Source organism: Arachis stenosperma, chromosome 10, assembly GCF_014773155.1.
Source record: "Arachis stenosperma cultivar V10309 chromosome 10, arast.V10309.gnm1.PFL2, whole genome shotgun sequence".
NCBI classification, from domain to species: Eukaryota; Viridiplantae; Streptophyta; class Magnoliopsida; order Fabales; family Fabaceae; genus Arachis; species Arachis stenosperma.
In genome coordinates, this window is record NC_080386.1 from 92,120,073 (window position 1) to 92,192,161 (window position 72,089).

At 39.8% G+C, this 72,089-nt stretch overlaps 1 protein-coding gene across 1 annotated transcript; it reads left to right on the forward strand.

Moving 5' to 3' along the window:
• The first annotated feature begins 34,295 nt into the window (after positions 1–34,295).
• LOC130956367 (2-hydroxyisoflavanone dehydratase-like) lies at positions 34,296–35,468 on the forward strand. Its single transcript, XM_057883403.1, has one exon. It carries the CDS (start codon positions 34,404–34,406, stop codon positions 35,319–35,321), a length of 918 nt encoding a protein of 305 aa, XP_057739386.1. The 5' UTR covers positions 34,296–34,403; the 3' UTR covers positions 35,322–35,468.
• The last annotated feature ends 36,621 nt before the right edge of the window (positions 35,469–72,089 follow it).

A 72,089-nucleotide genomic window follows, 5' to 3' on the forward strand; every position in this document is an offset into this window, starting at 1 on the left:
GGAGTGAAGATGGGTTTATATAGGGGTGGAGAGAGGGATATGGTTCGGTTATGGGAGGGTGGGTTTGGGAGGGAAAGTGGTTTAAATTTGAATGGTGAGGTAGGTGAGGTTTTATGAAGGATAGATGTGAGTGGTGAAGAAAAAGATGGGATTTGATAGGTGAAGGGTTTTTTGGGGAAGAGGTGTTGAGGTGATTGGTGAATGGGTGAAGAAGAGAGAGAGTGGTGGGGTAGGTGGGGATCCTGTGGGGTCCACAGATCCTGAGGTGTCAAGGAAAATTCATCCCTGCACCAAATGGCGAGCAAAATTGCTCTCTGTGCCAATTCTAGCGTTAAACGCCGGGCTGGTGCCTATTTCTGGCGTTTAACGCCAGCTTCTTGCCCTTTTCTGGCGTTTAACGCCAGTCTGGTGCCCCTTTCTGGCGTTAAACGCCCAGAATGGTGCCAGACTGGGCGTTAAACGCCCATTTGCTGCCCTTACTGGCGTTTAAACGCCAGCAAGGTCTTCCTCCAGGGTGTGCTGCTTTTCTTTCTGTTTTTCATTATGTTTTTGCTTTTTCAACTGATTTTGTGACTTCTCATGATCATCAACCTACAGAAAACATAAAATAACAAAGGAAAATAGATAAAATATAACATTTGGTTGCCTCCCAACAAGCGCTTCTTTAATGTCAGTAGCTTGACAGAGGGCTCTCATGGAGCCTCACAGATACTCAGAGCAATGTTGGAACCTCTCAACACCAAACTTAGAGTTTGAATGTGGGGGTTCAACACCAAACTTAGAATTTGGTTGTGGCCTCCCAACACCAAACTTAGAGTTTGAATGTGGGGGCTCTGTTTGACTCTGTTTTGAAAGAAGCTCTTCATGCTTCCTCTCCATGGTGATAGAGGGATATCCTTGAGCTTTAAACACAAAGGATTCTTCATTCACTTGAATGATCAATTCTCCTCTGTCCACATCAATCACAGCCTTTGCTGTGGCTAGGAAGGGTCTGCCAAGGATGATGGATTCATCCATGCACTTCCCAGTCTCTAGGACTATGAAATCAGCAGGGATGTAATGGTCTTCAATTTTTACCAGAACATCCTCTACAAGTCCATAAGCTTGTTTTCTTGAATTGTCTGCCATCTCTAGTGAGATTCTTGCAGCTTGTACCTCAAAGATCCCTAGCTTCTCCATTACAGAGAGAGGCATGAGGTTTATGCTTGACCCTAGGTCACACAGAGCCTTCTTGAAGGTCATGGTGCCTATGGTACAAGGTATTGAAAACTTCCCAGGATCTTGTCTCTTTTGAGGTAATCTCTGCCTAGACAAGTCATCCAGTTCTTTGGTGAGTAAAGGGGGTTCATCCTCCCAAGTCTCATTACCAAATAACTTGTCATTTAGCTTCATGATTGCTCCAAGGTACTTGGCAACTTGCTCTTCAGTGACATACTCATCCTCTTCAGAGGAAGAATACTCATCAAAGCTCATGAATGGCAGAAGTAAATCCAATGGAATCTCTATGGTCTCAGTGTGAGCCTCAGATTCTCATGGTTCCTCATTAGGGAACTCATTGGAGGCCAGTGGACGTCCATTGAGGTCTTCCTCAGTGGCGCTCACTGCCTCTTCATCCTCTCCAAGTTCGGCCATGTTGATGGCCTTACATTCTCTTTTTGGATTCTCTTCTGTATTGCATGGAAGAGTACTAAGAGGGAGTTCAGTAATTTTCTTGCTCAGCTGTCCCACTTGTGCCTCCAAATTCCTAATGGAGGACCTTGTTTCAGTCATGAAACTTTGAGTGGTTTTGATTAGATCAGAGACCATGGTTGCTAAGTCAGAGTTGTTCTGCTTAGAATTCTCTGTCTGTTGCTGAGAAGATGATGGAAAAAGTTTGCCATTGCTAAACCTGTTTCTTCCACCATTATTGTTGTTGAAACCTTATTGAGGTCTCTGTTGATCCTTCCATGAGAAATTTGGATGATTTCTCCATGAAGAATTATAGGTGTTTCCATAGGGTTCTCCCATGTAATTCACCTCTTCCATTGAAGGGTTCTCAGGATCATAAGCTTCTTCTTCAGATGAAGCATCCTTAGTACTGCCTGGTGCATTTTGCATTCCAGACAGACTTTGAGAAATCAAATTGACTTGCTGAGTCAATATTTTGTTCTGAGCCAGTATGGCATTCAGAGTATCAATCTCAAGAACTCCTTTCTTCTGATTTGTCCCATTGTTCACAGGATTCCTTTCAGAAGTGTACATGAATTGGTTATTTGCAACCATTTCAATTAGTTATTGAGCTTCTGTAGGCGTCTTCTTCAGATGAAGAGATCCTCCAGCAGAGCTATCCAATGACATCTTGGATAGTTCAGAGAGACCATCATAGAAAATACCTATGATGCTCCATTCAGAAAGCATGTCAGAGGGACACTTTCTGATTAATTGTTTGTATCTTTCCCAAGCTTCATAGAGGATTCTCCTTCCTTTTGTCTGAAGGTTTGGACTTCCACTCTAAGCTTACTCAATTTTTGAGGTGGAAAGAACTTTGCCAAGAAGGCATTGACTAGCTTTTCCCAAGAGTTCAGGCTTTCTTTAGGTTGTGAGTCCAACCATATCCTAGCTCTGTCTCTTACAGCAAAAGGGAATAGCATAAGTCTGTAGACCTTAGGGTCAACCCCATTAGTCTTGACAGTGTCACAGATTTGCAAGAACTCAGCTAAAAACTGATGAGGATCTTCCAATGGAAGTCCATGGAACTTGCAATTCTGTTGCATTAGAGAAACTAATTGAGGCTTAAGCTCAAAGTTGTTTGCTCCAATGACAGGGATAGAGATGCTTCTCCCATAGAAGTCGGGAGTAGGTGCAGTAAAGTCACCCAGCACCTTCCTTGCATTGTTGGCATTGTTGTTATTTTTGGCTGCCATGGGTTCTTCTTCTTTGAAGATTTCTGTTAGGTCCTCTACAGAGAGTTGTGCCTTAGCTTCTCTTAGCTTTCGCTTCAAGGTCCTTTCAAGTTCAGGGTCAACCTCAACAAGAATGCTTTTGTCTTTGCTCCTGCTCATATGAAAGAGAAGAGAACAAGAAAATATGAAATCCTCTATGTCACAGTATAGAGATTCCTTGAGGCGTTAGAGGAAAAGAAAAATAGAAGGAGAGGTAGAAGAATTCGAACTTATCAAAAGAGATGGAGTTCGAATTGTTCATTGAGGAATAGTGTTAGTCCATAAATAGAAGGATGTGAGAAGAGGGGAAGAAATTTTTGAAAATTAAGTAAAAGATTTTAAAAACATTTTGAAAAATAGTAATTGATTTTCGAAAACTAGGATTGGGTAAAAAAAATCAAGTGATTTTTGAAAAAGATTTTGAAATTAGAAATTAAAAAGATATGATTGAAAACTATTTTGAAAAAATGTGATTAAAAAGATATGATTGAAAAGTTATGGTTTTAAAAAGATATGATTGAAAAGATATGATTTGAAAAACAATTTAAAAAGATTTGATTTTAAAAATTAATGACTTGGCTAACAAGAAAAGATATGATTCAAACATTAAACCTTTCTCAACAGAAAAGGCAACATACTTGAAATGTTGAATAAATCATTAATTGATAGCAAGTATTTTTGAAAATAGAAAGAAATTGATTTTGAAAACATATGATTGAAAAGATATGATTTAAAAAAGATTTGATTTTGAAAAAAATTTGAAAACTTGAAAAAATTTGAGTTAAAAACAGAATCTTCCCTCTTGTGCCATCTTGGCGTTAAACGCCCAGAATGGTGCACATTCTGGCATTTAACGCCCAAAGCACTACCCTTTTGGGCGTTAAACGCCCAACCAAGCACCCTGGCTGGCGTTTAAACGCCAGTTGCCTTCTTCACTGGGCGTTTTGAACGCCCAGCTTTTTCTGTGTAATTCCTCTGCTGAATGTTCTGAATCTTCAATTCCCTGTATTATTGACTTGAAAAGACACAAATTAAATTTTTTTTTTGGATTTTTGATGATGAGGAATAATCAAAATACAACTAAGATTAAATAACAATGCATGCAAGACACCAAACTTAGCAGTTTGTATACTACTGACACTAACAAAATAAGAATACATATAACAAAACACTCAAGTCAAGAGAATTCAAAGATCAAAGCAAGGAAATCATCAAGAACATCTTAAAGATCTCTTAAGACACATGAATGAATGCAAGAAGAACAGAAACATGCAATTGACACCAAACTTAAAATGAGACACTAGACTCAACAAGAAACATAAAATATTTTTGGTTTTTATGATTTTGTAATTTTTTTGGATTTTTTCGAAAATTAAGTGGAAGAAGAAAATAAAGATATCAAAATTCTTAATGAGAATTCCAAGAATCATGCAATGTTAGTCTAAAGCTTTAGTCTAAAGGAATTAGACATGGCTAGCCAAGCTTCAGCAGAACATTGCATTCAAGAGCTAAATTGATGAGAATCAATCAGCTTTGGTGATGATAAGAGCATCACCTTGAAACACTAGAATTCATTCTTAAGAATTCTGAAGAAAAAATACCTAATCTAAGCAACAAGATGAACCGTCAGTTGTCCATACTCGAAACAATCCCCAGCAACGGCGCCAAAAACTTAGTGCACGAAATTGTGATCATCAATGGCGCCATCAACATGGTACGCTCAATTGCAATCTCAACTCTTTATCACAACTTCGCACAACTAACCAGCAAGTGCACTGGGTCGTCCAAGTAATAAACCTTACGCGAGTAAGGGTCGATCCCACGGAGATTGTTGGTATGAAGCAAGCTATGGTCACCTTGTAAATCTCAGTCAGGCAAATTCAAATGGTTATGGATGATATATAAATAAAACATAAAGATAAAGATAGGGATACTTTTGTAATTCATTGGTGGGAATTTCAGATAAGCGTATGGAGATGCTTTGTCCCTTCCGTCTCTCTGCTTTCCTACTGTCTTCATCCAATCCTTTTTACTCCTTTCCATGGCAAGCTGTATGTTGGGCATCACCGTTGTCAGTGGCTACAATCCCGTTCTCTCAGTGAAAATGTTCAACGCACCCTATCACGGCACGGCTAATCATCTGTCGGTTCTCAATCAGGTTGGAATAGAATCCAGTGATTCTTTTGCGTCAGTCACTAACGCCCAGCCTTCAGGAGTTTGAAGCTTGTCACAGTCATTCAATCATTGAATCCTACTCAGAATACCACAGACAAGGTTTAGACCTTCCGGATTCTCTTGAATGCCGCCATCAATTCTAGCTTATACCACGAAGATTCCGATTAAGGGATCCAAGAGATAAACATTCAAGCCTTGTTTGCTTGTAGAACGGGAGTGGTTGTTAGGCACGCGTTCATAAGTGAGAATGATAATGAGCGTCACATAATCATCACATTCATCAAGTTCTTGAGTGCGAATGAATATCTTGGAATAAGAACAAGCTGAATTGAATAGAAGAACAATAGTAATTGCATTAATACTCGAGGTACCGCAGAGCTCCACACCTTAATCTATGGTGTGTAGAAAATCCACCATTGAAAATACATAAGAACAAGGTCTAGGCATGGCCGAATGGCCAGCCTCCCAATGATCTAAGAACTAGGCGTCCAAAGATGAAAATACAATAGCAAAAGGTCCTGTTTGTAGAGAACTAGTAGCCTAGGGTTTACAAAAATGAGTAAATGACATAAAAATCCACTTCCGGGCCCACTTGGTATGTGCTTGGGCTGAGCATTGAAGCTTTCATGTGTAGAGACTTTTCTTGGAGTTAAACGCCAGCTTTTGTGCCAGTTTGGGCGTTTAACTCCCATTCTTGTGCCAGTTTCGGCGTTTAACGCAGGGCAATTTTGAGCTGATTTAGAACGCCGGTTTGGGCCATCAAATCTTGGATAAAGTATGGACTATTATACATTTCTGGAAAGCCCAGGATGTCTACTTTCCAACGCTGTTGAGAACGCGCCAATTGGGCTTCTGTAGCTCCAGAAAATCCACTTCGAGTGCAGGGAGGTCAGAATCCAACAGCATCTGCAGTCCTTTTCAGTTTTTGAATCAGATTTTTGCTCAAGTCCCTCAATTTCAGCCAGAAAATACCTAAAATCACAGAAAAACACACAAACTCATAGTAAAGTCCAGAAAAGTGAATTTTAACTAAAAACTAATAAAAATATAATAAAAACTAACTAAAACATACTAAAAACATACTAAAAACAATGCCAAAAAGCGTATAAATTATCCGCTCATCAGAGTGCTTGGCTCTTATTCTGCCCTTATTGCAGATCTTTATGGGAAAAGTATTGTGGTGCCTCTTATAAATGCAAACAACTTTGAGTTGAAGCCACAGTTGGTCACCTTGGTACAACAAAATTGCCAGTATCACGGACTTCCTCATGAAGATCCAAATCAGTTCATATCTGATTTTCTGCAGATATGTGATACTATGAAGACAAATGGAGTGAATCCAGAGGTGTACAGACTCATGCTTTTTCCATTTGCTCTGAGGGATAAAGCAAAGCTATGGCTAGATTCCCAACCAAAGGAGAGTTTGGATACTTGGGACAAGGTTGTTACTGAGTTTCTCACAAAATTTTTCCCACCTAAGAAGCTGACTAAGCTTAGGTTGGAGGTTCAGACATTCAGACAGAAGGATGGTGAAACTCTGTATGAAGCTTGGGAGAGATACAAGCTACTGACTAGGCAATGTCCTCCAGACATGTTCTCCAAATGGACCCAACTGGATATCTTTTATGAAGGTTCGGTGAGATGTCCAAGATGAGCCTAGACACTTCTGCAGGCGGTTCATTGCACAAGAAGAAGACACCAGAGGAGACTATTGAGCTGATTGAATTGGTTGCAAGCAACCAATATTTATACTCATCTAACAGGAATCTTGTGAACTCTGAGACCCCTCAGAAGAGAGGCGTGTTGGAAGTAGAAGCTGTTAATGCTCTTCTTGCTCAAAACAAGCTGATGTCTCAGCAAATAAATCTACTTACTCAACAGATGGGTGGCATGCAAGTCTCAGCTATCAACACCCAAAATCCAACACAGGAAGTCTCTTATGACATGGCAGGTAATTTTATGCAAAATGATAATTATGATTATGCTCAACCTTCTTCTGAACAGGTGAATTACATGGGGAGTGGTCCTAAAAATCCCAACAATGATCCATATTCTAAGGTTAGGCAAGGTTAAGGGTGCGCCCGCGTGGTTTGCCCTATTTCGCCCACCTTCTCTTCTTCCCCTCTTTCCATTTATTTCCTCCTTCTCTTCTCTTCCTCCTTTCTCTCGCCCATCAGCCAACACTACCAAACATCATCCATGACCATTTTCTTTAGTTACTTAGTTACTTGTTTAATTAGTTTAATTTTTCCTTTAATTTTCTAATTTTCATTATAAGTGTTGGATTACTGATTTGTTGCTAATTCTTACTGCCTATTATTAACTGAATGCTACCTTAGCATAATTATTGTTAATTCTTATTGTTGGATTCAATTGTTGAGGTTATATTTTGTCACTTGCTTTTGGATTCTTAATGCTTAATATTTTTGAACACTAAGTACATGTTACATTGCCTTTATGCTTCTTAACTCTCTTGAATTGCATGTTTTAGCCACCATGCATTCATCATCCATTGTTAGGCAATTGTATATTATCATTGCATTTTTTTAGGTGATGCTTGTTTGTGATTTACCCTTATTGACATCACCTATTTCATGCATTGAGATTTTGAAATTGCGAAATTGGATCGAAAGCTTACCTAGTGACATATTTTTGAGCTTTGTAAAGCTTTGTGGACCATGCTTGCTATGCGATTGATTTCCACTTCCATATTCCTTTTTCCTAAGTTCCATAGCATCCATGTGTTTCACCTCTATGTCACTAAGGTGTTGTAACAACTTCAATATGTGTCATTGGTTGTTATGTAAGTTTCATATATACCATTTTGTTCACTAAGTTCACTTACACATCAATCAATGTCCATGCACTATCCAATTTCATTGCTTGATTAATTGCTTGAATGCTTTCATGCCTCTTCACTACTTGTTTGGTTGACTTAACCTACAAGTCTTGTAAGGTATCTCAAGCACACTAGAATGAGTGAATTGTATGCTTTCTTTTGTGTAATTGTGACATAGCTTTTTAGACTAGCGTGTGTGTGTGTGTGTTTTAACCCGCGCGCAATTTTAGAACCTGTTCCGAGGGTTACCTGAAACGTGTAGCTCGGTCGTCTGGCAAGACCCGAGGTAGGGGTTCCGTGACCCGAGCTTGGTGTGCTGAGCGGCGGGGGGTTGTACCTGCAATGACACTCCGATGCTTAAGTTAGCATGGGTCCAAGCAGATATTGAGTAGAATTAGAGTATGAGTTATACCTGGGTGCTCCAGTGTATTTATAATGGTGAGATGTGGCCTCCTGTGGATAGGATAAGTTAGTTATCTTATCTTATCTTTAAGTGAGGTCATCTTATCTTCAAGGGAACCGCCTTTATCTTTCTGGGCTTTTAGCCGCCTTTAGATTGGGCTATGTTCCTTCGTTTTGGGCCTTTCTTCTTTATTTGTCCGAGGTCCGACCTCAGGCGTGGGCCTTTGGGACGAGGTCGGACCTTCTGCGAACTTCCCGAGTTTGGAGAGCTCGGTCAGGGTATGAACAGTGCCCCTGTCCGAGTTCGTCCTTTTGAGAGGTCGAGCTCGGGCATAGTCGTTCTTTTCAAAATTTGAAAATGGCCGTTTCAGCATTTATTGCTTTTTACCGTTTCTCCTCGATTTCCGTTCGGGCTCTGTGAAGGCATTATTTATTTGCCCCTTTCCTCATTTTCTTTGTTTATTCTGTTCCCTTTCCCTTTTTCTGGGTTTTTCGCCGCCTCTCTTTCGAGCATCTTCCTTCTTTCTCTCTGTTCTTCTTCTCCGATTCTTTCTGTGCGTTGTTTTTCGGGGTTTCCTCTGCGCCGCTGTTTTCGTTCTTCTTGCATCGGAGCTCGTTGTCTTCTTCCTTTCTTCCAGGTTTGTTTCTTGTCTTTACTTTTGCTGTGCACATATGCTGGGGTTGCCCCGGAAAGAGGCGCCGCCATTGCTTTGGTTGTTTGTATGTGGGGGGGGGGGGCTCTTTTCTCTTGGTACTTTGTTTTCGGGTTACTGCATTTTCTTCTAAAAGAACTTTTGTTTTCTTGCTTCTGCTGAATGGGTTTTTGCTGTCTGCCTATTATGTGATTTTTGGCTTGCTGTTGTATTCTTCTTTGTAGGCAAGATTTTTTATGTCTCGAAAGGTGTTTCAAGCAATGTCGACCAAGATTCCGAGTGGTCTTGGTTGGGTAGATCCTGTTCCTCTAAGGGTCCCTTCTGTTGTAGATTCTGAGTATCTAGTTAGGTTCCGTAGGGAGTGTAGTATTTGTGAGAACAGGGAGTCTGAGCGGGATTATGAGCTAGTAGCCCCGGAGTCCGAGGAGAGAGTGTGCTTCCCGCCTTTAGAAAGTTCTGAGAAGCTATTCTTTTATGCTTACGATTGTTTTTTCTCTAAGCTGGGTGTACGACTTCCTTTTACCGACTTGGAGTCCGAGGTCCTTTGGTCTTGTAACCTTGCTCCTACGCAACTCCATCCAAATTCTTGGGCGTTTTTAAAGCTGTTTCAACTTTTGTGTCAGTTTTTGGGTGTCTCCCCTTCTGTTTCTCTTTTTTCCTATCTGTTCGCGTTGACGAAGCCGGGGTCGGGTGCTGGGAAGGTGTCTTGGGTCTCTTTTAGGGCTAACCAGGGGAAGAAGTTTTGTACCTTGTATGATGAGTCGTTTCATGATTTCAAGAACTACTATTTCAAGGTCTGGGCTGCTGGAGATGTCCGACCTTTCTTTCTAGATGAGAGTGGGGAGCCTTCTTTTCCTCTTTGTTGGCAGGAGAATGTTGTGTCGGTTAAGTATACTTTTGAGAGTCTAGATGAGGTAGAGCAGGCTTTTGCGGGTGTGTTGAGCAGTTTATGGGGTCGGGCACCTCACTTGGACACGAAGAAAATGTTGGGAGATCCAAGCCTTCTCCGTTCCGAGTTAGGTAGTTCCCGACCTCTCCGAGCTTCATCCTTTTAGTATTTTGCCTGTTTTGGTGGAATTCCTGTTTGTGATAATCCCTTTCTTTTTGTTTCTGCAGAGATGTCTTCTCAGGCGGATTCCATGAAGTTTCTTCGTCGGTCGAAGAAGTCTGCGGCTGCTCGGAATATCGAGGCTGAGGTTTCTGCCCGATCTTCTCCGCAGAAGACTACCGTGGGTGTTCAGACTCGGTCGAAGACCATTCCGACTCCTCAGTTCCGAGCTATAACTCAAGATCCTCCGACCTCCGGACCCGGTCACCTTTCCCCGTCTTCGACCTCGGGTCCTCCCCCAAGAAACAGAAGACCTCTCAAGAGCTTGCTGGTTTCAATGATAAGGATTTTGACGCTCTTGGTTGGATTGAGCAGCACATTCTCCCCCAGACCTTTATTTCTACTAATGATGCGTCTATGGAGCATCACTTTCAGTATATGGCGCGGAGCTGTGTTCGGATGGCTAGTCTTCATGCCGCTATTGCTCGGGAGTTCAAGAAAGCTCCCCTTGGGGTGACCAGCTCCCGACTTGAGAAGGCACGGTCTGAGCTTGATAAGATTAGTCAACTGAAGGCTGCCAGGATTACTGAGCTGGAGGCCTCTTTGGAGGAAGAGAAAACTAGGGCTACCGCGGCTGTGGCGGCGGCGAAGACATCTGAGGAGATGGCGAGGGTGGCGACGGAGAACTATACTAAGCTGTATGCCGAGCTTGTGGAGACGAAGGAGAAGTTGCAGTATGCTCGGGATGATTTTTACGAGCTGGAAGATAATGTGGCCAAGGGTATGGATGCTATGTTTGTGAATTTGAGGGATCAGGTCCGGGTTCTTGCTCCCGACCTGGATCTGAGCTTATTCAGTACGGAAAACATTGTTGTGGAGGGAAAGATTGTTCCTGCTCCTGCCGAGGATGAGGTTCCGGTGTCCGACCACAAGGCTCCGGTGTCCGACCCCGAGGTTCCGGTTGTGAACCCGACTTCACCTTTGGCTGAGGATAGATCTGGTGTGGAGGTTTCAAACCGGGATGACGTTGCCGTCGATGCAGTCCCGATATCTATGTTTCAGCCTGCTGTCGATGTGGAGTCCGGAAAGGGCCTCGATCCTCTGTAGTCTTGTACTTCTTGGTGTTTTGCCCGATCTGTGGGCTCTTTTGTTTTTGGATGGTTTCTGTTGAACACTTTGGACACCTTTTGTTGTAGTAACTTTATTATGCGGTGTTTTTTGTTCGCGCTTGACTTTTTGTTTCCGCTTTTGTGCTTTTTAGTCGTTTTCGGATAACAACTTTTCAGCTAGCGTTTTGACTTCTTACTTTCGCTTTTGTGCTTTTTAGTTGTTTTCGATTAACAACTTTTTAGCTAGCGTTTTGACTTTTTACTTTCGCTTTTGTGCTTTTTAGTTGTTTTCGATTAACAACTTTTTAGCTTGCGTTTTGACTTTTTACTTTCGCTTTTTTGCTTTTTAGTTGTTTTTGATTAACAACTTTTTAGCTAGCGTTTTGACTTCTTACTTTCGCTTTTGTGCTTTTTAGTTGTTTTCGATTAACAACTTTTTAGCTAGCGTTTTGAAACTTCTTTCGATTTCATTTTTCGCTTGTACTTTTTAGTTGCTTTTTGTAAAGCAACTTTTTAGTAAGCGTTTTTCGAAATCTTGGTTCTTGCCATTTTAAGGCTTCTTTCTTGGGCCGAGCTTTTTCTCGGACATCGGGTGCTCGAGTACCTCCTTTTTGTTAGGTCCGACTTTGTCGTTGGTCGGTTCTTCTGAGTTATTTCTGTAATCTCTTTTTATTTGGCTTTTTGAGCCATTTTAGAGTTACTTTATAACTTTTTCCCTTTGTTGGGTCCGACTTCGTCGTTTGGTCGGCCTTTTTAAGTTATTTTTGTAACCTCTTTTTTATTTGGCTTTTCGAGCCATTTTCAGGGTTACTTTATAACTTCTCACATTAATTTGAACCTCGTCGCTTTATCTTTGCCGACCTTGTATGGTCTTTTGGCAAATGATTTTTTGCGTTTTGCCGAGCATAAATTAATGCGCCTTGGTGGGGTACTTTCTAGGATTTGCTTCATCATGAGAAAGAGAAAATAGAGAAATTTGATTAGTATTAAAAAAGAAAGAATATTTACAAAGTGTTTACCCTTTAAGTCGGGTATCCTGCTTAACCGGGTGTCTCATTAAAAAACCCTTGTAGGGAAAAAGAGTACACCTCGGGTTAAGTTTTTCTAGCTGTAGTACCGTCTTAGATTTCAGGCGTGCCAGGTCCTGGGCAGCTCATTGCCTTCTAGGTCGGATATTTTGTAGTAGCCTGTCCTTAAGACTTCTGTTACCTTGTAGGGCCCTTTCCAATTTGCGGCTAGCTTTCCTTCTCCCGACTTTTGTGTTCCGATGTCATTTCGGATTAGAATCAGGTCGTGAATGGAGAAGCTTCGCTTTATTACCTTTCGATTGTATCTGAGGGCCGTTCGCCGTTTTAAGGCTTCTTCTCGAATCCGAGCTCTTTCTCGGACCTCGGGGAGGAGGTCGAGTTCTTCCCTTTGTGCCTGTGGGTTATCTTTTTCGTTGTAGAAGATGGTTCTAGGTGACCCTTCCTCTATTTCAATAGGAATCATTGCTTCCATTCCATAAGCTAGTCGGAATGGCGATTCTCCCGTTGTAGAGTGTGGGGTTGTCCGATATGCCCATAGCACCTGGGGGAGCTCTTCGGCCCATGCCCCTTTGGCCTCTTGGAGTCTTCGTTTTAACCCGGCCAAGATGATTTTATTTGCAGCTTCTGCTTGCCCATTGGCTTGTGGGTGCTCGACTGATGTGAATTGCTGTTTGATTTTTAGTTCGGCCACCAATTTCTGAAAACTTGTGTCCGTGAATTGTGTTCCATTGTCTGTTGTGATGGAGTAGGGGACTCCGAACCTTGTGACAATGTTTTTGTATAGGAATTTGCGGCTTTTCTGAGCCGTAATGGCGGCTAAGGGTTCAGCTTCGATCCACTTCGTGAAGTAGTCGACCCCTACTATGAGGTATTTGACTTGCCCCGGTCCTTGTGGGAACGGGCCGAGTAGGTCGAGTCCCCATTTTGCGAAGGACCATGGTGCAGTGATGCTGATAAGGTCTTCGGGTGGTGCTTTGTGAAAATTGGCGTGTTTTTGGCAGGGGGGCATATTTTCACAAACTCTGTTGCGTCTCTTTGCAAGGTCGGCCAGTAGAACCCGGCTCTGACTACTTTTTTGGATAGTGCCCGAGCTCCGAGATGGTTCCCGCACATGCCTTCGTGGACTTCTTCGAGGACGCTCTTCGTTTCTGAGGTCGGGACGCACCTAAGGAGGGGGTTTGCGAATCCTCTTCTGTATAATACGTCGTGAATTAGTGTATAATTCTGGGCGTCTTTCGTGAGTCTTTTAGCTTCCTTTCTTTCGGCGGGGAGAGTTCCTGACTTCAGGTAGCTGAGTATGGGGGTCATCCATCCTTGCTGTTGGTCGGATATATTTAGCGTTTCTTCCCCTCTTAGCACGGAGGGAGATCGTAAGGTTTCCTGGAGGAGACTTCTGTTGTTGCCTCCGGGCTTGGTGCTGGCAAGCTTTGAGAGGGCGTCTGCCCGGGCATTTTGTTCCCGAGGTATGTGCTGGATCTGTATTTCTGAAAAGTGGCGTAATTGTGCCTGTGTTTGGTCCAGGTATTTCTTCATAGTCGGGTCTTTGGCCTGGTAGCTTCCATTGACTTGTGATGTGACGACCTGGGAGTCGCTGAAGATTGTGATTTTCTGGGCTCCGACCTCTTCGGCTAGTTTTAGGCCTACTAGTAGGGCCTCGTATTCGGCTTGGTTGTTCGAAGCCTGGAACTCGAATTTTAGGGATAGTTCTATCCGCGTTCCTTGGTCGCTTTCGAGTATAACCCCTGCCCCACTTCCTGTTTTGTTTGAGGACCCGTCAACGTACAGGTTCCATGAGAGTGGGGTTCCAGGGGTCTCAGTGTATTCCGCGACGAAGTCGGCTAGATACTGAGATTTTATCGCAGTCCGGGCTTCATAGTGGAGGTCGAACTCGGACAGTTCCACCGCCCATTGTAGGATTCGTCCTGCCAGGTCTGTTTTTTGTAGGATGTGTCTCATGGGTTGGTTTGTCCGGACTTTGATGGTGTGGGCTTGAAAGTAGGGGCGGAGCCTCCGAGCTGTGAATACTAGGGCGTAGGCGAATTTTTCTATATTCTGATAGTTTAATTCGGCCCCTTGTAGTACTTTGCTTACAAAGTATATGGGGTGTTGTCCTTGGTCATTTTCTCGTATTAATGCTGAAGCGATTGCTCGATGTCCGACCGAGAGGTATAGTACGAGCTCTTCTCCTTTTAGAGGTCGGGTTAGGATTGGTGGCTGCCCGAGGAATCCCTTGAATTCTTGAAAGGCTTTTTCGCACTCCGGGGTCCATGAGAAGGGTTTCCCTTTCTTTAGGAGTGAGTAGAGAGGTAGTGATTTTATTGCTGATCCTGCCAAGAATCTTGATAGGGCGGCCAGCCTTCCATTCGGTTGTTGTACTTCTTTGACACACGTCGGACTCTTCATATTGAGTATTGCTTGGCATTTGTCCGGGTTTGCTTCGATGCCCCTTTGAGTCAGCATGAAGCCTAAGAACTTTCCGGCTTCTGCGGCGAAGGTGCACTTTGTCGGGTTAAGTCTCATGTTGTGTTTTCTGAGGGTGCCGAAGACACTGGTGAGGTCGGTCAGCAAGTTTCTGTCTTCTTGTGTCTTTACCAGCATATCGTCGACGTACACTTCTAGCTGTAGCCCGATGTGCTCTGAGAATACTTTGTTCATTAGCCTCTGGTAGGTTGCCCCGGCGTTCTTCAGCCCGAAGGGCATTACTACGTAGCAGTAGTTTGCCCTTGGGGTTATGAACGAGGTCTTTTCTTGGTCAGGTCCATACATCGGGATTTGGTTGTATCCCGAGTATGCGTCCATGAAGGAGAGATATCTATAGCCGGAGGCTGCGTCTACTAAGGCGTCGATGTTTGGTAGCGGATATGGATCTTTGGGGCAGGCTTTGTTGAGATCCGTGTAGTCGACGCACATCCTCCATTTTCCATTTGGCTTTTTTACTAGGACCACGTTTGCGAGCCATAGGGGGTATTTTACTTCCCTAATGAACCCTGCATCTAGTAGTGCTTGTACTTGTTCTTATATTGCTTGCATGCGTTCGGGCCCGAGCTTCCTGCGTCTTTGTTGGACAGGTCGGGATCCCGGGTACACTGATAGCTTGTGGCATATCAGATCGGGGTTTATGCCTGGCATGTCGGAGGCTTTCCAGGCGAAGAGGTCGGAATTCTCCCTTAAGAGGTTTAGGAGTTCCTCTTTTAGGCCTGCCTCGAGATTTGCCCCTATGTTTGTTATTTTTTCAGGTGTGCTCCCAATCTGGACTTTTTCGGTTTCTCCCTCTGGTTGTGGCCGAAGATCTTCTCGGGCTTGAACTCGTCCGAGTTCTATCGTGTTGATCTCTTTCCCTTTTAGGCTTAGGCTTTCGTTGTAGCATCGCCGTGCTAGCTTTTGGTCGCCCTTTAGGGTAGCGATTCCTTTTGTGGTAGGGAACTTCATACAGAGGTGTGGGGTCGAGACTATAGCTGCCAGTCTGTTTAAGGTTGGTCGCCCAATGAGGGCATTGTATGCTGAAGTGACGTCGACTACAATGTAGTCGATGCTTAATGTTTTAGATTGCTCGCCTCTTCCAAAGGTAGTGTGTAGCGAGATGTATCCTAAGGGATGGATCGGGGTGTCCCCTAGCCCAAATAGGTCGGTGGGATAGGCTTTTAGCTCTTTTTCCTCAAGTCCGAGCTTGTCGAAGGCCGCTTTGAACAGGATATCTGCTGAGCTTCCCTGGTCAATCAGGGTTCGATGTAAGTTGGCGTTTGCTAGAATAACGGTGATCACCATTGGATCGTCGTGCCCGGGTATTATCCCTTGAGCATCCTCTCGGGTAAATGAGATAGTGGGTAACTCGGGCAGGGGACTGTCTTCTCGGACATGATAGATTTCTTTGAGGTGTCTTTTTCGCGAAGATCGGGATGCTCCTCCGCCTGCGAAACCTCCATTTATCATGTGAACGTGTCTTTCAGGGGTTCGCGGGACTTGTTCGGCCCGACCTTCATTGTCTCCTCGTCTTCTCTTCCTGGTCTCTTCTCCTTTCTCTGCTATGTATCTGTCGAGCTTTCCTTCTCTGGCTAGCTTTTCTATAACATTCTTTAGGTCGTGGCAGTCGTTGGTAGAATGACCGTAGAGCTTGTGATATTCGCAGTATTCGGACCGATCTCTCCCCGCTCTTTTGTGTTTTAGAGGTCGGGGTGGTGGGATCTTTTCGGTGTGGCATACTTCTCTGTAGATGTCTACCAGGGAGACTCGGAGGGGGGTATAGCTGTGGTACTTCCGTGGCTTGTCCGAGTTGGGTTCTTCTTTCTTCTTCTGTTCTCGATCTCGATCTCGGAGTGGGTAGGTTGATTCCTTCCTAGAAGAGTCTCTTAGCTGGGAGGTTTCCTCCATATTGATATATTTTTCTGCCCGCTCCTGCACCTCGTATAGGGAGGTCGGGTATCGTTTGGAGAGGGATTGGCTAAACGGTCCTTCCTTTAGGCCGTTTGCCAATCCCATGATAGCTGCTTCAGTGGGCAAGTGTTGTATGTCCAGGCAGGCTTTGTTGAATCGCTCCATGTATTCTCGGAGAGTTTCTTGGTTACCTTGTTTGATCCCGAGTAGACTGGGGGCATGTTTTGCCTTGTCCTTTTGAATGGAGAACCTTGTTAGGAATTTCTTAGTTAGGTCTTCGAAGCTGGTGATTGATCTCGGTGGCAGGTTGTCGAACCACCTCATGGCTGACTTGGTGAGAGTGGTGGGGAAGGCTTTGCACCGAATCGCGTCGGAGGCGTCGACTAGGTACATTCTGCTTCTGAAGTTGCTGAGGTGGTGACTTGGGTCGGTGGTGCCGTCGTAGAGATCCATATCGGGTGGTTTGAAGTTTCGCGGTACCTTCTCCTTCATGATCTCTTTTGTGAAGGGATCATGATTGTCTTCGGGGGTGGTGTCGCGTTCTGTTCGATCTTTCAGGTTGGCCTCTATTTTCCGTAGTTTTTCTTCTAATTCTCTGCGCTTGCGAGCCTCCCTTCTCAGATCTTGTTCGGTTTCTTTTTGCTTCTTTATGTCCTCTTCGAGTTGTTTCAGTCGGTTTTGTTGTGCCCGGACTGCTTCTAGAATTTCCAAGCTCTTTTCTCTTTCGGGATTTTGTGGATCTTTGTTTGGGAGTGATGTACTTGGGCGATTCTGTTTGTTTCCTCCTGGAGTGTGTGGTGATAGAGGGCTGTCCGGTCGTTCTCCGGTGTCAATTTCCTCTTCTTGTTCTGATGTAGCGTGGTTATTGTTGGGAGGGTCGTCCGCCATGGTAAAGGGATGACTTCCAGGCTCCCCGGCAACGGCGCCAATGTTCCGAGGGTTACCTGAAACGTGTAGCTCGGTCGTCTGGCAAGACCCGAGGTAGGGGTTCCGTGACCCGAGCTTGGTGTGCTGAGCGGCGGGGGGTTGTACCTGCAATGACACTCCGATGCTTAAGTTAGCATGGGTCCAAGCAGATATTGAGTAGAATTAGAGTATGAGTTATACCTGGGTGCTCCAGTGTATTTATAATGGTGAGATGTGACCTCCTGTGGATAGGATAAGTTAGTTATCTTATCTTATCTTTAAGTGAGGTCATCTTATCTTCAAGGGAACCGCCTTTATCTTTCTGGGCTTTTAGCCGCCTTTAGATTGGGCTATGTTCCTTCGTTTTGGGCCTTTCTTCTTTATTTGTCCGAGGTCCGACCTCAGGCGTGGGCCTTTGGGACGAGGTCGGACCTTCTGCGAACTTCCCGAGTTTGGAGAGCTCGGTCAGGGTATGAACAGAACCCATACACCTATTTTTCATCAATGTCGCACCGATTCATTCACTCCATTCTAGTGATTCTTACCTCATTCCAACAATTCACGCTTCCTTGCTTTTGTATTTTCTCATCTTACGGTGTTTCTTTTATTTTTCATGATCAATGCACCACAAGCAAAAAATGGAAGCGGGAGAAAAACACGCAGCAACCGGTTGATCTACCAGCTGAAGGTAGCAACTCGAAAAGTCGTCGTACCCCCTTGCTCATCTTTGAGTGCACCAAGGACGGTGTAAACTTTTAAGTGTGGGGAGGTCGTCCGACCGCTCGGCATTTTTGGGTGACAAGTTTCTAATTCCAACATTTTTGCATTTCATTTTTAAGTCTTTTAGGATTTTTGATTGCATTGCATATGTATATATTAAGCTTAGTCAAAATCATGATATTTTCCAAGGATTTTATCTATAGGGCACCCCAATAGGGCACCCCAATTGAAAAAAAAAAAAGAATTGCAATAAAAAGGGGACAAAATGCCCCAAAGCAAGGTTCAATAAAAGTCAATGCATATGGGTGGTGATAAAAAAGAGAATGCATGAGTATGTGAAAAAGTGAAGAATGGGTAGTTAGGTTTGTTTAGAATTGTATAGGTCGTCATAGCTTAGGTGGGAAGTTTAAGTTAATCAAAGATTCAAATCTCAAGCTCACTTGACCATATGCATCCTACCTTGACCTTAACCCCATTACAACTGATGGGAAGTCCTTATGATATTTTTATGCATGCATGAAATAATTGTTGATTGTTAGATGAAAAACAAATCTTGGAAAATATGATTAGGGGAGAATTGAGTGAATCAACCCCATACACTTGAGCGATTAGAGCGGATACACATCCGGTAAGGGTTCGATTGCTCAATTACATGTTTCCACCCATGATCATCTCTTTTCTTGCAAGTTTGTAAAATCTTTTTAATAATTCAATTCAATTGTGGGTTAAGTGATTGCTATGGCTTTAGCCCTTATGCTTGTATATGTATTCTTGGAAATTGACTTGTTTTGACCAAGTGGATGCATTCATGTAGATAGATTGCATATAGATAGGTTGCATGTAGTTAGTTTGCATTGAATAAATGTTGATGTCCATTTGCTTCTTTCTTGATTTTAGCATGAAGACATGCTTAGTTTAAGTGTGGGGAGATTTGATAAACCCCAATTTTGTAGTTTATCTTGTGCTTAATTTGGGGGATTTTATCACTTTTTCCACATTTATTCAATGAAATAGCATGGTTTGGCAATTCTCCCTTGATTTGTGCTTAAATGTAAAAACATACTTTTTAGGCCTTAAAATAGCTAAATTCAATTCACTTTAATTCCATTCGATGCCTTGATGTATTTGTTGAGTGATTTCAGGTTCATAGGGAAAGTATTGGATGGAAGAAGTAAGGAGAAAAGCATGCAAAGTGTGAGAACTTATGAAGAAATGAAGGAACCGTAAAGTTGTCAAGTCCGACCTCTTCGCACTCAATCGACCATAACTTGAGCTACAGAGGTCCAAATGACGCAGTTCTAGTTGCGTTGGAAAGTTAACATCCGGGACTTCAAAATGATATAAATTTTTCCATATGTTACTTCGCGTTCAGGGGCGTGCACGCGCCATGCACGCGTGCGCGCCGATGCTGCTCGTGGCCCACTAAAGTAAAATTGCCCCCAGCGATTTCTGAAGCACTTTGGGCCCAATCCAACTCATTTCTAATGCTATTTTATGCAGAATTCAAGCTTGGGCAAAGGGGGAGAAATTAGTTGTAGGATTAGCATCATGTAGTGTAGTTTCTAGAGAGAGAAGCTCCCTCTTCTCTCTAGAATTAGGATTAGAATTTCTTAGATCTAGGTTTAATTCATGCTTTGATTTACTTTTCCTTTACAATTTCTTGTTCCTCTACTCATCCTCTCTCTAATTTTGAATTTCATTCTTGTAATTGCTTGCTTTGTTGTTGATGTACTCTTCCTTCTTCTATTTTTTTTAATGCAATTTATGATTCATGTTCTTTTATCATTGATTTACTTTATTGTTGTTTAAATTCCTTGCAATTGAGTAGTGTAGATTTATATTCCTTGCAATTTTACTATGCCTTCCTTTTTATGCCTTCCAAATATTTGATAAAATGCTTGGTTAGATCTTAGAGTAGAATTTTGTGCTCTTGGCTTGGGAAGGTAACTTAGGAACTCTTGAGTTACTAATGTCCAAGTGATTGATGATTGAGAGTCATTAATGTTAGATCTCACCAATTGATTAGGTGTAAAACTAGGACTTATGGACTTGGATTGATATAGCTCACTTGACTTTCCTCTACTATTAGTTAGGGGTTAACTTAGTGGGATTGATCTTTGCCGATTCTCGTGTTGTGGTTAGTGATAAGGATAGAGATCCTTGACCACCTAACCTTGCCAAGACCTTTTTGTTAGTTTATTTCCTTTGCCATTTAAATTTCTTGTCCATCATCTCAAAAACCCCAAAACATACTCCCTAACCAATAATCATACACTTCATTGCAATTCCTTATGAGACGACCCGGAGTCCAAATACTCCGGTTAATTCTTATTTGGGGTTTGTTAATTGTGACAAAACCATATTTTAATTTGATGTGAGAGTTGTTTGTTGGTTTGGGGCTATACCTACAATGTAATTATTTTGTGAAATTTCTTACCGACAACAATTCTTGTGTCAAATTAACGGCACCATTAATTTGACACAAGGATTTATACCGGTTCGGAATTCCACAAAATATTTCCGTTGTTAGTATAGTCCAAACCAATAGTCAATCCTAAAATCAAATTAAAATATGGTTTTGTCACAATTAACAAACTCCAAATAAGAATTAACCGGAGTATTTGGACTCCGGGTCGTCTCACGAGGAATTGCAATGAAGTGTATGATTATTGGTTATGAGGTGTGTTTTAGGGTTTTTAGAATAAGAGACATAAAAAGTAAATGGCAAGGAAAGTCAAATAATAAAAAGGCCTTGGCAAGGGTTAGTGGTCAAGGATCTCTATCCTTATCACTAACCACAACATGAGAATTGGCAAGGATCAACCCCATTAAGTCATCCTCTAACTAATAAAGAAAAGTCAAATGAGCTATGTCAATCCAAGTCCATAAGTCCTAATTCTCCACTAATTCAATTAGTGAGAACTAGAGTCAATGGCTCCCAATCATCAATCACTTGGACATTAGCAACTCAAGAGTTCCTAAGTTACTATCCCAAGCCAAGAGCATAAAATTCTACTCTAACATCCTTCCAAGTATTTTGTCAAACACTTGGAAGGCATACAAGGAAAACATGGTAAATTGCAAGGAAAGATAAAATCTACCAACTACCAATTGCAAGAAATTAAACAACAACAAATCAAATCAACAATAAAAAGAACATCAAACATAAATTTCATAAAAGAAATCCAAATCCTACAAGTATTCATTAATCACAAAAAGATGCTCAAAAGGGAAATTAACAAGAGAATCAAGAAGAGTAGAGATGTAGCTACAAGAAATCATAAAAGAGATCAGATGAGAACATGTAATTGAACCTAGATCTAAGATGGAAATTAACCTAACCTAATTCTAGAGAGAAGAGGGAGCTTCTCTCTCTAGAAACTACACTACATGATGCTAATCCTACAACTAATTGCTCCCTCTTTGCCCAAGCTTGAATTCTGCATGAAATAGCATTAGAAATTAGTTGGATTGGGCCCAAAGTGCTTCAGAAATCGCTGGGGGCGATTTTACTTTAGTGGGCCACGAGCAGCATCGGCGTGCACGCGTGCATGGCGCGTGCGACCCTGAAAACGAAGCAACATATGGCAAAATTTATATCATTTCGAAGCCCCAGATGTTAGCTTTCCAACACAACTAGAACCGCCTCATTTGGACCTCTGTAGCTCAAGTTATGATCAATTGAGTGCAAAGAGGTCGGACTTGACAGCTTTACGGTTCCTTCATTCCTTCATGAGTTCTCCCACTTTGCATGCTTTTCTCCTCACTTCTTCCATCCAATACTTGCCCTATGAACCTAAAATCACTCAACAAATACATCAAGGCATCGAATGGAATTAAAGTGAATTGAATTTAGCTATTTTAAGGCCTAAAAAGCATGTTTTCACATTTAAGCACAAATCAAGGGAAAATTGGCAAACCATGCTATTTCATTGAATAAATGTGGGAAAAGGTGATAAAATCCCCCAAATTAAGCACAAGATAAACCACAAAATTGGGATTTATCACAACTCTTGTATCTATCTGAATTATCATCAATAAACTGAAATCCTTGGTTGAATATGAGTTGCTTGTTCTTTAAATTTGTGAATTTATTGTTAACTAGGATACCTATCATCGTGCCACTTACTTTCCCTTTCTTTTTACTAACTCACTATTTTCACTTTCTAACTTCCTTTTTACCTACTAACCATTTTAACTTTCTGACTTCTCTTTTTACCTTACTACTTTAACTTTCTAACTCAGGGCATGATCACTGTTTTTCCTAATTAACATGATTTCCACTTATCATATATTTTGGATTGTGATTTCTATTTTCCGACTTTTCCACTTGAACACAATCCACAATGCACATATATTTGACTCATTTCATGCTTCTCTTGCTCTTTTTCCACTTTGTACTTATATTGCTATTATTCTATTTGCCTACTTATTTTCCTGCTTTTGTTCTTCAATTATATCCTGGAATTTCTGCTTTTCAGGATGTCTGGTCCTCAAAGCAAAGGAAAAGGCAAAGCAACCACTGGCAAAAGGAAAAGAGGCGAATCCTCTATGACCATCCTCGACATTTTGAATGATAATTCCTGGCGGGAAAAGAACTTTACCCCATAGGAAAAGGCTGATCAGTTGGTACCTACAGCTGACCTAGTAAAATTTGCAAACAAATAATGTGAGCTAAAGTACCCAGTTTTTGCCACATCCAGGAACCTATACCTAGAAAGGACACTCAAAATTCCATAAGAACTCATGCAATACACTTCAGACCAAATTAAACAGAGAGGTTGGTTCTTCTTGGAGAGAAACTTAACTGAGATCAACTCATCCTAGGTCAGCAAATTCTACTGTAACTACTTTAAAACATCCCTAGATGCAGTACAGCTCAGAGGCAAACAAATTCTGATTACTGAGGAAGCCATAGAATACATCCTCCAGCTCCCACCTAAATCAGATCAGCCAGATGGTTACCAAAGGGCTGAAGAGGATATGAGATTCATGAGATTTGACTGGGACGTAGTAAAACTGACTATAGCTCTTGATCCTACTGTCCCATGGATCATGTGAAAGAGCACAGTGGTACCTAAGGGAATCAGGCTGATGTATCTGAATGATGAGGCTCGACTTTGGCAGCAGATTCTAAGTAACTACGTCATGCTGAGCACTCATGAGATAGAGGTGCCAGCTGCTATGATTACCCTCATCTGGTGTGTGATGGTGGGTAAGGAACTATATCTGCCCCGCTTCATCCGGTCTTACATGGCCAGGGTCCATGTCAGAGGCACCTTCCCCTTTCCATTCCTGATTACTCAGTTGGGTCGCCGAGCTGAGGTGCCTTGGGAAATTGCTGATGTAAAGCCATCTGCCGTGGACTGCAGGAAGATCATCCCTCACATTAGGAAGTTTCAGGCTCTAGGCTACCGACCTCCTTTTCTCACTGACTCTGTTGAGGCAGCTACATCTTCAGCTGCCCCTTTAGCATCCACTGCCCCAGCTCCATCCACTGCACCACCACCCGCTCCTGAGCCTGTTTATCTTCTGGTGCACCGACTCTTTGACCGCTTAGACCAGATGGAGCGCCGCCACCAGTAGCAATTTGAGAGGTCTGAGCGTCACAACAAGCAACGTTATGAGAGGTCTGAGCATCACCACAAGCGACGCTATGAGCATTTAAAGTTGATGATCCGCTCCGGTGGCGACATCCCCTCTGAGCCCGACACACCATCAGAGACATCTGAGGAGGAGGCGAGCAATCATGAGGAGGAGGCATATACCCAGGCTGAGCAAGCAGCACCTGAGCACACTGCACCACACCATAAGGAGCACCACCAGCTACAGGCCGCAGATCCGGAGATTCCTCTACAGACAGAGCCTCCGTTTCAGCAGGCCACTCCTCCTACACTCACAGAGACTGCAGACTGTCAGCCTACCACTGAGACACCAGCAACCCATCCTTCCGAAGATGACACTTTTTCATACCCAGCTTGAGTGAGCATCGAGGACGATGCTATATTTTAAGTGTGGGGAGGTCGCCATCTCTGGCATACTTTTTGGTGAACCACTATAAGACTCTTCTATCTTATTTTGTTCATTTTCTGTATTTTATTTTATCTTTTAGTACTTGCACATTTTTCTTTTGCTTTTGCTATATTTTTATTTTATTTTTGCATTTTGCACTTTGGGCTGTATATATCTTAGATATTTAGCTTAATTTGCACTTTTAGCTTACTAGTTATATATCAAGTAGATTAATTAGTATAGTTTACCCTTTTAACATATGATAAGTTGGTTTAATTGAAAATAAAAGAGTAAACTAGAAACTTTAGCATAACAGAATAAAAACAATCCACACACCTTGTATATATATATAGCATTACATGTTAGTTAGTTAACAACATTTCTTCAAGGAGGAACACTAAGATTTTATGGGCCACCTTAAGATTTACATTGAGTTGAATGGAAACTCTTGATTTTTACTTGCATGACATAGATAACTGATATATAATTTTTGAGCTAGAGAACACACAGTCGGTGAGTTTTGAGCTTAATTATATGGTTACATCAAACCATAAATTTCATTTCTGTGTGTTTCGCACTTCTTTTTTATGCTTGCAATCTTTAATTTGTTTTAATCTATATGTCCAATATAGAATATAGATACATACCAAGAGATGATTGAGGCCATTAATTGTTTTTTCTCACTTATCCCAAATAGCCTACCCTTTCAATCACCTTTGTTAACCCCCTTGAGCTTTTTTGACCCCCTCTTCTGTTTTATAACCACATTACTAGCCTTAAGCAGAAAAATAAGATAAAATCCCAAGTTGAATCCTTGGTTAGCTTAAGATAGATATTGTGTATAATTTAAGTGTGGGGAATTTTATGGGAACATGGGATGATAGAAAAAAAGTAGATAATTAAATTGAATAAGTTATCTCAAAAATTTGGGAGCATGCTCATGTGAAATTAAAATAAATTAAATTACCATGTGCATTGAAAAAAAAAATATTTTTAGTATTTAAATAAGGGGATACAAAAATTATCCCAATGCAATTATAAAGAATCAATGCACATGGGACAAAATTTAAAATTAAATTTGGTACATGAACATGTAATACAAAAGTGGGAAAATTTGGGTAAGTAGGTAAGAGAACTTTGAAATTGTATAAAGTATGTATATGTTAGGTGAGATCTTAGACTAATCAAGGATTCACTTTGTTAGCTCACTTAGCCTTATATATACATCTTTACCCTTACCTTAGTCCCATTACAACCTGGGAAAAGACCTCATGATGTTTGTATGTCTATATTCAATAATTGTTGATTGGTTAGATGAAGAACAAAGTTTTAGAAAGCATGACTAGAAAAGAAGAGAGTGATTAACCCTAAACACTGAGTGATTAGAAAGTAAAACACAAAATCCAGTGAGGGTTCAATAGCTCATTCTCATATATCCGTATTTAATTATTAATTGTCTTGCAAGTTGTGAACTATCTTTACTCAACTCAATTGTGACTGTGCTTTAATATGATTTGGCTTTAATTGTACATATATGATTCCTTGAAGATATGAATCAATTTAACTACATGTAAGCTCTCTATATATATATAGGTGGCTAATAACTAGAATTGCATGATTCATGTAGGTAGCTTGCATTTAGAATAGATTGCATTGCATAAGATTCCACCATTTTACCTTTACTCTTTTCTCTTGGATTTAGCATGAGGACATGCTATTGTTTAAATGTGGGGAGGTTGATAAACCCCTATTTTATTATTCATCTTATGCTTAAATTGAGTGTTTTTATCAAATCTTCACCCACTTATTCATGTAAATTGCATGGTTTTATTATTCCTTCCTTGTTTTATAATATATGAGAAAACATGTTTCCTATGCTTTAAAAATATTAAATTTAATTATCCTTTATTACCATTCAATGCCGTGATCTGTGTGTTGAGTACTTTCAAGCTTTATAGGGCAGGAATGACTTAAAGGATGGAAAGGAAACATACAAAAATGGAAGGAAAGCACAAAATGGAGTTTTTGAAGAAACTGGCAGCGACGCGAGCACATGGACGACGCGAACGCGTGCTTTGCATAAACTGCCATCTGCGCGAATGCGTGCATGACACGAACGCGTGACTCGCGGGAAACACAACTGATGCGGACATGTGAATGACGCGACCGCGTGTAAAAGCAAAATCCAGATCACGCGACCGCATGACCCACGCGGACGCGTAACGAACCCCACGTGCAGAAAATTGCAGAAGTCGGCTCCAGCGACTTTTGGACCCTTTTTGGTCCAAATCCAAGCCCAGAGAACACAGATTAAAGGCTATAAATTGGAGAATCCATCCATTCATCAAAAATATTTCATAGAACATACATTCATACACATGATTTTAGTTTTAGATGTAGTTTTTAGAGAGAGTGGTTCTCTCCTCTCTCTTAGGATTTAGAATTTCTATTTGGATTAGGATTCCTCTTAAAGGATTTAGGAATATTTCTTCTTCTCAATTTACAGGTTCAATGTTCCTTTTATTTATTTTCTCAATTTAGTTTATGAACTCTTTATGTTTGGATTGATTTTTTATTAATGCAATTTGAGGTATTTCAGATCTATGATTTTTATTTAGCTTTCTACATTATTGGCTTGTGTTGATTAATTGCTAAATCTTGAGTTGTCAAACTCATCGTGATTGATAATTGATATCTTTGCTAATTGATTTAGATTCCAATAACTCTAGTCTTTCCTCAGGAATTGACTAGGACTTTAGGTGTTAAATTGATTTATCCACTTGACTTACCTTCATAGTTAGAGGTTGACTTAGTGGGAGCAAAAATATAATTCTCATCACCATTGATAAGGATAACTAGGATAGGACTTTCAGTTTTCATACCTTGCCAAGAGTTTTTCTTTGCTATTGATTTAATTCCCTGCAATCTATTTTTCTCATTCAACCATTCAAAAACCCAAAAATACTATTTTTCATAACCCATAATAAGTCGTACTTCCCTGCAATTCCTTGAGAAGACGACCCGAGGTTTGAATACTTCGGTTATTTAGTTTTATTCGGTTTGTTACTTGGGACAACCAAACGTTTGTAAGAAAGGAATTCTTGTCGGTCTAGAAGCTATACTTACAACACGATTATATTTGTGAATTTCTTTACCGATAGAAAGCCCGATCATCAAACGGCTAAACCTAATGCAGAGCGTGGGCAGAGAAAAGAGAAATCAAGTTGTCCAAGCAAGGCAAAGCAAATACTAGCAAGGGAGAGGCAGTAGCGATGACGAGAGATGCACAGGCGATAACAAAGACCAGGCGAGCCACAGATGGAGGGAGACGATCCAATAATGGAGACACAGTGAGAGACGGCGTTACAAGACAAAGGAGCCGGCGATTGTGGCAGCAATCGTTCGATGGCAGTGGCTGGTGGTTTTCTTGTGAGTGTGAGAGACTGAGAGAGTAGAGAAGACCTTTGGTTTAGAGGCTTAAGGTTGAGTGAGTTTGAGAGAGAACGGGGGGGATCAGGCTCGAGCAATTAGGATTTCTTTCTTTTTTTTAAACTTCTGTCGTTTTGGGTGGGGGTGTTAAAAAAATCCGAACCGACCAGTTATTCAAAATCTTCGGTTCATCGATTTTTTCCTTCTTCGGTCAAATGTCTACTTCAAACCGATTTTGTGACTGATTTTCTAATTTTTTGGTCTGATCGATCGATTCAGTCCGATTCTAACAACTATGCTTTGTCTTTTAAAAGACAAAAGGTGTTTTTAAAAGAAATATGATTTTTTATGGTTAGAATCAAAATTTATGATTAGTAGAATATAAGTTCGTATTTACTTTAGATTATTATAAAAGAGTAGGCTAATTATATTTTCGGAGCTATTTTTTTTGTTACAAATATTATGAGTCTATCAATCCGTTAATGATAGAGTTTTTTTTTTTTTTTTTTGCTGCTAATTAAAATTTGTCACATGCTGATGACATTAATGTGTGAATTTGTGCTTATTAAATAAATCTACTTGGAATGAAATTTGAACAAGAAATTTAAAAGAGAGAAAGAAGCATCATGAGCTTCATATTATATGTTACCTTTTTTTTAAAAAATCTATTACAAAATCATATATTATATTTTTTACTGAATATATATATCTACTAAAATATTCATTTAAATATTATTTTTATATTTATTTAATTTTTATTTTATATTCACTCTTTTCTAAGTTAATTATTTTTTAATTGTATAAAATTATTAAAATAAATATTAAATTTTATTAAATATATATAAAAAGTAAACAAAAATACTTTTATTACTCATAAAATATTTACTAATTTAATTTATAGATGTTTAATAAAATTTAATATTTATTTTAATAATTTTATATAATTAAAAAATATTTAATTTAAGGAGGAGTGAATATAAACTAAAATATAAATTAAATAAATATAAAAATAATATTTAACTAAATATGTTATATTGTATATATTAATTAAGAAATCTAATATATGATTAGGGCAATTCACATAAATAAAATAAGTTGGAGAAACTCTTACGCAAATATAACATTGTGAAACTGCAGACGAAAATGCAACAATCACGATTGTATGTAATCCGCGACACCCTAATGCGGATTCCAAATACACATAATTTGCTACACCTTGTCACGGATTACGTTAAGAAGCTAATTTCACATAAACAGCTACATCCTTTAGCGGTTTATGAACATATGGGCACAAAGCATATTCTGCTACACCCTATAGCAAATTATGAGGAGAGTGGCTTACTTTGGAATAAATACATGAATACCAGTGTAATAGTAACAACCCATGATGCAAAGTGCATGAATTCATACAAATGTAATCGTCATAAGCAATAAGTCGTACAAAAATAATAGCCACCAGGCATTAACACTAACACAAAATAAGTTAACTACATAAGTCATACAAATATAATAGTCACAAGTCATTAAGACTAACAGGAAATAAATAAGTCATAATTCATATAAATATAACAGTCGGAACTAACACAGCGGGCACTACTGCTGGTCACCATCATCATCATGGTCGTCCCCAAATGGACCAAGTAGGTGCGATCCTGTGCCACATTGAGTCGGACGCCTAACTCTGGTCGCTCGCCGATCTCCGGGTTGAGCATCCTGTAGCCCAACTCCAAATAAAGATGGCGGCGTCCCCCCCATGCCAAACCAAGTGTCGTACGGGCTGCCTGCGGACTCATTCAAGTCTATCGACAGTTGGGACTCAGGAACCTGGGACGACACATCTGCTGGCTGTGGCCTGTACTCCGGAGGCTCGGATGGACCTCCTGGGATTGGACTCTGGTACTGCTGAACGTCGTCACCCCGTATGATCTCAGCAAAATTCGCATAGAACTGTGGCCCAGCTAGCTTCTCGTCCAAATCCATGGTGAAAGTAGTGGTAACAAGATCAGCAAACATCTGTGTGCTACATTCATTCAATACCTGAGAGCTAGATACGTGAGTAAAAGGTGTACCATCCATACTAGCCTCCACAGTGCCACCAGCCTGAGTGTCAGTAGGGTGACCACGGGACGATCCAGCCTCGTCATCATGGGGGACGGAAGGTGCTCGTCCAACACGAGCTGCCCGTTGTCTAGCACTAGATCGACACAGGCGATGATCTGCCTGACCTCCGCCATCACCACCATCAAGCTGCTCCTCCTGAATTATGTCGTCGAGCTAGCGCCACTCCCGATTAGTGGCACGTGTACTAATGCGTTGTCTCTGCTCCACGCATCTGTTATCGGGCATATTCGACGCTGGAACTCTAACGGGGGCCTGGGACGACCCTCTGAGTACAGCATCCTCCAGAATTTCAACTGGCCTGGGATCTGCGAATGCAATCCCCGGTGACAGAATTCTATGTGCAACACGGTACCACCAGTCCAGGAACTCAGCAGCTGGACCAGGATCAGCCACCCTCTGGATACTCAACACAGAGCGAACTATAGGGGCCTGGATGCCAACAGAAAAGAAAAAGTGTCAAAACCCTGCAGTCTCAATGTGGGGAATCGCCAAAAGATAGATGACTGTAGCAACTGTAGGGGCCCAGCCAAGTTGGTGACGTTTCTGTTTGCCCCCTGTAACACCATAATTAGCCTAAGCCTTACCTTGTGTCGTAAAGCAAAGGTTAATCAAAGGTTACGATATTTCTAAACTTATACATATCATATATAGAAGGAATTAATAATATCTAGAAGCCCGATGAAGAATATAGCTCAAAAATAGGATTTGAAAAACACAAACGTACTAGCGAAGATACTAACTTAAGGCACAAGAAACAGATATGATATAACAAAATATAGTAGTATAATATCATAAGAATCTAGCCTTGGCTAGCCATATACAGACCATATGTAAAACCAGACAGTAACAACAACTTATACAAGTTTCGTTCTCTCAATACAAGCCTCTAGGCCAAAACAAAATACAAAAGTGAGAGACATATATATACTAAATACACAAAAGGACTTCAAAGGTATCCAGATCCTCCGCTCCTGTCACCAATATAACAACTCACCGGGGTGGGTTGCGACCTGCATCTGAAAAATACATCAGAAATATGGTATGAGAACCAGAGGTTCTCAGTATGGTAACAGTGCCCAGTGATGTAGGATATAAGACCCCGGGATGCCAAAGGCAATCCTAGACTCCATATCCATCACAAGAATTCAAGCATAAAAGCATTCTAACCAAATAAGTATAATATGTAAAACCTTAACAAAACTTAAGCCATAGCACCATAAAAGGGTAATCTATCTTAGGAAATTTTTACTCTAATCAAACACCGCTATCCCACAGCCTTCACAAACCGATCCGCCATGCAATCCCATCGCCACCACCTTCCGACCCTCCTCATCCCAGTAAAAGCACAAGTATATACAATACAAGTAAAACACAAGAAGAAGCATATATAGCAATTAATACAAATAGCAATTAGACATGTTATAAAGATAGGAAAATAATATCAAGTCGGTAAAGGATACAAACAGGTAGAAAATGCATATGATGAATGCCTGCCCTACTGGCTGTGATATCACATTGTCGATTCAACTGCCAACCCGACACATCTCCATGGAGATGTTGCCCTTTGGAATCATGTTGTGGGAACCCCTGAGATATAGTGCTCGGATTACTATCCGGTGTTTTGCGCCTGTATGCTCTAATGATCTGAAGGGATGTGAGCGGGATCTATTGCCACCGACCTCACATCTAAGTGCAGGCGGGACGAACTACTGCCCTTACACCGCCGCTACCTCGACAGGCGGGATCCAACCTTGGCCCCTGCCGGGCGCATAGTGTCTCGTAATCTTAATGAAAAAGTAGTGCAGTGGTTTTCAAAAATATTTTTAGTACAAGATGGATCCATCACTTCATTCAGAGTCCTCGACTCTGTTCAACCATTGTTCGTTCACATTTCAGTTCCTTTATTTTTGCATCTCATTCATCAACCTTTCATCACACATCATTAACCCTTCCCCAATACAACAAAAACCTAGTACTCCGTTTGCTAACTTTTTCCAAATAACAATGTCTAAAACCCTTAAATCTTTTCCCATGTTTGAATATCCAAAAATATGCCCAAAAGTCTTAAAAAGTGTCATGGAAGCTTACAACCTCGTCGGGAAGGTGAAATAGTTGAAAACAAAGAGAAATTTGAGAAACAGGGCATGTGCGTCCGCACAGGGGTGTGCGTGCGCACGCCCTAGAAAATTTTTAAAAGTGTGCGTACGCACAGGTACCAAAACTTTCAAAAGCTGTTCACTCGCACGACCTATGCCAGCACCCCCTAACAGAGGCTCATCCAATCAAAACCAATGCGCGTTCAGCTTAGCCAGGTGGTACGACCCAGCCCTCTCCAAGTAAGGTATGATCCTATCATGTAGGTATATTCTATTGCCTATGAATGCTATAAATACATCGGGTTGGCTACATATTCAGAAATAAAGAACACCTGCTTAATTTCTAACAATGACATCACCAAACCATAGCTTACGTTTCAAGACTTAAACTACCTAGGTTTTAAAATTACTAATTTAACATCTACAACTTAAATTTCAAATTCTCTACATTTAATTTTAATTTTTAAATTTCAAATTTTAAATTTCAAATTTTGATTTTCAAAACCTAAGTTAAACTAAGGTTCTATCTTTCTAATTAATAAATAACTTCCTTAATATTAAATAAAATATACATGCATCATCCTATTGAAAGAAAATAAAGAGACTTACCTCTTTAGTGATGGTTCCGGCTACGTGAGGAACGCGGTTGAGCCGGTATAACCGCCATTCATCTTCTATTGTTCCTCTGCTCCAAGAATATCCTCTCCCTTCTCTCTCTAAGTCTCTAACCACTCTCCTCAAATGAAATCCGCTATCGCCTCACGCGGTTTTTATAGTGAACCATTCTTCTCATAATCCGCTACAGGGTGTAGTGGAATATGCTTTGTACCCATATGTTTATAAACCACTGCAGGGTGTAGCGGTTTATGTGAAATCAGCTTCTCAACGTAATCCGCGACAAGGTGTAGCGGATTACGTGTATTTGGAATACGCGTTAGGTGTCGCAGATTACATACAATTGGGAATGTTGGATTTTCGTCTGCAGTTTCACAATGTTGTATTTGCATAAGAGTTTCTCCAACTTATTTTATTTATGTAAATTGTCCAAATGTAATATATTTAAAAAAATGTAATATATAACAAGAATAATTATGCTAAAATTAATTACTAAAATTATTTGTTAGTATAAAATACACATTAAAATATAAAATACACATTAAAAACAAATTAAATTATACATATATTTATATAAAAATATATATTAACTGATTTTAATATACAAATAGCATTTTTATAACAAGAAACATTCTAATCTAATGATAGTCAACATCTCTCAATGGACAAAAAATTAATTGCTACCGTAGCAAAAAGATAGTAACTGAATAATATAGTTCAAAAGGGTGACAATTTAATAAATAATTTTTAAAATAATAATATTTTAATTAAAAAAATTAGAATGATGAATTATGACTTTTAATTGTTTATTTTAAAAAAAATTATATGTACAGTGATATTATAAAAATTGTAAAACACATAGCGCCATTAGGGTTCACAAACGCTTTGTTAGGGTTTTGATATAGCGTCTTCATGAGTTTGTCACTCCTAGTCTTCTTTCTTGGTCTTTTCTCTTTCAATTTTTCTCTCATTTTCTAATTTCTTCTAATATTTTCTTTTCTTTTTTTCAACCATTCTATTTTTTCTTTCAAACTCTCCTACAATCATTAACTACCCACTTTGTTTTGGATGGAAGGCAAATTCGCCTATTCCTATGAACTTTGTCAAATTTATAAAGTTTGCCCTATGCTTAAACTAACTTCAAATGCTTCAATTTATTCATAAAACAACTTCAAATATTTGTATGCATGTGCTACACACAATCGAACAAATAATAACTTAAACATATAATTTCATCTTATTTTTTCTATGAATGTTTAAGAATACACATTTTTAAAAAATTAATATAAAAGTACAAAAATATAATATCATGTCTAAATACATTTACTCTTATTTACTTCTCGCGAAGACAACGATAACATTATTGTTGTTGCCGCCAATAATATTAAAAAAAAAAGTCATGTTTATTATCTGTCTAATATTCAACTTTTGAACTTCTCATTCCAAAAATTAAACTAGATTTTTTTGAATTAAAAATTTTGGTCATAGTAAATGTTCTTCCTAAATTAAAGGCACAAATGTATATTTTTGATGAAGTTTGTTGAGGAATTCGATAAACTTTGGTTAATATGCTGAGTTCCCGAGAGAGACACGGTACTGAATTTTTGCCCAGAGATACAACGAACTTGCACTAGATTCCAAAAAATAATCTCAAAGTAATTTTTCTGCAAAAATATTTTTTTTATTTATTCTTAAAAAAATCCTAAATAGATATTACTCTCATAAACAAAATTAAAAATAAAAAATTTTGGCTACTTTTGATTCTTAAGTTTGGTTCCAAACTTTTTCGTAACAATTAATCCCATTAACTAGGTAATTAATTAAAAGAACGGCTCTTTTTATGATAATTTATTTTCCTCACCAACCGTTCATTCTATGAACCTTCGTTCTCTTATACAAGAAGTAAGTCATCACACACTTAACATAAACAAATACCCCTCTTACTACCACCATCCGCCATGGATCCAAACTCCAACAAGGAGGTTCTCCGTGAATTCCCCCGCCTCTTCCGCCAGTACAAAGACGGAACCGTCGAGCGATTCATGGGCACTGACACCACCCCTCCCGGCACCGATCCACTCACCAACGTCCAATCTAAAGACGTCACCATCAACCCCCAAAAAGGCGTTGCCGCCCGCCTGTACCTCCCACCAAACCCCGCCGGAAAACTCCCTCTCCTCATCTACATCCACGGCGGTGCCTTCTGCATCTGCTCCCCCTTCAATACCACCTACCACCGCCACCTCAACACACTCACCGACGAGACCAACGCCGTCGTCGTTTCCGTCCACTACCGCCTCGCACCGGAACACCCCCTCCCCACCGCATACGACGACACATGGGAAGCCATACAGTGGACCGCCACACACGCCGCCGCACACGGAGGCGGCCCTGAGCCCTGGCTCAACGACCACGCGGACTTCTCCCGCGTGTTCTTAGCCGGAGACAGCGCCGGCGCCAACCTTGCTCATAACATGGCCATGCGCGGTGCTGTCGAGGGTTTCGGAGGGTTCACTCTCGACGGCGTCGTTTTGATCCATCCGTACTTCGGTAACGACCAGAGAGACGAACTCACAGAATTTCTTTACCCTTCTTACGGAGGGCTAACCGACCCGAAAATCCATCCGGAAAAGGATCCGAACCTATCGGGTTTGGGATGCAGGCGCGTGTTGGTTTTGGTTGCGGAGAAAGATTTCTTGAGAGAGAGAGGGAGGAGTTACTACGAAACGGTTAAGGGAAGCGCGTGGAGTGGGACGGTTGAGATGGTTGAAACTGAAGGAGAAGGACACGTGTTCCATTTGATGAACCCTTCTGCCGAAAAATCTGTGGACCTTGTTAAACAGATTGTTTCCTTCATTAAACAGAGCCAGTGCTAGAGACCCTGCCCTTTATTTTGTTTGTCCTAGCTTGATTATGAGTGAGACCCACAAACTTCAATGCCTTTTGGGTTGTTTCTTTTCCCTGTTTTTTGTGCTGTTATTTGGTATAGCAATAATAATAAATTGGATGGTCAAATACTGAAATGTGATCTTCTATTTTTACCTTATCGGATATGATACTGTATACGGAAGTGTGAAATGAACTGATACTGAATACTGGTAGTTACTGCTCTATTTCCGTTAGTGGAATCTTGATATCCACGTTTAACGTCCTATATCTTGACTTTTCTTGGTATTCAATTCTCATTATTCTTTTTCAGCTTATTTTTCAAAATTCGCACTCATATTCTCGTCTTATCTTGAGGGTTGAGCAAAAAGTTTTAATATCCCAGGAAAAATTAACTGCTTCCATGTGTTAAAAATTTTTTATTTTGACATTCTTGTACCACCTTTTTTTTATTTTAACTTGCTTGTATCTGTATTTATTACTAGTTTTAACATAATTTGTAGCCGAAATTCACCTTAGTTGAAGAGTCTATTTTAACATCAGCCAATTCGTACATTCTGTATCGTGCTATCATATTTGAATATTGTGTGATTCGGTCTTATGATACTCCTCGACTGTTGCGATACTTTTTCAATTCGACTCATATAATACAATCAACGTTTATATTAGTCGAACCTCATGACTGGTCGAAATCTGGTACTAACAAATTACCCCCTTAAAATTTATCTTTTCAAAACAATGAAATCTTTTCAATAAGTGAAATGATAAATTTTATTTGATCACGTCCCTGTTACATGATGTCGACGGTTACAAAAAAATTGAAACGGCTCGCGCATTTTTCTAGGCGTATGCAACATTCCTTATGGACTTTAATGGGCCTTTCAATTTTAAACCCTTCATATTCTCTTAGGGATTTAGTTACTTTCCATTTTCATCATTCCCATCTTATTTTCATCACCATCCTTCATTTTTTGGAGTACTTTTTCTCTTCTCCGAGATTTTCTTTCCATTTTCTCCATGGATTCTCAATATATTCTTCATTCTATAGCAGTACTCCCACTGTTACTATAGCATCCTCTTCTTCCACTACCGGGAGCACCACATCGTCTTCTCTTCTTGCTTTTACTACTGCTGCTATTGTGGCTACTGCTTTTGCTCCTAGCAAGGTTCTAAAAGGCGGACCGTCATTAAACCACTCTAATCACTAGTTTACTAGTTTACTAGTCTAATCGGTTTAATTATGGTTCAATCGAAAAAATTATTTTATAATAAAATAATAAATAAATTATAAATAAACACTCTAAAACATAATTATAAATAAAACACTCTAAAGAATCATTGTCCAAGGTTTCTAATTTTGCTGACAAATAATTAAGTGCTATTAGAAAGTTTCTCTGGAAAAGCAAAGATAGCCGCTAAGTTGAAAGATGCTTCCCTACCTCCAGCTAGATCAAATTGTAACAAAAATTCAGAACAAACAACAAAAAATAAAAACAACAATTAAGAGAAAGGATTCAATTTTATTTTTATCTATTTTTTATTTTGTGCTAGAAACTTGAAATTGTATTTCCCTACTTTTGGCTAGAAAAACCATACATTTTTAATTGAGCAGCAAAAGAAGCAATATAATTGAGCAAATCCATGATGCTGTTTCCATAATTCAAGAGAAGAGGAGATTCCATCGAAGGAAGTTAGTTAAATTGCTTCCGTTACAACCATTACTAGTTATTTATCTTCCCTTGCATTAAGATTAGCTGTATCATTCGAAATGGGAATATTAGCAGCCAAATTATTATCCATAGATGTATTATTATCAGCAAATTTTTCTTAGTTTATATTATTATCCATAATTGAAATAAATAAACCACCAAGGCAGTCACAATCTAAGCAAAATTAAATCATAAAACTGTAAAACAAACACAATAACTCAACCACACATCACTAATCAATTATCACAACACATTCAAAATGAATAATCAGTAAATTAAAATCACAAGTTCACAACACACAAAATAGAAACACAACAGAACCAAAGCTAATCAATAATCAAATAATTGTTTAAATGCGACAAGAACAATAAAAACAAACAACAACAATCAGTAACAATAAACACAACAGTAAATAATTAAATAAAAAAACACATGAATAACAAGAACTGTTCCATAATTACTGTAAAACAAAATAATCTAAATTACTCATAACAGAGAAACCTAAAAAAATCATTACTCATAACAAGAACAACTCAATAATGTTCATTACTCATCATCAGTAACAAAAATTAGTCTGCAATTAAATCATTGATTATGAATGAACAAACTTAATTATATTGATTCAATAAATCTAAGAAACTCAAAACAGATATAAGCAAGAAATTACTTAGAAAAAAAATGAACAAAATAGAGATTTAGGGTTTCAGATGAGGGAGAGAGAGCTCAGATGAAGGCTAAACAGCGTTGGAAGCTCAGCCAAAATAGAGGCTGAAGCGTAGCGATAACAGTGGGCTGGAGCAAAAATGAAGGCTTGAGGTAAGCTCGACCAAGCGACGAAGAGGGAGCACCACGGCAGAAGCACGACAATACAGAGGCGGCGGAAGCTCAAAACAGATGCGGAAGCTCAAAACTGATGGGAAAGCGTGACGAGCAGATGAATTTTGATGACCATGGGTGCAGTGCGGACGGCGGCGGTGCAGATCATGACGGCGGTGGTAGTCGGCAGCTGTGACACAGCTTGAAGAAGAAAGCAAGGTTGGAGGCTAGGTTTTTTTGAGGGAGGGATTGAGGGAAGCAGATGCATTGGTGATTGAGGGATAAAGGGAGGCTTCTTTTTATTTTTTTGGTTGAAAAGTGGAAACCGGCTGGGTCCCGATTTGGTCAGACTGGCCGGTTCCCAGCTAGTTCAGCAGTTTTTTGCCAATTTTCTGATTGATAGTTTTAGGAGACTAACCGGACCGTGGTTACTGCCGGTTCTGAATTAGACCAGTCGGGCCGGCCCGTCCATTCTGATTTTTAGAACCATGGCTCTTGGTGGAACCTCCACTGCTCACATTTCTCCCTTGTAAGAAAAGGATGATGATGATGTTCAGGTCGTAGCACCTTCTCCTCTGGTGGCTAATGTGTCATAATTCTATAATGATGATGGCATTACGCAAGCTTCCAATCCTGATGTTGAGACCACTGAGATCTGAAGGAGCCAGGTATTGCTTTCATTCAAGGTCACAAATGTCTTATATTCATATTGGGGCCACTTTCAACTCAGGAACAAGTTGAATCTATCTCTTCTTTCTTCCCATCTCCCCCTAAATACATTCATTGAATTTTTTGCAAAAAATGTTAGGGCTACTTACTTTGCTAGTCGAGTCTTTAAAAATGCACCCCCTAAGGAGTCTAGCTCTTTGTTCTTGACTTAGATTTTGAGACTATCTTCGACCCATAAACCTTTATGGAAGTCATTTAGAATTATTTCTGCTCTTAAGTTAGCCAATTTTGACTTGTCTTATACTGCACCTCTCTTAGGGTGTTTGTGTTTTTGGTGCCTAGCCACTAATAACTTTGATTTCCTTATGGAATGATGGGCTCGACCTTGATGGAAGTTTTTGCCGTGGCTGGCATTGCTCCTGACGGAGATGATGCATGTTGGGCTACTGAATACCCAAATGCTGTTTTCGATATCAATTTTGACTCGACGTTTGTGTCGGGTTTTATTCAAAATAACATAGGGTCTGAGAGTGACCTTATTGCTGAAAGTGAATGATAAACCTATATTTTATGGTAAATTTTGGATTGAAAAGAGTGAATTTTATCAACTTATCTTACATTTATTCATTGAAATAGCATATTTTTGTGAATTTCTCTTAATTGTGCTTAATGATTAAAAACATGCTTTTTAGGCCCTTAAATTGCTAAATTTAATTCACTTATATTCCATTTGATGCCTTGATGTATTTATTGAGTGATTTCAGGCTTAGAAGGCAAGGATGGCTTGAAGAATTGAAGAAAAAGTATGTAAAAGTGGAGAATTCATAAAGAAATTAAGTTTTGAAAATCTGCCAAGGCATGCGTATGAATCTTTTGGAAAATCGCTAATTTGCGTGTACGCATGTCTCATGCGTATGCATGACTGTCAGCACGTGATTTACTTAAGTAAACACGTGGGTCGTGATTTCAAGCCAATTTTGGGCCTAATCTAACTCATTTATGAAGCATATGAAGGCATGACCATGGGGGATCAACCAAGTAGTCATAGAATACTTTAGAACCATGTTTTAGGATAGAATTCTAGAGAGAGAAGCTCTCTCTTCTCTCTAGAATTTAGGGTAGTTTTAGGTAAAATTCTCATGAATGTAGATTTTAATTCTTGTTCTTGTGTTGTTCTCTTTACATTTTCTTATTCTATTGTCTCAATTTGCCTAGTCTCTCTTGTTAGTTTCTTTATTTTGTCTATTTTAGTTTATGAACAATTATTGAATTTCACTTTCATTTAATGCAATTTCGTATTTTCATGTCCTTTGATGTTTGTTTTAGTTGCTATTATTTTCTTGCTTTGGTTAATTATAGTTTTTATAATTCTTGTATTTTATGATGTTTGCCTTTATTGCATTCTAGGTATTTGATGAAATATTTCCTTTGATTATGGAGAAGATTTTTCCATTCTCGGCTTGGGTCTGTAACTTGGGTGACCTTGAGTTACTAATGTCCAGGTTGATTGATAATTTAGAGATTTTAATTAATCTTGTTTCCATTGACGCTAGTCTTTCACTAAGTTAATTAGTGAGTTGGCTAGGACTTATGGATTAGGATTAGTTAAGCCCATTTGACTTTCTTCTGATGTTGGGAATGACGAAGTGGGTTCACTTTTTGTAATTATCATATTATGGTTATTAACAAGGAAAGTGATCCTTAACCATCAACTCTTGCCAAGATCTTTCTTGGTTGATTTCCTTAATTATCTTAGTTTAATGGCTTTTGATATTTAGTTATTGTTTATTTATTCAATTTCTTGCTATTTACATTTCCATTTGTTGCTATCAAGCCCCCATTTTCATAGTCAATAATTGAGCACTCGATTGCAATTCCTAGGGAGCACAACCTGCGATTTCGCTGCTGGTTATTTTGGTTTGTATTGTGACATTTAAACTTTGATCAGGTTGGTTATCGGATTAGGACTATACTTACGACGAAATTCTTCAGTAAAAATTCTAAATTGACATCTAGCCTGCATCAAGTTTTTGGTGCCATTTCCGGAAAATTGTAATGGTGTTATGATGCGCCACTATTTCGTGATACATTTTGTGCGTAATCTAGAGGATTTCATCAACTTCCTTCACACTTATCCACATAAAATGCATGGTTTTATGTTTCCTTCCTAATTTCGCTTAATGGTTGAAAACATGCTTTTTAGGCCCTAAATGAGCTATATTTTTATCTCCCTTTATTACCATTCGATGCCGTGATCTGTTTGATAAGTGATCTCAGAGCTTATAGGGGGTAAGAATGGTCTAGAAGAGGGAAAGGAAGCATGCATAAGTGGAAGGAGCATAAAAAATGGAGCTTTGGAGCACGAGCATCGACGCGCATGCGCAGACGATGCACACGCGTGGAGAGCTGGATCTTGAAATTGGCGCGCGAAAAGGGATGCATATGCATGACTGGCCAGAACTCTCATCGACGCATACGCACGCTTGACGCGTATATGTGGATCACAAAAGACTATCGACGCGTACGCGTGGAGCGCTGACGTCAGGATTTTTGCTAGTAAAGAATTTTATAAAAATAGTCGCGTTGTAGATATAGTTTCTAAACCAACAGAAATCCCTTCGTACAAACGATTTGGTTGTCACAAGTAACAAACCCCTTTTTAAAATTGATAACCGAGTATTTAAACCTCGGGTCGTCTTCTCAAGGAATTGCAGGGAGGTATGTTCTTATTATTGGCTATGAAAAAGGTAAAATTGGGGTTTTTGGAATTTGGACAATGGGCACAGGTATTTTTTCAAAGCAATAAAAATAAATAAATAACTGTAAAATAAACTCTTAGCAAGGTATAAGAACTGGAAGTCCTATCCTTATCAATTGTGATGAGAATTGGATTTTAATCCCACTTAGTTAACCTTTACTAAACAAAGGAAGGTCAAGTGGACTAATTAATTTGATACCTAAAGTCCTAGCCTTTCCTTTGGAAAGGCTAGAGTTATTGGAACTCAAATTAATTAGCAACTCCCAATTTCAACCACTGTTTTATTTGACAGTTCAAGCGTCACCAATTACTCAACCAAAACCAAAAGGGTAACAGGAAAATCCAAATTATTTATATAAATAAAAGACAGTAATCATCAATTTGAAATACCTCAAAATCATAAATTAATAACTCAATCAAATATAACATGGGCAATTATAGCCAAATAAAGAAGTTGAGTTGAACATAGAAATCCATAAATCAAATTGAGAAAATAAATAAAAGGAACATTGAACCTGTAATTGAAGATGAAATAATCCTGAAGTGATAAGAAATCCTAATCCTAAAATAAATTCTAATCCTAATCCTAATCCTAAGAGAGAGGAGAGAACCTTTCTCTAAAAACTACATCTAATCTTAAAATTATGAATTAGAGAGCATGATATGAAGTCCCTTTCATTCTTCCACTTTGCAGCCTTTAATCTGTGTTTTCTGGGCTTGAAACTGGGCCGGAAATAGCCCAGGATTCGCTGTTTGCGAAATCTGCCACGCTGATTTTCGCAGATGCGACGCGTCCGCGTGGATGACGCGTTCGCGTCGCCTATCTGTACGGCCACTATGGAAATTATATATCAAATCGAAGCCCTTGATGTTAGCTTTTCAACGCAAGTGGAACGGCATCATTTGGACCTCTGTAGCTCAAGGTATGGTCGTTTTAGTGCGAGAGGGTCAGGCTGACAACTTTGCAGTTTCTTCAACTTCTTGTATTCCTTCCACTTTTGCATGCTTCCTTTCCATCCTCTAAGCCATTCTTGTCCTGTAATCCCTGAAATCACTTAACACACATATCAAGGCATCTAATGGTAATAAGAGAAGATTAAATAAAAGAAAATAAAAGCCAAAGAAGCATGTTTTCAATCATAGAACAAATTCTGGGAAGGAATTGTAAAATATGCAAATAGTATGAATAAGTGGGTAAAGAGTTGATAAAATCCACTCAATTAAGCACAAGATAAACCATAAAATAGTGGTTTATCAACCTCCCCACACTTAAGCAATAGCATGTCCTCATGCTAAGCTCAAGAGGAACTATAAAGATGAAGAGGAATGATAGAATGTATGAGATGCAACCTATGAATGCAACTAAATGCAAAAATGTTTCTACCTACTTGGTTAAAAATAAATAAGTTCTCCAAGACAAACATAAATCAGATTTCACTAATTCAAATCATATAAAATAAAGACAAGTAAACTTGTAAGAAGATAGCTCATGAAAGCAGGGAACATAGAATTAAGCACTGAACTCTCGCTGGTAGTGTATATCACTCTAATCTCTCAAGTGTATAGGGTACTTCACTCTAATCTTCTCTAATCATGCTTTCTAAACTTTGTTCTTCATCTAACCAATCAACAGATATTTAGTATATCAATGCAAATATCATGAGGTCTTTTCAGGGTTGTAATGGGGCTGAGGTAAAGGTAAGGATGTACATATAAGGCTAAGTGAGCTAACAGAGTGAATCCTTGATTAGTCTAAGATCTCACCTAACATATACATACTTTATAAAATTTAAAATTCTTTACCTAGTTACCCAAATTTTCCCACTTTTGTATTACATGCTCATGTATCAAACTTATTTTTGAATTTTGTCCCATGTGCATTGCTTTATTTTGTATTTGGAGAATTCTTTTGTATCCCCATTATTTAAATACTGAATTTTTTTTTATATATGCACATGGTAATTTAATTACTTTGATTTCACATGAGCATGCCTCCCAAAAATTTTTATTTTGAAATATCTCTATTGTTTTCATCTTTCTACCTTGTTTCTATCATCCATGTTCCCATAAAGTTTCCCCACACTTAAACAATTACACAATTTCTATCTTAAGCTAACCAAGGATTCAACTTGGGATTTTTATTTTATTTTTCTGCTTAAGGCTAGTAATGTGGTTATAAAACAAGAGGGGATTTAAAGGCTCAAGGGGGCTAACAAGGGTGATGTAAAGGTAGGTTAATTTGGGAATGGTGAGATAGAATCAAACAATGACCTCAATCATATGCAAGCATGTAAATATACTAAATAATGGACATATAGAATGGAACAAAGTAAAGATTGCAATTATAGAGAAGAAAACACACAAGAATAAAATATTATGGTTAAATAATGTAACCATGCGATTAAGCTCAAAATCTCACAGGTTGTGTGTTCTTTGGCTCAAAAATCATGTTCCAAATACAACTTCCAAACAAGTTTAACAAAAATTTTTCAATTTAAATTAGTGAAATATAAAAAATTTCTTGAAAAAGAAAATATTACTTCAACCAAGTAGTGACTAAATGCATAAAATCAAACAAACATGCAAATGCAACAATTAACAAATTAACATTGGTGTTGAGAAGGGACTAACTAACCTGCGGAGATCGGTATCGACCTCCCCACACTTAAAGATTGCACCGTCCTCGGTGCATGCTGAGATGTGCAGGTGGATGGGGGTTGTAGTTCCTCAGCTAGTGCTCTTTGTGTTCCTTTCCTTGCTGGTGGTTTGGGAGTAGCTTTCTCTCTTTACCCTTCTTGGTGGCCATCCTGAAAGGGGAAAAAGGAAAGTAACAAGTAAAGCTAGGGGATCCAGCAAGGAAGAGAGCGGAAAAGGTGGTAATCAATGCACAGTAAAGAAGAATGATGTTAACACATGGTCATGACTACATGTGAAAAGTTCATCAAAGGAAATATAGCAAGTGCATGTAATAACAATTAAATGCAAGATGTTTATTGGCATGCTGGTAAAGGCATGAGTAGCATAGATCAAGCATTCAATGTCCAATTTAGATTACCAAGTCTTTCAAACTAACAACATGTTTGTAATGACAATTATATGTAATGAATATGATATGAAAAAGGGTTTCGTGAAAAGCAAGCATTCAGAGTAGTAGGATAAAAGATATTGAAAAATAGTGCATAATGCCATACGGGCACTTTCACAAACACTTAGCATGCATGGTAAATAATCTAATGAAAATAATAAATTGAACATGCAAGCAACCCTTAAAAAAATTAATATATAATTGCCAAACAATTTTGCAACAATCCACAATGACCCAAATAAATTTCCAACACCAATGAAGATAATGCAATGAATGAGGGTATGCAAATAAGTTGAATAAAATGAAAGAAAAGAAGAATGAGAAGGGAAAGAAGTGAGTAAGAAAGGAGGGAGGGAAAAATTAGGATTTGGGGAAGAAAAGATAAGATATTTGGCAAATTAGGATAAGCTGTGCGGCGCAAGCGACACGGACGCGTGGGGCACGCGGTCGCGTGACTTGCGTTTGAAGTTAATCGACGCGATCGCGTTGGTCATGCGGTTGCGTGACACGTTTTATGCTACTGGCGTGAGGGCAGTCTCGCGCTCGCACAACTCTCTGTTCAAAATCTTATTTTGCCAAATTTTGGGTGACGCGATCGCGTGGTCGATGCGATCGCGTGAGTGGCCAATATGGGGATATGACGCGGACGCGTGAGCCATGCGTCCGCGTGGGTAGAATTGTGCATTCAGCACCAATCCACCACCACTCTCGCACAATAATTCGTTGTGCACCCTTTTTACGTCGAAAATCAGGGCACGCGGTCGCGTGGGTCATGCGGTCGCGTGGGAGGCCATTATTCCCATGTGACGCGGACGCGTTGGCGACGCGGTCGCATGGATCGATTTGTGCCACTGGCACGCCTCCAGCCACGCTCTAGTGTGACTCTCTGTTCGTTTTTATTTTCTCCCCTCTCCTTGCGACGCGGACGCGTCGCTGATGCGGTCGCGTCGCGTGGCATTTTTTTTTATGCATGAAAAATGCAGAATGCAATGCTAATATGAATGTTATGGAAAACTCCAGGTTCAATATAATAAGATAAAAGAAGACTCGGAAACAAATAAAACTAGATAAAAATGAAAAAAAAAAACGATCATACCATGGTGGGTTGTCTCCCACCTAGCACTTTTAGTTAAAGTCCTTAAGTTGGACATTTGGTGAGCTCCTTGTTATGGTGGTTTATGCTTGTACTGATCCAGGAATCTCCACCAATGTTTGTATCTCCAGTAACCTCTGGGGTCCCAAACTAAGAATGTAAAGCCCTTAAGAAGCTTCAAACAGATTCTTAGGCTCCCGGGGTAACAAGTGTCAGAGCAGATTCCAGGATCCCAAACCTTACTTTTACACCCATTTGTGTCGGGATCTGTATCTTTCCAGCTGGGTGATAAGTAATTTGAATTCTCACTGCAGCTACCAAACAGCTTCCTAGACCCATTCAGTTGAGCTTTACACCAACCTTTGCATTTAAACTTTGAGCTTCCAACCATGATAAACCTTGCAGGACAATTCTTACCACTGGCCATCTTCTGCTTACTCTTAATGTCACAAAGAGCTCTAAGTTGACCATCCGTCTCCAGTAGCCCATATTCAAGTGGAATTAGAAAGCTAAAGGATATGAATTTGACCCACTTGAATGTTGTGAAAGATGATTGCAACTTAGGGGAAGGTGTTTCTAATGAACGTGCAAGCTCCACTCCCTTGTGCTCTTCTTTGACATCTTCCACCTCTTTGTAATCTTCAATATTAACCTCTTCCTTTTGGTGAATTTCTTCCAATTTAATCTTTTCTTCATTGTTCACCAAGGGCATGGGATGTTGTGTTTCATCTCCTTTAAACTCCATATCAAGTCCAATGGAAGAGGATTCAAATGTAGATAAGAATTCATCAATGATTGAATCCATCTCTTGATCGTCTCCTTCAAAGTCCTCAACTATGATATGCTTTGGAGGTTGTACACCCTCCTCAACATCAGCTTCAAACGTCTTTGAAGGGTGCTCTATAACTTGACTTTCCCATGGAGGTTCAGCATCTCCTAAGTCTTCAACCACTGCCTCCTCTTCTTCTTCAATAATTCCGGCTTCCTCCACTTGTTCCAATATCAAATCGTGCTGCTCACTATCCACCGGAGTGCCCAATTTCCCCTTCCTGTTACATTCTTCAGTAGATTTCCCACATGAAACCATGGGGGTTCTTTGAATGTCTGAACGTCGAAAAGGTAATCGATTTCTATCTTGATCCAGGTATTTAAGTATGCAATCATATTCGTTCTCGATGATTTTCTTTTCAACTATTTCTTCACCTTCAAGCACAAAATCCTCCTTGTTGTCTTCTTTCACTAGTTCTTCAACCGCGCTGTCAACTTCAAGGGTCTCTACTACCTTCACCTTTAGTGCCTCCTCGAGCTCCTTATGGAGTATGGATTCGCGAAGATGATCCTTTCTCTTTTGTTCTATGTCAATAGTATCAGTGGGATCATGTTGCTCTTGGATTGATGGATGTTGGTGCTCTTCCACGGATGGTGGTGATGGGATGGGTGGATCATTATGTGGTTGAGATGGAAGTGCATTGGAGCTTGAGGGTTGTATATTGAAGGTATTTGGTGGTCCGATTTGGGCAGCGAGAGCTTGTATAGTAGAGTTCAGATTGGCAAATGCTTTCTTCATGGAGGTTTGGGGTGGATAGGAGGGTTCATTTGTTGGGAGAAAGGGTTCATGGTAGGAAGGTGGTTCGTCTTGATAATGATAAGGAGATGGTGTATATTGAGGTGGTGGTTCTATGTATGGTTCATTTGGCTCACAAGGTGGTTGGTATGGTGGATACGGGGTGGGGTCATGTGGAGGTGAATGGTGGAAAGGGGCTTGTGAGTGTGGTGGTTCAAAGTTATGTTGTGAGGATGGTCTATAGGCACGGGGTGGGGCTTGTTGGTAGTTACAAGGTTGTTCACCATATCTTTCAGCTGGGTATGCATTGTAGAATGGTCGTTGTCCATGATATCTTGGAGGGTGTTGTTGCCTAAAGGATTGATTAGATCCTCTTGGCTCCATCCATCCTTGATTGGTTTGACCTTGATGCATATTCCTGCTGTGGTTTCTATTTCCTTCAACAAAGTTAGAACCAAACTCAAAGCGAGAGGGGTGAGAATTCATAGTAGTTATCAGAAATAAGGGGGAAAAAGGAGAAACAAATAAACAAGTAAAAGAAAAATATTTTTTTTGAAAATATTTACAATAACCAATAATAAGGCACACGTTTGCAATTCCCCGGCAACGGCGCCATTTTGACGTCAGGATTTTTGCTAGTAAAGAATTTTATAAAAATAGTCGCGTTGTAGATATAGTTTCTAAACCAACAGAAATCCCTTCGTACAAACGATTTGGTTGTCACAAGTAACAAACCCCTTTTTAAAATTGATAACCGAGTATTTAAACCTCGGGTCGTCTTCTCAAGGAATTGCAGGGAGGTATGTTCTTATTATTGGCTATGAAAAAGGTAAAATTGGGGTTTTTGGAATTTGGGCAATGGGCACAGGTATATTTTCAAAGCAATAAAAATAAATAAATAACTGTAAAATAAACTCTTAGCAAGGTATAAGAACTGGAAGTCCTATCCTTACCAATTGTGATGAGAATTGGATTTTAATCCCACTTAGTTAACCTTTACTAAACAAAGGAAGGTCAAGTGGACTAATTAATTTGATACCTAAAGTCCTAGTCTTTCCTTTGGAAAGGCTAGAGTTATTGGAACTCAAATTAATTAGCAACTCCCAATTTCAACCACTACTTTATTTGACAGTTCAAGCGTCACCAATTACTCAACCAAAGCCAAAAGGGTAACAGGAAAATTCAAATTATTTATATAAATAAAAGACAGCAATCATCAATCTGAAATACCTCAAAATCATAAATTAATAACTCAATCAAATGTAACATGGGCAGTTATAGCCGAATAAAGAAGTTGAGTTGAACATAGAAATCCATAAATTAAAGTGAGAAAATAAATAAAAGGAACATTGAACCTGTAATTGAAGATGAAATAATCCTGAAGTGATAAGAAATCCTAATCCTAAAATAAATTCTAATCCTAATCCTAATCCTAAGAGGGAGGAGAGAACCTCTCTCTCTAAAAACTACATATAATCCTAAAATTATGAATTATGAGAGCATGATCTGAAGTCCCCTTCATTCCTCCACTTTGCAGCCTTTAATCTGTGTTTTCTGGGCTTGAAACTGGGCCGGAAATAGCCCAGGATTCGCAGTTTGCGAAATCTGCCACGCTGATTTTCGCAGATGCAACGCGTCCACGTGGATGACGCGTTCGCGTCGCCTATCTGTACGGCCAATATGACAGATTATATATCAAATCGAAGCCCTAAACGTTAGCTTTTCAACGCAAGTGGAACCACGTCATTTGGACTTCTGTAGCTCAAGTTATGGTCGTTTCAGTGCGAGAGGGTCAGGCTGACAGCTTTGCAGTTTCTTCAACTTCTTGTATTCCTTCCACTTTTGCATGCTTCCTTTCCATCCTCTAAGCCATTCTTGCCCTGTAATCCCTGAAATCACTTAACACACATATCAAGGCATCTAATGTTAATAAGAGAGGATTAAATAAAAAGAAAATAAAAGCCAAAGAAGCTTGTTTTCAATCATAGAACAAATTCTAGGAAGGAATTTTAAAACATGCAAATAGTATGAATAAGTGGGTAAAGAGTTGATAAAATCCACTCAATTAAGCACAAGATAAACCATAAGATAGTGGTTTATCAAGCGCGCACGTGACCTCTTTAATGAAAATGTGCCTGGCGATTTCAGAGAAGCTCTTGGCCCAATGCTGAGTGAAGTTTTGGTGGGAAAAGTTTAAAAGAACCAAGGGTTGAAGGGGATTGACTCTTTTCACACATTTAGATATTTTGAGAGTTAGTTTTTGGAAGTTACACTTTTTAGAGAGAGAGACTCCAACTTCTCTCTAGGTTTTTGGCTTTCCCAACTCCAATTGCACTTGGATCTTTTGGTTAGATTTGAATTTGATTCAATTTCACATTGTTCTAGTTGTATATCCTCTTCTTCTACTCTCAAATTAGTGTTTTTGTTGTTCTAGCATTGTGGATCTTGGATCTAGACCTTGTTACTTTGATTTCTATTAATGCATTGAGGAATTTCATGATTCATTGTTGTTAATTGTTTGATTGTTGTTAATTGCTTGCAATAGATAGCTTTAATTCAATCTCCTTTCTCAATTTCATGATGTCTTCCATTATTACTCACCAATTGTTTGAGAAAATGTCACTATAGCTATGGAGTAGAATTTCACTCTTGGCTTAGGAGTTGGGTAATTGGAGACACTTGAATTGTCAAAGTCATTTGTTGAATGGTAATTGGAAAATTGCTAATTGATTTGAATGATACTAACTCTAGTCTTTCCCTAGGATTAGACTAGGACTTGTGGACTCAAATTGATTATCTCCGCTTGACTTTCTTTCATAGTTAGAGGTTAACTAAGTGGAGCAATAACCAATTGATGTCACAATTGATGGAGATAATAATGATAGGACTTCCAATTCTCAACCCTAGCCAAGGTTTTCTATATTGATTGATTGTCATTTACTCTTGCTTGATTTTAAATTCTTGTGTCCCTTAGTTTCATTGTTATTTGTTCATTACTTTTATGCAAGCTTATTTACATTTCTCTTACTCAACCTCAAACACCAAGAGAAATCCTAACCAATGATGTGCACCTTAGGGCAACTCCTAGGGAGAACGACTCGAGATTAATACTCTCGGTTATTGATTAGAATTGTGGACACACACTTTCTTTGTTTGATGCGTTATAGTTTGTTGGTTTAGACTATACTCACGACCATGGTTTTGAAAACCGGACCAGACCGGCCGGTTGAACCACTTCAACTGGGAACTGGCAATGCAAGTGGTCCGGTCCTCCTCCTATAACCACTCAGAGAAAACCGGTGGAAAACCGTCGAATCGGCCAAGAACCGACCGGTTGGGCCATACCGGTAACCGGCCAGTTCCCCCAAAACAACGCCATTTTTTAACTTGTTTTTCTTAAAAAAAAGAAAACCCGATCTACTCGTGAACCACCCTTTCCCCCATTCATTCATCTCACTCTGATCTTCATTGTCGCCGAACCCTAGCCCTCTGAAGCAAAGGAACCCCGAACCCTAGCCCTCCATCGTCACTGCCATTCTAAGATCGTCAGCGCCGCCGCTGTCCTCAGCACCACTACTTCTTCCTCTTCCCCGCTTCTTCCTCGAACCCAGGTGAGTGCTCCTCGTCTTCATCTTCTCTGAATTTCTTCTTCAATTTTGGTTCCATATTTCTTCAATTCTTCTAGGGTCTTGGCTTGAAGTTTGGTTCTTCAATTCTTCTTCTTCGGTCTTCGTTCTTCAGTCTTTTTTGTTGTATGGTTCCAATTGTTGTGGAAATTTGTATGTATGGATTGGTTGCTAATGCTGGAAAGTGGAAACTGACTTTGTTATGTCATTTGTATCAACCAGAGTCCAAAACACCTAATATTGCTGTTTTAGTGTTTTGCTGTTTTGTAACTGTTACTCTATTTTAGTCCAGAACACCTAATATGCTGGAAACTTACTCTGTTATGTAATTGTTACTCTATTTTAGTGTTTTGTTGTTTTGTTAATGCTGGAAACTTACTCTGTTTTGCAATATTGTTGAACGTTGTAGGCAGAATTTAGATATGGTTTTGTTAATTTCATATCTGTTTTTAATTTTGTTGTGGCTCCTGCTTTAGGTTAAGAACATGATTGAAATTTAGATATGGTTTTGTTATTAGAATGAATGGTTGAAACTGTTGGTTAAATCATTGATTTTGTGTTGTTGAAATCGTTGATTAAAATGGATTTGTTATGCTGCTGTTGCCGTTTTTTAATTTTTAAGTATGATGTTTCTGAATTTTTGTTGAAATAGTTATTGATTTAAGGGTTTAGAGTGATTATTTGTTGCAGGTATTTAACTTTTATTGCAGCTGCTTTTTTCTTTCTGGCTCTGTTAAGTTGCTACATTCAAACTTGTGCATTGGCCTGTTCATCTTCACTTGCAATAACAAAAAGCTTCTCATTTGATGATCCATTAACTACCTTATTTTCTGGTACCATTCCTTTTGTTATGGCTTTAGCTGAAGAAATTGGAGGGGCTGGATGAGGAGACATTGATGCCTCAGAAGACACCACCACCATCAACATATCCTTGTTACTTGAAGGTTTTTTAGCATAATAGTTGAAATCACAATCATAATTACATAATATGTTTAAATAATTATCCCAAAAAAAAAAAGAAACTCACAAGAACATCTTAAGGTTTTGATGATTGATAAATATTTAAGTTGACATTTAATATTTGATATTTCTTTATACTATTTAACTTGAGTTTGAGTTTGTATATTAATAAGATTATATAAATTTGATTGATGACATTTAATGTAGTTTTTTAAATTTGAAAACTATTTTAATATTTATATTATACTATAATTATATTTTAGGATGTTTATTTATAATTTATTTATTATTTTATTTTAAAACAATTTTTTCGGTTGAACCACCGGTTAGACCAGTGAACTAGTGAACCAATAGCTAGAACGGTTTGATGACCGGTCTAGTTTTCTGAACCTTGCTCACGACACAATTCTATTAGAAAATTCTATACCAACAAAATATAGCTCATAATGTTATATTATTGGCTATTGTGAATATGTGAATAGTGTGAATAACTTGCTTTTTGGTTATTTCTTGGTTTGTGCTAGTAGTTAGGAGTTTGTTTTTTCTTTGATTTTTGATATTCTTTGTTTTGATTTTCTCTCTTGCTTATGAATTCTCATCCTTTTGGCTTTGGGTATGGTTGTGGCGGTTTTTTAGGAAATAGCAATTCTAATGACGATTTTCAAAAAAAAAAAAATCCAAGTCATGCGTATTGATGAGCGGATAATTTATACGCTTTTTGGCATTGTTTTTAGTATGTTTTTAGTATATTTTAATTAGTTTTTATTATATTTTTAGTAGTTTTTAGTTAAAATTCACTTTTCTGGACTTTACTATGAGTTTGTGTGTTTTTCTGTGATTTCAGGTATTTTCTGGCTGAAATTGAGGGTCCTGAGCAAAAATCTGATTCAGAGGCTAAAAAGGACTGCAGATGCTGTTGGATTCTGACCTCCCTGCACTCGAAGTAGATTTTCTGGAGCTACAGAAGCCCAATTGGCGCGCTCTCAACGGCGTTGGAAAGTAGACATCCTGGGCTTTCCAGCAATGTATAATAGTTCATACTTTGCCCGAGATTTGATGGCCCAAACCGGCGTTGCAAATCAGCTTCAGAATTCCCAGCGTTTAACGCTGGAACTGGCATAGAAATTGGAGTTAAACGCCCAAACTGGCATAAAAGCTGGCGTTTAACTCCAGAAAGAGCTTCTACACGAAAATGCTTCAATGCTCAGCCCAAGCACACACCAAGTGGGCCCGGAAGTGGATTTTTCTGTCATTTACTCATTTATGTAAACCCTAGGTTACTAGTTCACTATTAATAGGATCCTTTGATATTGTATCTGTACCTCATGACACTTTACACGTTTCTTTGTGTACATTCTACGGCATGAGTTTCTAAACCCCATGGTTGGGGGTGAGGAGCTCTGCTGTGTCTTGATGGATTAATGCAATTACTACTGTTTTTCATTCAATCATGCTTGATTCCATTCTAAGATATCACTTGTTCTTAAACCTGATGAATGTAATGATCTGTGACACTCATTATCATTCTCAACTATGAACGTGTGCCTGACAACCACCTCCATTCTACCTTAGATTGAGTAGATATCTCTTGGATTCCTTAATCAGAATCTTTGTGGTATAAGCTAGAACTGATGGCGGCATTCAAGAGAATCCGGAAGGTCTAAACCTTGTCTGTGGTATTCTGAGTAGGATTCAATGATTGAATGACTGTGACGAGCTTCAAACTCCTGAGGGCGGGGCGTTAGTGACAGACGCAAAAGAATCATTGGATTCTATTCCGGCCTGATTGAGAACCGACAGATGGATAGCCGTGCCGTGACAGGGTGCGTTGAACATTTCCACTGAGAGGATGGGAGGTAGCCACTGACAACGGTGAAACCCTTGCATACAGCTTGCCATGGAAGGAGTCTTGCGTGCTTGAAGAAGAAGACAGTAGGAAAGCAGAGATTCAGAAGATGGAGCATCTCCAAAACCTCAACCTGTTCCCCATTACTGCAAAACAAGTACTTATTTCATGTTCTTTTACTTTTCACAATCAACCCTGATAATTATTGATATCCTGACTAAGATTTACAAGATAACCATAGCTTGCTTCAAGCTGACAATCTCCGTGGGATCGACCCTTACTCACGTAAGGTATTACTTGGACGACCCAGTGCACTTGCTGGTTAGTTGTGCGGGGTTGCAAAAGTGTGATTGCAATTTCGTGCACCAAGTTTTTGGCGCCGTTGCCGGGGATTGTTCGAGTTTGGACAACTGACGGCTTATCTTGTTGCTTAGATTAGGACTGTTTTATTTTTGTTAGTTTAGAGTCTTTTAGTTGAGTCTAGTTTCATATTTTAAGTTTGGTGTCAATTGCATGCTTTTATTTTTTCTTCTAATTTTCGAATTTGCATGTCCTTAGTCCCTTTTTGATCCTTAAAAATTCTAAGTTTGGTGTCCTGTTTGTGTTTTTCCCTTAAAAATTTTCGAAATTTAGTGTTTGATTTTCTAAAAATTTTAAGTTTAGTGTCATTTTGTTGTTTTTCTCTTTCCTCTTTTGAAAAAAAAATCAAATCTTTTTAATTAACTAATTGATTTAGTTTTCAATTTGATTTGATATTATTTTCTTTTAGTTTTCGAAAATTTATTTTATTTTCCATTTGTTTTATTTTATTTTTTTTCGGTCAATTTTTTTTTTTAAAAAAAAAATTTACTTTACTTGTGAATTCATATCATATTCCCTTTCTCCATCATGGACCCAAGTGGAATTGAACAGTCCAGAAGGACTCTGGGGTCATATGCTAACCCCATTACAGCTGCATATGGGAGTAGCATCTGTATACCTCCCATTAAAGCAAGCAGCTTTGAGCTAAATCCTCAACTCATTATCATGGTGCAACAAAATTGCCAGTATTCCGGTCTTCCACAGGAAGAACCTACTGAGTTTCTGGCACAATTCTTACAACTTGCTGTCACAGTACGTGATAAAGGGGTGGATCAGGATGTCTACAGATTATTACTATTTCCATTTGCTGTAAAAGATCAAGCTAAGAGGTGGTTGAATAACCAACATACAGCAAGCATAAAGACATGGAAACAGTTATCAGACAAATTCCTGAACCAGTTTTACCCTCCAAAAAGGATGACACAGCTAAGGCTGGACATCCAAGGCTTTAAAAAAGAGGATAATGAATCCCTTTATAATGCCTGGGAGAGGTATAGAGGTATGCTAAGAAAATGCCCCTCTGAAATATTTTCAGAGTGGGTACAGTTAGACATCTTCTACTATGGGCTTACAGAAAAAGCTCAGATGTCTCTAGACCACTCAGCTGGTGGATCTATACATATGAGGAAGATGATTGAGGAGGCTCAAGAGCTTATAGATACTGTTGCTAGAAATCAACATTTGTACTCTAGCAATGAGTTCTCCACAAAAGAAAAAGTTATGGCAGTAGCCACTGATCCTAATCCTCAAGAACAGATGATTGAGCTTAATCAGCAATTACACTTGATGGCAAAACAGTTAGCAGAATTTAAAGAGATGCTCCAAGAAACTAAAATTGCTAACAAGAACATAGAATCACAGTTGAATCAGGCAAAATAGCAGCTATCTAAACAGATAACAGAAGAATGCCAAGCAGTTCAACTGAGGAGTGGGAAGACATTGAATAACACTGCTCAAAGTAGCAAAAAGCCAATAAAGGAACAATTGACAGCGGATAGCCAAACCACTATCCAAAATCCCTCTGAGGATAGTAAGAGCCCAGAGAGGAATACTCTTGGCGTTCAAACGCCAGAAAAGGGGGGAAAGCTGGCGTTAAACGCCCATTCCCTGCCCAGTTCTGGCGTTCAAACGCCAGAAAAGGGGAAAAAGTTGGCGTTAAACGCCCATTTTTCACCCAATTCTGGCGTCCAAACGCCAATGGGGAATCAGACACCTGAGAGTGCTGATAGTAACCCCTCTAAAAAGGCTTCTCCAACCACTTCTGTAAGGAATAAACCTGCAGCAACTAAGGTTGAAGAATATAAAGCCAAGATGCCTTACCCTCAGAAACTCCGCCAAGTGGAGCAGGATAAGCAGTTTGCCCGCTTTGCAGACTATCTAAGGACTCTTGAAATAAAGATTCCGTTTGCAGAGGCACTTGAGCAAATACCTTCTTATGCTAAGTTCATGAAAGAGATCTTAAGTCATAAGAAGGATTGGAGAGAAACTGAAAAAGTATTTCTCACTGAAGAATGCAGTGCAGTTATCCTGAAAAGCTTACCAGAAAAGCTTCAAGATCTAGGAAGCTTTATGATACCATGCACATTAGAAGGTGCTTGCACCAAGACAACCCTATGTGACCTTGGAGCAAGCATCAATCTAATACTTGCATCCACTATCAGAAAGCTTGGGTTGATTGAAGAAGTCAAACCAACCCGGATATGCCTCCAACTTGCTGATGGCTCCATTAAATATCCTTCAGGCATAATTGAGGACATGATTGTCAAGGTTGGGCCATTCGCCTTTCCAACTGACTTTGTAGTGCTGGAAATGGAGGAGCACAAGAGTGCAACTCTCATTCTAGGAAGACCTTTCCTAGCAACTGGACGAACTCTCATTGATGTACAAAAAGGGGAAGTAACCCTGAGAGTCAATGAGGATGAGTTCAAGTTGAATGCTGTAAAAGCTATGCAGCATCCAGACACACCAAATGACTGCATGGGCGCTGACATTATTGACTCTTTGGTGGAAGAGATTAATATGACTGAAAGTCTAGAATCAGAGCTAGAGGATATCTTCAAGGATGTTCAGCCTGATCAGGAAGAACCAGAGGAAACAAAAGAATTTTTGAAAATTCCTCAGGAGGAGGATAAGCCTCCCAAACCTGAGCTCAAACCACTACCACCATCCCTGAAGTATGCATTTCTGGGAGAGGGTGACACTTTTCCAGTAATTATAAGCTCTGCTTTAAATCCACTGGAAGAGGAAGCACTGATTCAAGTGCTAAGGACACACAAGACAGCTCTTTCGTGGTCCATAAGTGATCTTAAGGGCATTAGCCCAGCAAGATGCATGCACAAGATCCTATTGGAGGATAATGCCAAACCAGTGGTTCAACCACAAAGGCGGCTAAATCCAGTCATGAAGGAGGCGGTGCAGAAAGGGGTCACTAAATTACTAGAGGCTGGGATTATTTATCCTATTTCTGATAGCCCCTGGGTGAGCCCTGTCCAAGTTGTCCCCAAGAAGGGAGGCATGACAGTAGTTCATAATGAAAAAAATGAACTGGTTCCTACAAGAACAGTCACAGGGTGGCGTATGTGTATTGACTACAGAAGGCTCAATACAGCCACCAGAAAGGATCATTTTCCTTTACCATTCATAGACCAAATGCTAGAAAGACTAGCTGGTCATGATTATTACTGCTTTTTGGAGGGCTATTCAGGTTACAACCAAATTGCAGTAGATCCTCAAGACCAAGAGAAAACAGCAGTTACTTGCCCTTCTGGCGTGTTTGCCTACAGGAGGATGCCTTTTGGTCTGTGTAATGCTCCTGCAACCTTTCAGAGATGCATGCTATCCATCTTCTCTGATATGGTGGAGAAATTCCTGGAAGTCTTCATGGATGACTTCTCAGTATATGGAGACTCATTCAGCTCCTGTCTTAACCACCTAGCACTTGTTCTGAAAAGGTGCCAAGAGACTAACCTGGTCTTAAACTGGGAGAAATGTCACTTTATGGTGACTGAAGGAATTGTCCTTGGGCACAAAATTTCAAGCAAGGGAATAGAGGTATATAAGGCAAAGGTAGAGGTAATTGAAAAATTACCACCACCTGCCAATGTTAAGGCAATCAGAAGCTTTCTGGGGCATGCAGGATTCTACAGAAGGTTTATAAAGGATTTTTCGAGAATTGCTAAACCTCTGAGCAACCTACTAGCTGCCGACACACCATTTGTGTTTGACACACAGTGTCTGTAGGTATTTGAGAGCCTGAAAGCCAAGCTGGTCACAGCACCAGTCATCTCTGCACCAGACTGGACATTGCCATTCGAACTAATGTGTGATGCCAGTGACCATGCCATTGGTGCAGTGTTGGGACAGAGGCATAACAAGCTTCTGCACGTCATTTATTATGGCAGCCGTGTTCTAAATGATGCACAGAAGAATTACACAACCACAAAAAAAGAGTTACTTGCAGTGGTCTATGCCATTGACAAGTTTAGATCCTATCTAGTGGGATCAAAGGTGATTGTGTACACTGACCATGCTGCTCTTAAGTACTTACTCACAAAGCAGGATTCAAAACCCAGGCTCATTAGATGGGTGTTGCTTCTGCAAAAGTTTGATATAGAAATAAGAGACAAAAAAGGGACAGAGAACCAGGTAGCTGATCATCTGTCCCGAATAAAACCAGTAGCTGGGGCGTCCCTCCCTTCTACTGAGATCTCTGAGACTTTTCCATATGAGCAACTCTTTGCCATTCAAGAAGCTCCATGGTTTGCAGATATTGCAAATTACAAAGCTGTGAGGTTCATACCCCAGGAGTACAGTAGGGTGCAAAGAAAGATGTTACTTTCAGATGCCAAGTACTACTTATGGGATGAGCCATATCTCTTTAAGAGATGTGCAGACGGAATGGTCCGCAGATGTGTACCCAGAGAGGAAGCACAAAGGATCCTATGGCACTGCCATGGATCACAGTATGGGGGACATTTTGGAAATGAGCGAACAGCCACTAAGGTCCTCCAATGTGGCTTCTACTGGCCTACTCTCTATAGAGATGCCCGAGAGTTTGTGCGTAACTGTGACAGCTGTCAAAGAGCTAGTAACTTGCCTCACGGATACGCCATGCCTCAACAAGGGATCTTAGAGATTGAGTTGTTTGATGTATAGGGGATTGACTTCATGGGTCCGTTCCCACCATCATACTCAAACACTTACATTCTGGTGGCAGTGGACTATGTATCTAAGTGGGTAGAAGCAATTGCCACACCTACTAATGATACTAAGACCGTGCTGAAATTCCTCCAGAAACACATCTTCAGCAGATTTGGTGTTCCCAGAGCCCTAATCAGTGATGGAGGCACTCATTTCTGCAATAAATAGCTGTACTCTGCTATGGTCCGATATGGAATTAGCCACAAAGTGGCAACCCCGTATCATCCACAGACCAATGGGCAAGCTGAAGTCTCTAACAGAGAGCTAAAAATTATCCTAGAACGGACTGTAATTGTCCGTAGAAAGGATTGGGCAAAGAGTTTTGGTGCACGAAATTGCAATCACACTTTGCAATCCCGCACAACTAACCAGCAAGTGCACTGGGTCGTCCAAGTAATACCTTACGTGAGTAAGGGTCGATCCCACGGAGATTGTCGGCTTGAAGCAAGCTATGGTTATCTTGTAACTCTTAGTCAGGATATCAAAGATTATCAGGATTGATTGTAAAAAGCAAAAGAACATAAGACAGGTACTTGAATTGCAGTGATATAGAATAGGTTGAGGTTTTGGAGATGCTCTGTCTTCTGAACCTCTGTTTTCCTACTGTCTTCTTCTTCAAACACGCAAGGCTCCTTCCATGGCAAGCTGTATGTAGGGTTTCACCGTTGGCAATGGCTACCTCCCATCCTCTCAGTGGAAATGTTCAACGCACCCTGTCACGGCACGGCTATCCAGCTATCGGTTCTCGATCATGTCGGAATAGAATCCAGTGATTCTTTTGCGTCTGTCACTAACGCCCCACAATCGCGAGTTTGAAGCTCGTCACAGTCGTTCAATCATTGAATCCTACTCAGAATACCACAGACAAGGTTTAGACCTTCCGGATTCTCTTGAATGCCGCCATCAATTCTAGCTTATACCACGAAGATTCTGATTAAGGAATCCAAGAGATATCTACTCAATCTAAGGTAGAACGGAGGTGGTTGTCAGGCATGCGTTCATAGTTGAGAATATGATGAGTGTCACGGATCATCACATTCATCCGGGTTAAGAACAAGTGATATCTTAGAACGGAAGCAAGCATGATTGAATAAGAAACACTAGTAATTGCATTAATCCATCAAGACACAGCAGAGCTCCTCACCCCCAACCATGGGGTTTAGAGACTCATGCTGTAGAAGATACAATGAGAAACGTGTAAAGTGTCATGAGGTACAGATACAATGTCAAAAGATCCTATTAATAGTGAACTAGTAACCTAGGGTATACAGAAATGAGTAAATGACGTAAAAATCCACTTCTGGGTCCACTTAGTGTGTGCTTGGGCTGAGCATTGAAGCTTTCACGTGTAGAGACTTTTTTTGGAGTTAAACGCCAGCTTTTATGCAGTTTGGGCGTTTAACTCCAATTTCTATGCCAGTTCCAGCGTTAAACGCTGGGAATTCTGAAGCTGATTTGCAACGTCGGTTTGGGCCATCAAATCTAGGGCAAAGTATGGACTATTATACATTGCTGGAAAGCCCAGGATGTCTACTTTCCATCGCCGTTGAGAGCGCGCCAATTGGGATTCTGTAGCTCCAGAAAATCCACTTCGAGTGCAGGGAGGTCAGAATCCAACAGCATCTGCAGTCTTTTTTAGCCTCTGAATCAGATTTTTGCTTAGGACCCTCAATTTCAGCCAGAAAATACCTGAAATCACAGAAAAACACACAAACTCATAGTAAAGTCCAGAAAAGTAAATTTTAACTAAAAACTACTAAAAGTATACTAAAAACTAATTAAAATATACTAAAAACATACTAAAAACAATGCCAAAAAGCGTATAAATTATCCGCTCATCACAACACCAAACTTAAATTGTTGCTTGTCCCCAAGCAACTGAAAATCAAAATAGGATAAAAAGAAGAGAATATACTATAGACTCCAAAATATCAAGGAAACTCAGCTCCAATTAGATGAGCGGGACTAGTAGCTTTCTGCTTCCGAACAGTTTTGGCACCTCACTTTATCCTTTGAAGTTCAGAATGATTGGCATCTATAGGAACTCAGAACTCAGATAGTGTTATTGATTCTCCTAGTTAAGTATAATGATTCTTGATCATAGCTATGTCATGAGTCTTGGCTGTGGCCCAAAGCACTCTGTCATCCAGTATTACCACCGGATACATACATGCCACAGACACATACTTGGGTGAAACTTTTCAGATTATGACCCACCTTTGCTAGAGTCCCCAATTAGAGGTGTCCAGGGTTCTTAAGCACACTCTTTTTGCCTTGGATCACAACTTTATTTCTTTCTTTTTCTTCTATTTCTTCTCTTTTTTTTCGTTTTTTTTGAATCACTGCTTTTTCTTGCTTCAAGAATCAATCTGATGATTTTTCAGATCCTCAATAACAGTTCTCTTTTTCCCTCATTCTTTCAAGAGCCAACAATTTTAACATTCTCAAAACAACAAATTCAAAAGACATATGCACTGTTCAAGTATTCATTCGGAAAACAAAAAGTATTGTCACCACATCAAACTAATTCAACTAGTTTCAAGGATAAATTCGAAATCCTGTACTTCTTGTTCTTTTGTGATTAAAGCATTTTTCATTTAAGAGAGGTGATGGATTCATAGGACATTCATAGCTTTAAGACATGAATTTTAAATTTTATTAATTATGAATTAAGAACAAGACTCAAAAATAGATATAAGATGAGACTAAAAAATAGAAAACAAAAAATTTAAATAGGCTCCTAATGATAGAGGTTTTCACAGAGTTAGGACTCAACAACCTTGATTTTGAGAAGTGGATGCTCCCTCAAATTGAGGGGAGATTTTTTGGCGTTTCAGTTCTTGAAGTTCACGCCCCTGCTTCTCTTGTTCCTTCAGCAATTTGCAGAGCATGCAGTTCTGATTCTGCTGTTCTTCCTTAAGTTGCTCCATAGTTTCTTGCAACTTGGTGATAGATGCTTCTAGGCTGGCCCAGTAGCCAATTTCAGGAAATTCAGGGAGGAACTCCTGCGCCCTCCTTTTGATAGAGTTGTCTTGAATTTGTCCTTCCATTGACTTCTTGGTGATTGGATGTTCAATGGGTATGAATTTATCTACTCCCATCTTTACCCCAGCCTCTTTACAGAGCAAGGAGATCAAGCTTGGGTAAGCCAGTTTGGCCTCAGTGGAATTCTTATTTGCAATTGTGTAGATCTCACAAGCAATCAGATGATGAACCTCCACTTCTTTTCCAAGCATAATGCAATGAATCATCACTGCTCTCTTGATAATGACCTCAGAACGGTTGCTAGTGGGCAATATGGAACGCCCAATAAAGTCTAGCCAACCTCTTGCAATTGGTTTGAGGTCTCCCCTCTTGAGTTGGTTTGGGACACCCTTTGAATTGGTTATCCACTTAGTTCCAGGGAGGCATATGTCCTCTAGAACTTGATCCAACCCTTTATCTGCTCTCACCATTCTCCTATTAAAGGATTCAGGATCATCTTGCAGTTGAGGCAATTTGAAGATTTCTCTTATTTTGTCCAGATGGAAGTAGATAACTTTCCCTCTGACCATGGTTCTATAAGTATGGAAAGCAGTTCCAGTCATTCTCTGCTTATCTGTCAGCCACAGATTTGAGTAGAATTCCTGAACCATATTTCTTCCAACCTTTATCTCAGGATTGGTTAGAACTTCCCATTCTCTGTTTCAAATTTGCTCTTGGATCCCCGGATATTCATCTTCTTTCAGATCAAATTTAACTTCCGGGATCACTGACCTCAGACCCATTATTTTGTGATAATGGTCTTCATGTTCTTTGGTTAAGAACTTCTCTTGATTCCAAAGATTCTTTGGATTATTCTCTTTCTTTCCTCTTAAATTGGTTTGTTTTCCCTTAGGAGCCATGATCTTGATGAATCTTGGCTTAGTGATCACGGAAAAGAACACCAAACTTAGAGGTTTGCTTGTCCTCAAGCAAAAGAAAGGAAAGAAGAGAGAGAGAAGAGAAGAGCAAATTCGAATGGTGTGGGGGAATAAGGAGGCCGAACGTGTTTTTATAAGGGGGGGAGAGATTTCGAAAAATTGGAAGGAGATTTGAGAAGATATGGAGAGAATTTGAGAGAAGGGTGGTTTTTTTTGAACAAGATTTGGGATTGATTTGAGAGAGATTTGAAAAATGATTTTGATTTTTGAAGATTTGAAGGTGAATGATGAAAGGTTGAAATGTGTTTATGTAGAAAAGTATGGGTCAAAAAAGGAAAGTTTGAAAAAAATTTGATCGGAAAGCAAAATCTCAGTCCCCCACCTTTCTGGCGTTAAACGCCCAGAATGGCATCCATTCTGGTGTTTAACGCCCATTTGCTAGCCATTGTGGGCGTTAAACGCCAGAATTCCCTTTGTCATTGGGCGTTTTGCTAAACGCCCAGGATGCTGCACACCTGGAGTTAAACGCCCAGAATGGTGCCCATTCTGGCGTTTAACGCCCAAAATGGCACCTTTACTGGTGTTAAACGCTCAGAATGGTGCCCATTCTGGCGTTTAACGCCCAAAGTACCCCTTACTTGCATTTTTTCGCCAGTAAGCTCTTTTTCTCTGCTTTTTGCACTGAATCCTTCTGTAACTCTGTGAATTCCTTCATTTTTGATACTTGCCCTTGTAGAAACAAAACATATAACCTGCTAATGACTGGGTTGCCTCCCAGCAAGCGCTTCTTTACTGTCTTTAGCTGGACCTTCTCTGAGAATCACTCAAGTCTCAGTTTTGAGCATTCTTGCTCAAAATTGTTTTCAAGATAATGCTTGATCCTCTGTCCATTAACAATGAACTTTTTGTCAGACTCAGCATCCTGGAGCTCAACATATCCATATGGTGATACTCCTGTAATCACATACGGACCCCTCCAACGAGATTTAAGCTTTCCTGGGAACAATCTGAGCCTAGAGTTGAATAGCAGAACTTTTTGTCCTGGCTCAAAGACTCTGGATGACAACTTCTTGTCATGCCACTTCTTTGCCTTTTCCTTATAAATTTTTGCATTTTCAAAGGCATTGAGTCTAAATTCATCTAGCTCATTTAGCTGGAGTAATCTCTTCTCACCAGCTAACTTAGCATCCATGTTTAGGAATCTGGTTGCCCAGTAGGCTTTATGTTCCAGTTCCACGGGCAAATGGCAGGCCTTGCCATACACAAGTTGGTATGGTGAGGTTCCAATTGGGGTCTTAAATGCTGTTCTGTATGCCCACAGAGCATCATCTAAGCTCCTTGCCCAATCCTTTCTTCGGGCCATCACAGTCCGTTCTAGGATTCTTTTTAGCTCTCTGTTAGAGACCTCAGCTTGCCCATTTGTCTGTGGATGATACGGGGTAGCCACTTTGTGGCTAATTCCATATCGGACCATAGCAGAGTACAACGGTTTATTGCAGAAATGAGTGCCCCCATCACTGATTATGACTCTGGGAACACCAAATCTGCTGAAGATGTGTTTCTGGAGGAATTTCAACACGGTCTTAGTATCATTAGTGGGTGTGGCAATTGCTTCTACCCATTTAGATACATAGTCCACTGCCACCAGAATGTAAGTGTTTGAGTATGATTGTGGGAATGGACCCATAAAGTCAATTCCCCATACATCAAACAGCTCAATCTCTAAGATCCCTTGTTGAGGCATGGCATATCCATGAGGTAAGTTACCAGCTCTTTGGCAGCTGTCACAGTTACGCACAAACTCTCGGGCATCTCTATAGAGAGTAGGCCAGTAGAAGCCACATTGGAGGACCTTAGTGGCTGTTCGCTCACTTCCAAAATGTCCCCCATACTGTGATCCATGGCAATGCCACAGGATCCTCTGTGCTTCTTCTCTGGGTACACATCTGCGGATCATTCCGTCTGCACATCTCTTAAAGAGATATGGCTCATCCCATAGGTAGTACTTGGCATCTGAAATTAATTTCTTTCTTTGCACTCTACTGTACTCCTACGGTATGAACCTCACAGCTTTATAATTTGCAATATCTGCAAACCATGGAGCTTCCTGGATGGCAAAGAGTTGCTCATCTGGGAAAGTCTCAGAAATCTCAGTAGAAGGGAGGGACGCCCCAGCTACTGGTTCTATTCGGGACAGATGATTAGCTACCTGGTTCTCTGTCCCTTTTCTGTCTCTTATTTCTATATCAAACTCTTGCAGAAGCAACACCCATCTTATAAGCCTGGGTTTTGAATCCTGCTTTGTGAGTAAGTATTTAAGAGCAGCATGGTCAGTGTACACAATCACTTTGGATCCCACTAAGTAGGATCTAAACTTGTCAATGGCATAGACCACTGCAAGTAACTCTTTTTCTGTGGTTGTGTAATTCTTCTGTGCATCATTTAGAACACGGCTGGCATAATAAATGACGTGCAGAAGCTTGTTATGCCTCTGTCCCAACACTGCACCAATGGCATGGTCACTGGCATCACACATTAGTTCAAATGGTAATGTCCAATCTGGTGCAGAGATGACTGGTGCTGTGACCAGCTTGGCTTTCAGGGTCTAAAATGCCTGCAGACACTGTGTGTCAAACACAAATGGTGTGTCGGCAGCTAGCAGGTTGCTCAAAGGTTTTGCAATTTTCGAAAAATCCTTTATGAACCTTCTGTAGAATCCTGCATGCCCCAGAAAGCTTCTGATTGCCTTAACATTGGCAGGTGGTAATTTTTCAATTACCTCTACCTTTGCCTTATCCGCCTCTATTCCCCTGCTTGAAATTTTGTGCCCAAGGACAATTCCTTCAGTCACCATAAAGTGACATTTCTCCCAGTTTAAAACCAGGTTAGTCTCTTGGCACCCTTTCAGGACAAGTGCTAGGTGGTTAAGACAGGAGCTGAATGAGTCTCCATATACTGAGAAGTCATCCATGAAGACTTCCAGGAATTTCTCCACCATATCAGAGAAGATGGATAGCATGCATCTCTGAAGGGTTGCAGGAGCATTACACAGACCAAAAGGCATCCTCCTATAGGCAAACACGCCAGAAGGGCAAGTAAATGCTGTTTTCTCTTGGTCCTGAGGATCTACTGCAATTTGGTTGTAACCTGAGTAGCCATCCAAAAAGCAGTAATAATCATGACCAGCTAGTCTTTCTAGCATTTGGTCTATGAATGGTAAAGGAAAATGATCCTTTCTGGTGGCTGTATTGAGCCTCCTGTAGTCAATACACATACGCCACCCTGTGACTGTTCTTGCAGGAACCAGTTCATTTTTTTCATTAAGAACCACTGTCATGCCTCCCTTTTTGGGGACAACTTGGACAGGGCTCACCCAGGGGCTATCAAAAATAGGATAAATATTCCCAGCCTCTAGTAATTTAGTGACTTCTTTCTGCACCACCTCCTTCATGGCTGGATTTAGCCTCCTTTTTGGTTGGACCACTGGTTTGGCATTATCCTCCAACAGGATCTTGTGCATGCATCTAGCTGGGCTAATGCCCTTAAGATCACTTATGGACCACCCAAGAGCTGTCTTGTGTGTCCTTAGCACTTGAATCAGTGCTTCCTCTTCCTGTGGATTTAAAGCAGAGCTTATAATCACTGGAAAAGTGTCACCCTCTCCCAGAAATGCATACTTCATGGATGGGGGTAGTGGTTTGAGTTCAGGTTTGGGAGGCTTATCCTCCTCCTGAAGAATTTTCGAAAATTCCTTTGTTTCCTGTGGTTCTTCTTGATCAGGTTGAGCATCCTTGAAGATGTCCTCAAGCTCTGATTCTAGGCTTTCAGTCATATTGATCTCTTCCACCAAAGAGTCAATAATGTCAGTGCCCATGCAGTCATTTGGTGTGTCTGGATGCTGCATAGCTTTTACAGCATTCAACTTGAACTCATCCTCATTGACTCTCAGGGTTACTTCCCCTTTTTGTACATCGATGAGAGTTCGTCCAGTTGCTAGGAAAGGTCTTCCTAGAATGAGAGTTGCACTCTTGTGCTCCTCCATTTCCAGCACTACAAAGTCAGTTGGAAAGGCGAATGGCCCAACCTTGACAATCATGTCCTCTATTATGCCTGATGGGTGTTTAATGGAGCCATCAGCAAGTTGAAGGCATATCCGGGTTGGTCTGACTTCTTCAGTCAATCCAAGCTTTCTGATAGTGGATGCAGGTATTAGATTGATGCTTGCTCCAAGATCACATAGGGCTGTCTTGGTGCAGGCACCTTCTAATGTACATGGTATCATAAAGCTCCCTGGATCTTGAAGCTTTTCTGGTAAGCTTTTCAGAATGACTGCACTGCATTCTTCAGTGAGAAACACTTTTTCAGTTTCTCTCCAATCCTTCTTATGACTTAAGATCTCTTTCATGAACTTAGCATAAGAAGGTATTTGCTCAAGTGCCTTTGCAAACGGAATCTTTATTTCAAGAGTCCTTAGATAGTCTGCAAAGCGGGCAAATTGCTGATCCTGTTCCGCTTGGCGGAGTTTCTGAGGATAAGGCATCTTGGCTTTATATTCTTCAACCTTAGTTGCTGCAGGTTTATTCCTTACAGAAGTGGTTGAAGAAGCCTTTTTAGAGGGATTACTGTCAGCACTCTTAGGTGTCTGATTCTCCCTTGACGTCTGAACGCCAGGCATAGGTGAAGATTGGGCGTTTAACGCCAACTTCTCTCCCTTTTCTGGCGTTTGAACGCCAGAACTGGGCAGGAAATGGGCGTTTAACGCCAGCTTTCCTCCCCTTTCTGGCGTTTGAACGCCAAAAGTACTCCTCTCCGGGCTCTTACTGTCCTCAGAGGGATTTTGGACAGTGGTTTGGTTATCTTCTGTCAATTGTTCCTTATTTGGCTTTTTGCTACTTTGAGCAGTGCCATTTAATGTCTTCCCACTCCTCAGTTGAACTGCTTGACATTCTTCCGTTATCTGTTTAGATATCTGCTGTTTTGCTTGATTCAACTGCAGTTCTATGTTCTTGTTGGCAATTTTAGTTTCATGGAGCATCTCTTTAAATTCTGATAACTGTTTTGTCATCAAGTGTAATTGTTGATTAAGCTCAATCATCTGTTCTTGAGGATTAGGATCAGTGGCTACTGCCATGTCTTCCTCTTTTGGAGAGAACTCATTGCTAGAGTACAAATATTGATTTCTAGCAACAGTGTCTATAAGCTCTTGAGCCTCTTCAATTGTCTTCCTCATGTGTATAGATCCACCAGCTGAGTGGTCTAAAGACATCTGAGCTTTTTCTGTAAGCCCATAGTAGAAGATGTCTAATTGTACCCACTCTGAAAATATTTCAGAGGGGCATTTTCTTAGCATACCTCTATACCTCTCCCAGACATTATAAAGGGATTCATTATCCTCTTGTTTAAAGCCTTGGATGTCCAGGCTTAGCTGTGTCATCCTCTTTGGAGGGTAAAAGTGATTCAGGAATTTGTCTGATAACTGTTTCCATGTCTTTATGCTTGCTGTAGGTTGGTTATTCAACCACCTCTTAGCTTGATCTTTTACAGCAAATGGAAACAGTAATAGTCTGTAGACATCCTGATCCACCTCTTTATCACGTACTGTGTCAGCAATTTGCAAGAACTGTGCCAGAAACTCAGTAGGCTCTTCCTGTGGAAGATCGGAATACTGGCAATTTTGCTGCACTATGATAATGAGTTGAGGATTTAGCTCAAAGCTGCTTGCTTTGATGGGAGGTGTACAGATGCTACTCCCATATGCAGCTGTAATGGGGTTAGCATATGACCCCAGAGTCCTTCTGGACTGCTCAATTCCACTTAGGTCCATGATGGAAAAAGGGAATATGATATGAATTCACAAGCAAAGTATATATATATTTTTTTTAGGTGACCGAAAAATAAAATAAAATAATTGGAAAATAAAATAAAATTTCGAAAATTAAAAGAGAATAAGATCAAAGCAAATTGAAAACTGAATCAATTAGTTAATTAAAAAGATTTTGAAATCAGCAATTAAAAAGATATGATTGAAAATTTTTTTTTTGAAAAAGATTTGATTTTTGAAAAGATGAAAGAGAAAAACAACAGAATGACACCAAACTTAAAATTTTTAGAAAATCAAACACTAATTTTCGAAAACTTTAAGGGAAAAACACAAAGAGGACACCAAACTTAGAATTTTAAAGGATCAAAAAGGGACTAAGGACATGCAAATTCGAAAATTAAAAGAAGAATAAAAGCATGCAATTGACACCAAACTTAAAATATGAAACTAGACTCAACTAAAAGACTCTTAAACCAACAAAAATAAAACAGTCCTAATCTAAGCAACAAGATAAGCCGTCAGTTGTCCAAACTCGAACAATCCCCGGCAACGGCGCCAAAAACATGGTGCACGAAATTGCAATCACACTTTGCAATCCCGCACAACTAACCAGCAAGTGCACTGGGTCGTCCAAGTAATACCTTACGTGAGTAAGGGTCGATCCCACGGAGATTGTCGGCTTGAAGCAAGCTATGGTTATCTTGTAACTCTTAGTCAGGATATCAAAGATTATCAGGATTGATTGTAAAAAGCAAAAGAACATAAGACAGGTACTTGAATTGCGGTGATGGAGAATAGGTTGAGGTTTTGGAGATGCTCTGTCTTCTGAACCTCTGTTTTCCTACTGTCTTCTTCTTCAAACACGCAAGGCTCCTTCCATGGCAAGCTGTATGTAGGGTTTCACCGTTGGCAATGGCTACCTCCCATCCTCTCAGTGGAAATGTTCAACGCACCCTGTCACGGCACGGCTATCCAGCTGTCGGTTCTCGATCATGTCGGAATAGAATCCAGTGATTCTTTTGCGTCTGTCACTAACGCCCCACAATCGCGAGTTTGAAGCTCCTCACAGTCGTTCAATCATTGAATCCTACTCAGAATACCACAGACAAGGTTTAGACCTTCCGGATTCTCTTGAATGCCGCCATCAATTCTAGCTTATACCACGAAGATTCTGATTAAGGAATCCAAGAGATATCTACTCAATCTAAGGTAGAACGGAGGTGGTTGTCAGGCACACGTTCATAGTTGAGAATATGATGAGTGTCACGGATCATCACATTCATCCGGGTTAAGAACAAGTGATATCTTAGAACGGAAGCAAGCATGATTGAATAAGAAACACTAGTAATTGCATTAATCCATCAAGACACAGCAGAGCTCCTCACCCCCAACCATGGGGTTTAGAGACTCATGCTGTAGAAGATACAATGAGAAACGTGTAAAGTGTCATGAGGTACAGATACAATGTCAAAAGATCCTATTAATAGTGAACTAGTAACCTAGGGTATACAGAAATGAGTAAATGACGTAAAAATCCACTTCTGGGTCCACTTAGTGTGTGCTTGGGCTGAGCATTGAAGCTTTCACGTGTAGAGACTTTTTCTGGAGTTAAACGCCAGCTTTTATGCCAGTTTGGGCGTTTAACTCCAATTTCTATGCCAGTTCCAGCGTTAAACGCTAGGAATTCTGAAGCTGATTTGTAACGTCAGTTTGGGCCATCAAATCTCGGGCAAAGTATGGACTATTATACATTGCTGGAAAGCCCAGGATGTCTACTTTCCAACGCCGTTGAGAGCGTGCCAATTGGACTTCTTTAGCTCCAGAAAATCCACTTCGAGTGCAGGGAGGTCAGAATCCAACAGCATCTGCAGTCTTTTTTAGCCTCTGAATCAGATTTTTGCTCAGGACCCTCAATTTCAGCCAAAAAATACCTGAAATCACAGAAAAACACACAAACTCATAGTAAAGTCTAGAAAAGTGAATTTTAACTAAAAACTACTAAAAGTATACTAAAAACTAATTAAAATATACTAAAAACATACTAAAAATAATGCCAAAAAGCGTATAAATTATCCGCTCATCACAACACCAAACTTAAATTGCTGCTTGTCCCCAAGCAACTGAAAATCAAAATAGGATAAAAAGAAGAGAATATACTATAGACTCCAAAATATCAAGGAAACTCAGCTCCAATTAGATGAGTGGGACTAGTAGCTTTCTGCTTCCGAACAGTTTTGGCACCTCACTTTATCCTTTGAAGTTCAGAATGATTGGCATCTATAGGAACTCAGAACTCAGATAGTGTTATTGATTCTCCTAGTTAAGTATAATGATTCTTGATCATAGCTATGTCATGAGTCTTGGCTGTGGCCCAAAGCACTCTGTCATCCAGTATTACCACCGGATACATATATGCCACAGACACATACTTGGGTGAACCTTTTCAGATTATGACCCAGCTTTGCTAGAGTCCCCAATTAGAGGTGTCCAGGGTTCTTAAGCACACTCTTTTTGCCTTGGATCACAACTTTATTTCTTTCTTTTTCTTCTATTTCTTCTCTTTTTTTTTTCGTTTTTTTTGAATCACTGCTTTTTCTTGCTTCAAGAATCAATCTGATGATTTTTCAGATCCTCAATAACAGTTTTCTTTTTCCCTCATTCTTTCAAGAGCCAACAATTTTAACATTCTCAAAACAACAAATTCAAAAGACATATGCACTGTTCAAGCATTCATTCGGAAAACAAAAAGTATTGTCACCACATCAAACTAATTCAACTAGTTTCAAGGATAAATTCGAAATCCTGTACTTCTTGTTCTTTTGTGATTAAAGCATTTTTCATTTAAGAGAGGTGATGGATTTCATAGGGTACCTGGTTGGGCGTTAAACGCCCACAATGGCCAGCATTTGGGCGTTAAACGCCAGAATGGATACCATTCTGGGCGTTTAACGCCAGAAAGGTGGGGGACAGAGATTTCGATTTCTAATCAAAATTTTTTCAAACTTTCCTGTTTTGACACATAATTTTCTACATAAACACATTTCAAACTTTCATCATTCACCTTCAAATTTTTAAAAATTAAAATCATTCTTCAAATCTCGCTCAAATCCTTCCCAAATCTTCTTCAAAAACTCAAATATTTCTCAAATTCTTTCCATATCTTCTCAAATCTCCTTCAAAATTTTCGAAATCTCTCCCCCTCCCTTATAAATACACGTTCGGCCACCCCTTTCTCCCTACCATTCGAATTTGCTCTCCTCCTCTCTCCCCTCTTTCCTTTCTTTTGCTTGAGGGCAAGCAAACCTCTAAGTTTGGTGTGCTTTTCCGTGATCACTAAGCCAAGATTCATCAAGATCATGGCTCCTAAGGGAAAACAAACCAATTTAAGAGGCAAGAAAGAGAATAATCCAAAGAGTCTTTGGAATCAAGAGAAGTTCTTAACCAAAGAACATGAAGACCATTATCACAAAATAATGGGTCTGAGGTCAGTGATCCCGGAAGTCAAATTCGATCTAAAAGAAGATGAATATCCGGGGATCCAAGAGCAAATTCGAAACAGAGGATGGGAAGTTCTAACCAATCCTGAGATAAAGGTTGGAAGAAATATGGTTCAGGAATTCTACTCAAATCTGTGGCTGACAGATAAGCAGAGAATGACTGGAACTGCTTTCCATACTTACAGAACCATGGTCAGAGGGAAAGTTATCTACTTCCATCTGGACAAAATAAGAGAGGTCTTCAAATTGCCTCAACTGCAAGATGATCCTGAATCCTTTAATAGGAAAATGGTGAGAGCAGATAAGGGGTTAGATCAAGTTCTAGAGGACATTTGCCTCCCTGGAACTAAG

Bases quoted from the DNA above. Each gene is read 5' to 3' on its own strand.
- LOC130956367 (XM_057883403.1), top strand. From the start codon at position 34,404: ATGGATCCAAACTCCAACAAGGAGGTTCTCCGTGAATTCCCCCGCCTC.